Source organism: Canis lupus, chromosome 3 (genome assembly GCF_003254725.2).
Source record: "Canis lupus dingo isolate Sandy chromosome 3, ASM325472v2, whole genome shotgun sequence".
NCBI classification, from domain to species: domain Eukaryota; kingdom Metazoa; phylum Chordata; class Mammalia; order Carnivora; family Canidae; genus Canis; species Canis lupus.
This window is the reverse complement of record NC_064245.1, coordinates 82,152,691-82,224,779: the sequence shown is the minus strand read 5'-3', so window position 1 is coordinate 82,224,779 and position 72,089 is coordinate 82,152,691. Positions and strand designations below refer to the sequence as shown.

At 34.9% G+C, this 72,089-nt stretch overlaps 1 long non-coding RNA gene across 1 annotated transcript; it reads right to left on the bottom strand.

Moving 5' to 3' along the window:
* Nucleotides 1-47,733: 47,733 nt before the first annotated feature.
* LOC112653067 (uncharacterized) lies at nucleotides 47,734-63,380 on the bottom strand. Its single transcript, XR_003131907.3, has 3 exons — nucleotides 63,160-63,380; nucleotides 59,668-59,811; nucleotides 47,734-47,899 (listed from the first exon to the last, which is right to left on the bottom strand). It is a non-coding gene; the product is annotated as an uncharacterized LOC112653067 (long non-coding RNA).
* Between the last annotated feature and the right edge of the window lie 8,709 nt (nucleotides 63,381-72,089).

Here is a 72,089-nt window from a genome sequence, read left to right as displayed (position 1 = left end):
GTGAAGTTATCACTGATAGGAGAGACACAGGTGTCAGGTGATAAAGGTAATTTAATTCAATTGCTGCCTCCTCAATTTGAAAACTGCACATCAGTGTGCTGTTGTTTTGCAGCACGGTTGCGATGGGTGTGCATTACAGTAATACTGAGCATCTAAATCATTTTTAAAGCTGCTTACACTAAGAATAGTTTTATGGTTTTTTAATCTCACATTGTATTAATGATAATTGTTTCACTTACATATTCAGTAAAAGATATTATTCATCTACCGTGTGCCAGGCACTCTTATAGACCTTGAGAAAGTAGAGATGTAAAGACAAAGAGGTCTTTGCAATGGTGGAGTTTCTACTTTACATAAGAACATGCCACTTTCTAATATCACGATTATTCTCACTGGTGCTTATTTAACTATTTTATCAAGCTCTGTGTCAAGCACTATACTATCTGGATGCAAGACAATGTTTAAAGGAACATAACTTATGGAAAAGTATAAAAATGCAAATAAATAGACATTTGGAGGTTAAAACACTGTTTACTTTAATAATTCAATATGCAATTATTGAGTAATAATGTGTGCTATTACTCTGTTAGGTTTTTGGAATGTGGTACAAAACAAGACAGAGATGTCTTCTATTCCAGGGAGATAGGTTATAGATCTATAGCACACGATGGGAGTAAAAACGAGTTTCTATGGGAACTCAAAGGAGTATTCTTTAGGAGTCAATGAAGTCTTCTTGTTAGAAATGATTTTATAGCTAAGAGCTAAAAATAAGAGAAGTCTGTCAAGCAAAAAGAAAAATAGAACACATTTAGCATGTGCAAGGTGGTAATTTAGCACAGGCAAAGGCTTGCAGTCAAGAAGGAGTAGGTTACCTTCATGAAGCCTGCTGAGAATCATTTGTTGTAGCTGGGTTAGATTTCAAGAGGCAGCATGGTCTGGTACAATATAGCCTGAAAAATAAGCAGAGGCTTCGAACTTTGGAGAGATCTTTGTCAGCCATATAGTTACTTGAATCTCACACTGAAGACAGTAGAAGCATGAAGACTACTAATCAAACCATGATAAATAGAATAGTGGTATTTCTTTGGATGATTGTCAACTCATACTAGGTTTTTTCCTTGAGAATCACCAAATATATTGAGTTGAGTTTTCACCAGCCACTTATAGGCTCCATTATCCTGTGCTTTGGGCCATAGCTGATGTATGCAGATTTAGACACCTGATTCCAATGAAGCTTTTTGAATCTAACATTGAAATAACACGCACAAACTGGTGCGTCGTCATCAGAGCTAAGTCTTGTTACCAGTATCACAAGAGATACAAGTTCCATAATTTCCTGCTTTTGAGATTTGCTGGAGTAATACTGATTGATTTCCTTCCCCTAATGTCAGTTTATCTCTTTAAATGTTTGTGCATTCCCCTGTCGAAGAAGCCAGTTAGCATAGTCTCCATAGTTAGCAACTAATCTTAACTACTAGGCATGATGAAATGTTCCCTCTCTCAAGAATTCTTCCCCGACTTCCCAAGTTTGATTTATATTATTCCTTCTTTGTGGTCACATTGAACCCTTGTTTCTCCTTATCATAACTTTGATCAAATACTCATGTAATTATTTTTTAAATATATTTATTTATTTACTTGAGAGAGTTCGAGAGAGCAGAAAGGAGTGAGGAGAAGGAGAGAGAGACTTTCTCCTGAGCATTTGATAACACGTCCCTGAGATCATGACCTGAACTGAAATCAAGATTTGGATGCTTAATCAACTGAGCCACTAGGTGCCTCTGTCATATAATTATTTTTAATTTAACTTTCTTATGATTGTTAACATCCTTGTGTCCAGGTACTGTTTCTTGTGTATCTCTATATTTCTAGAACTTAGTAAAGAATCCGGCCCATACTAGAAGCTCATTAAGTGTTTAGCAAAAGATTGGATGAATAAAAATGATTATTTGAAAAGGAAGATTCAGTCAACAAGCAACATAGCTCCTGTCTGCAACAATTTATAAATCCTTATTCTAAGGACCATATTCTTGGGTCAGGAGAGAAACTGAACACTTTGTTGTGACATATAAGCCCATGCTTTTACAACAAGATAAGAAGAAATGTAGTAATGAAAATTAATTTAAGATATACAAATGGCTGACAAGTAAGCTAAAACTTGCTTTCTGCCCATGGAACCTCAGATCATGCACTTATCAAACCCCATGTTACAATCAGGCTTGTCGGCAATTAAGTTTAAATTACAAGCAATTTAAGTTTCATTATTTCTGAACTTTTAACGGTTTATATATTTTATTCTCAATTAATCAAATGGGAACCTGACTTCTGTATCTTTCTGATTAACTTGGTTAGTATGAACTCGTCTCTAGGACATGGTTCATTATGTGCTGTTAGATATAGGAAGGAAAAAAATGAGATCGAAGAACTGAAAATCATACCTTGGAGAACACCTAAGTCACTAAGGTTCCCACCCCCAGGCAGAAGTCTTGTCAAACTGTTCCTAATTATAACCTTTTCACGTTGTTGTATGGAATATATTCCTTCAAGATGAATCACACCTGAAACATTAAAGGTTCAAGATGTGCAATCCAGGGTAGTGGTGGAAATGGAGTTCACACGGGATCTTGCCATTGGAGCCCAAGCTGTGAATTAGTAAAGCACATTCTAAATCAGTTGACCAATGAGTGAGACCTGAAGGATCCCAGACCAATCATTTTGAAAGACTTCATCTTTGTGTTACTATTTCTGGTGACATTTCGTCTTTAGTGGCCAGTAGAAAGTTCAAGAAGAAGCTGTTTTCACTATTTTTTTTTTTTTTAATTATCAAGAGGGGTAGAACATATTCATCCAATTACCACTTCTCTTTGCCACCTGAGCACAGTCAGCAGTCAGCATAAGAAAGTGATAATGGAAAGATAATGTCTAACCAGGCCATACCACCTTTCAACAGAACAAGACATAATATAAAATTCATGTGTTCTCTGACCTTGACTTTCATTCTCCTGTTTTACTTGGCTGAGGATTTAGCAGATACTGATAGCAGCCACAGCACAAGAGAAAGTAGTAACAAATACAGTGATATCATTGAAAAAGTCCTTATGTTGGACTGTGAATTTTGGTTCTAATACTCTGCTAGTTACTCTCTTTCTCAGTGATTGTAAACAATGAGCACCTCATTCTGACAGTCAAATGAGTTCACTGTATTTCATACTCAATATGATTTTTTTAATAAAATAATTTTTTATTGGTGTTCAATTTACCAACATACAGAATAACACCCAGTGCTCATCCTGTCAAGTGTCCCCCTCAGTGCCCATCACCTACTCACCACCCCCCACCGCCCTCCTCCCCTTCCACCACCCCTAGTTCGTTTTCCAGACTTAGGAGTCTTTACGTTATGTCTCCCTTTCTGACATTTCCCACACATTTCTTCTCCCTTCCCTTATATTCCCTTTCACTATTATTTATATTCCCCAAATGAATGAGAACATACACTGTTTGTCCTTCTCCGATTGACTTACTTCACTCAGCATAATACCCTCCAGTTCCATCCATGTTGAAGCAAATGGTGGGTATTTGTCGTTTCTAAAGGCTGAGTAATATTCCATTGTATACATAAACCACATCTTCTTTATCCATTCATCTTTTGATGGACCCCGAGGCTCCTTCCACAGTTTGGCTATCGTGGCCATTGCTGCTAGAAACATCGTGTGCAGGTGTCCCGGCGTTTCATTGCATCTGTATCTTTGGGGTAAATCCCCAACAGTGCAATTGCTGGGTCATAGGGCAGGTCTATTTTTAACTCTTTGAGGAACCTCCACACAGTTTTCCAGAGTGGCTGCACCAGTTCACATTCCCACCAACAGTGTAAGAGGGTTCCCTTTTCTCCGCATCCTCTCCAACATTTGTGGTTTCCTGCCTTGTTAATGTTCCCCATTCTCACTGGTGTGAGGTGGTATCTCATTGTGGTTTGGATTTGTATTTCTCTGATGGCAAGTGATGCAGACATTTTCTCATGTGCATGTTGGCCATGTCTATGTCTTCCTCTGTGAGATTTCTCTTCATGTCTTTTGCCCATTTCATGATTGGATTGTTTGTTTCTTTGGTGTTGAGTTTAAGAAGTTCTTTATAGATCTTGGAAACTAGCCCTTTATCTGATACGTCATTTGCAAATATCTTCTCCCATTCTGTAGGTTGTCTTTTAGTTTTGATTTGAAGAAAAGGAGTGATTTGAAACTTTTACCAAAGCAAAAGTAGATTTCAATTTACTGTTAGAATTCTAGGCAATAATGGAAATCAATATAAAGAAAGTTAATGGGTCATTCTTAACAGCCACTGCACTGGAGTACGTACCATATGTACATCATGGAATAGAATCCTGATGATAGTGCTACAAAGTGGGTGTCATTAGCTCCATTTTATAGATGTAAAAATGGAGGTCTAGGAAGTTTCATTTATTTGCTTAAGGTAACCCAGCGACCATGTTAAGGAGTCAGGGTCGGAAGACTGATATGGCTGCCTACGCACTGTATCACAATTCCAATTTCAGCTTCTGAAAACACAAAAGAGAAAAGACTGAGAAACAGAGAGGTTTATTTCAAAGACATCTCATGTGCAAAAAAGCTGTACTAGGATGATTACTTATGCTAAGGATTCTTGTAAGGTATTAGGCAGTGAAGTGTTCTTTAACCAAGTAAACTTAAGAAGTCAAAGAAAGAAATACATTAGTTGCTATAAGACTTCTTGTAGCCTTTCATAGAAATTACACATTTGTGAGACTGTATGGAGGATGCAACATTTTTCAATATACTTAAGTATAAAATATTTTTTGAGAAGCATCTATGGGATTAGGTCTCTGTGGAATACACATTATAGGATACAGGAAGTGGGAAAGACATAAAAAATTCTTTGGTATTTTTACTGAATTAGGTAAGTCACATTCATTTCAGAAATCAAGAAAAAATATAGTCCTAGGGATTGGTTCTGAGGGCAATTAGAGATTAAAATAAATATTGAATAATCTGTATTATTATCAGACCTCTTCTGAATTTACTTCTTTTTCTAAATGCTGAAGTAGAAAGAGGCACGAGTCAGATCCTGTCTTTAGGGACATCAAAATCTACCTTAATGCTTTACATTTGAAAGAGTCATGGCATAACAGCAGTACCCAAGAAGCTCTTCCTAGTTCTACATTCTTTTATGGAGAAAGTGCCAAATTCTTTATGTACATGAACTCATTTCATTCTATAGTAATTCCATGAGGTAGGTACTCACATTGTTTCTTTTTCACAGATAAGGAAACTGAGTAAAAATAAGATTAATTTGTCCAACATTCTACAACTCTAATGTGCTGACTCTAGAATTCAAACTCTGATCTAAAACTTTGGATAAGTGGAAGACTGCAAACTCTTATTGGCATGGGAATTACTAATAGTAGGTGAAACATGAGGATAATTGGTTACAATTGAAATATTCTGACAGCTTATATATATATATATATATAATGTTGATCGCCCAAGGAGATTTTAATATTGATGATTCATAGACAGCAGGTTGAGAAATATATACTTGTCTGTACTGTAGCCCATAATTAAAAATCATAGTTTAATTCTGTAACCTATAAACTTCTATAGCTTTTCATAAGTAGCTACTTAAACCTTACTGTAAGAAATACTTAAGTAGTGCTCTGTTCAAATATGGCATTGCTTATACTTTCTGGTTTGCTAGTGAATGTTAACTCTTTCCCTGGATGTAGGTAGTCTCGCTAAGCTTTGTCACATCTATTGAAAATTATAGACTAAAAAACAGAATATGAATGGAAACACAAAAATCTATCATTTCAAATGAAATTTCTCAAAAATGAGGGATGCCTGGGTGGCTCAGCAGTGGAGCATCTCCCTTAGGCTCAGGGCTTGATCCCGGGATGGCATCCCACATGGGGCTCCCTGCAGGGAGCCTGCTTCTCCCTCTCCCTATGTCTCTGCCCCTCTCTCTGTGTGTCTCTCATGAATAGATAAATAAATCTTAAAAAAAAGAAAGAAAATTCTCAAAAATGAAATTCTATTACTTTCTCAGTAGAGACAATTGAAATACATATAACTGACCTACCTGCATAGTATTTGCAAAGACAAAGATGAGAAAATATATTCAAAAAACCCTTTAGCTATCTCAGTATTAATTAATGGCAAGGATCTCTTCAGTGTCCTTTCATGTAGTTAATTATCAGTAAAAGGCCCTGAAAAACCCAACTTAAGTTACGAAAAAATAAACACTAACAAGCAGCATGACCTTGAGCAAGTCACTCACCCTCTGGGCTTCCCTTTTCTAATCATTCAAATAAAAAGCTAATAATTGTAAAATGATCTCGGACCAAGCATTTACTATGAACACAGTTCTGTGTTAAATACTTTACTTATATATGATCTAATATTTATTCCTCATTACCACATCAAGTGGCGCAGTTATTTTCTTCATTTTATAGTAAATATAACTGACATAGAAGGATAAATGGTTTGGTGAAGCGACTTGGACAATAAATGGCTAAACTGGGTTTTAAACTCTGGCATTTCAGCTTCAATACCTGTTTTCTGGAAACTATGTTGCAGGATTTACTTACAGAAACTAATATCCCCTTCACTGAAAGAATCAAATTCTTTGATTTTAAAGTTGTTAAAATAAAATAGTACCTTAATGCTGTAGAAGAGTTCACATAACTAACTTCTGATCATTGACTCATATACTTGTAGGACATTTTAGATTTGAAAAAATCTGGCTCCGGATTGCATGGGAACCAAGAAGAAATTTTGCTTTGTATTTCATACATTCTGACAATTATAATTCATGGCAATAATAATGGGAATAATGATATTCTTCAGCTCGACTTGTTAACTACCTATTTCCTGCCTGTAACCTCACCAAGGAGAAATATAGAAAATCTTCAAGAAAGGCTTTGTTGTTATAATATTAGACTTTTAAAATTTCTCTTTGACCTCTTTGAATCAGGTTTCTTATCTGGGAATCTGACCAAAACTGTTCATATCAGTAGTTTTGATCTGCACTAAATATAGGGAAAGAACCAAATTTTCAAGTTCATTATTTTAGCTCTTTTAAGTTGTTTCTGATATCAAGGCAGAAGGGATTATATTCTCAGGGATAGAACACCGTCCATGACATGCTCGTGTAAATTCTTGGAGATGTTCAGTGTCCTGAGCCCTCCATATTCATTCTCAACTCATTATTGAATTATTGAACTTAAGGAACTTTAGGATTCAAGGTCCAATATTCTTATTTTATAAATAGCAGCATTAGGAAAGAAGAAAGGAATTTGGGAGGGAAAGAACGAAAAAGGAAAAAAGAAGAAAGATGGTTCAAAGTAATAAAACAATAAATTGACATAATTATTTGCCATGTTATGTATATTACACTTGTCATATATGCTGTCATGGTTGATGAGTTCACGATTAATGCTCAATAACTCAGATAAAAAAGTAAGATTTCAAATACAATAAGGAAGTTGTCTGGGCACTGAGGAGGGCACTGGATGGGATGAGCACTGGGTGTTATACTATATGTTGGCAAATTGAACTTCAGTTAATATATATATATATATATATATATATATATAACAATAAGGAAGTTGTCATAAGCATGTTTCATGGGACAGTATTAGACTGAAGTCTAATAGGGTTTTATATCATGTTGCTCTTCATGATGTTCAACAATGTTAGTCTTCTTCAAGGTCACAAATTCATGAAAGATCCAAAATTTGAGTTAGTTTTTCTGTTTTCTACCCTAATGCCCTTTCTATTATGCCTTACCGTCTCTTTCCTATGACATGTATACCTATGATGCACTGTATGGCACAGAGATGGGCATGATCTTAAAGTCTTTGTATTATATGTCAATCAAGACAAGAACATTATGGGAGGGGAGTTTCTTTGAAGCCACACCCATTCCAAATTTAGGGAAAGATAAATTCAGACATGTGCAGTTGTCAGTTAGATAGACCTCACCAGACTGAATAATGTGACTGTGATTGTGAAAATTAGTATATTCAGATGTATGTTAGGGTTAAAAAGTGGTTCAATTTATTTTAGTTCAAAGGATTCATACTATGAACTTTCATTATTTAAAGTCAACTGCTTTAAAAAAGCAACGATGCTCACAACAACCTTGTGAATTAGATTATTACAATCCTTAGGGAAAAGGGAATATGAAGCACTGAAATTTAGAAAGACTTCTTGGTAGACTTAATAAATGAATGACAGACTTTGGCTTGAAGCCAAACACTCTTAGTAGTATATTTACTATACATAGCAAACCTGAACTAATTGACATTAGTAGAACCTTCCACCCTCGAGGAGAAAATTCATTTCAGGTGCACTTGAATCCTTCATCAAAATAGATCACATTTGATTTCAGAGAACTGAAGCTTGACCTTAAATCTCACTAACTACTTTTTTCTATTAATATTTAACTATTAATAACCATCTTTATGTAAATGATAACTATTTATATTTCAGTATAGGTGCTTGCTCACACATTAGGCAGTTTTGTTTTTAGATTAAATATATCACATCAGTAAATTCAGGCATCACTGCGTTTGAAATTCAGTGCTGTCAGCTGATGATACTGAAAACATATCACCTAACAGTGTGACTGTATAATGCTCCACAAATGAGAATATTATTAAAAATAATGATTTCATAAAAAGAACAGTAGGTAATTAAAAAAACAGTTTCAAGTCTCAGAAATAGCAGGATTTTTCTAGACTTCAGTTTCCTTGAATTGTTTTGTTTTTCTTTTTTCAATAGAATCAACCTGTTTGCAGTACTGATAAAATTAAAAATTGCATAGTGTCGTGGCATAAGAGGTAATTCAATACTTTTGATGGAAATTGTATGCATTTGGTGGACTATAAATGGACGATGTAGCAGTATTTTCTATGAATGAGAGTGCCATTTGTGCAATATTTAAGTAGGAGTTTGAATTGAATTCAATAGAACTGACATAACCACTAACTGGGTGAACTTTGGTAATCTGTTTAACCTCTCTGAGCTTAAATTCCATCATCTCTGAACAGAAATAGTAATATATAACTAATTCTGTAGGTTAAATGCAATATAAGGTTTTTAAGTTCTCAGCTTAGTGATTTTACAAAAGTACCAGAAAAAAATATCTAAAGAAATCGGTTTACCAACTTCTGGAAGTCTATCCTTTAATTTAAATTTCAAGAAAACATTTATCAAGCAACTACATGACAAAAGTGATTTTTTAAAAAAAGTAAATATAAAGATTTAAAATATATGAGGAAAATCCACAAGCAGCCTCCAGAAATCAATATTTTGGTGGCTGATAGAACACGTATTGAAGAGTCTAACATCCCGCTTTCTCCCTTGATTCCATAGTTGTCTTCTTTTGTTGTTCTGTAGCTGGTTATTCAGTGTAGGTAGTCAATATTGAGTACATGCTAATGTACGGAGTATGCTTTAATTACAGGCAAAGGCAGCTATAGACAACACCATTGCACACACTTGGTTTGCTTACTATGATTGCGTCCCATAATTAATGTCCTCTTTCTTTTGGTACCTTCCAAATTCAGGGAGAACGAGAGGCCTATTTGGCTTATATAGCCTGTTATAACTCACTAGGTAAAAATGCTGACATATAACCATGTGGAAAACCTCCCCTATCACCCACTCCTCAGCCTGGTGAAATAGTGTTATCTTTCAAATCAGAGTCTCTCCAGAACTCTAGCCCCAGAGAATTTGTTTGTTTCCCCTGGGACTCCCAATGTATGTGATGTATAATTTGATTACTGCATTTATCCTATTCATTTTATTTACCTAGTACAAAAAACAAAACAAAACATTGTCTTGGGCTGAGTTCTCCAGCAGTAGATTACAAAATTGGTATTAATTTGAATTGATTATTAAGAAATGTTACCCTGAGAAAAAGTGAAGGGAATAAGGAAAGCAAAAACAGGAGGAAGATAAACTAGGATGTGATTTCAGGTAAAGTTCCAAGGATTATAACTTAAAGTATTTGTTCAGTAGGAAATAATAGTCTGGTGAAATAGGTGGGGCTCCATGCTTGCCTGAAGCATCCAAAGATAATCTGCTCCATTCCAGCTTCACCCCCAGTTGTAAACTTCTCATCCAGACCTGAGGAAAAGAGATTGTGGTAATTGCAAACTCATTTCAGTTCTGAGTCCCACAATTATTCCAAACAGATACACTGTATCCACATTTTAAAAATTCATAACAATTTTAATTGATGTTTTTAGATATGGTGGTAAGATGGCCATCTCTTTCTCCCATAAAACAGTCAAATGCAAATCCTATAAATAAGAAAATGCAGCATCAGATATGAAGAATACCCTGATGGGGCTCTACACTACACCAGCCACAAGTGAACAAAAGATCAGTAAATAGAAGATAGTTCAATACAAATCATCCAAATTGTTACTTAAGGAAGGGAAACAAGTAAAACAAATAAAAAGCAAACAAACAAAAATAATCTAAGACTTTGGGACAACATTAAAGATTGTAACATATGTGCAATTCAAGTCTCTGAAGGAGAGAACAAGAGAAAGAATGATTTTATGAGACAGTAGGTGAGCATTTTCCGAAAACTAATGAAGTACTACAAACCGCAGATCCAAAAATCTCAAAAGTATAAAAAAAAACAACAACACATGAGCTAAAAAACAGAGAGTGATGTTTTCAAATACTTAAGAAACAAACAAAAAAAGAAATAACCTTTCCATCCAGAATTCTAAATACGGTGAAAACACCTTTCAAAAATAAAAGAAAGTAATTACTTTTTTGAAAAAAACTAAAGCTGAGGTAGATTATTGAAGGCATAGTGGCCAAAACTAACAAAAACAAAACACAAACTGAAGGAACATTCTTGAGTCTACTGGATTTGAATTTACATTAACAAAACAAAACAAAACAAAAGATAAAGAACACCAAATCTGTAAAATCAAGGTAAATATAAAATATTTTTCCTATCTCATAGCTTATCGCTGCTATTATTTTTCATTTTTCCCTTTTCAGTAAACTTATCATTTACTTCATTTACTTTCAAATTTAGTATGGATATTCAAGTTAAAAGGCACTTCTTCAGAACTTTGACTGTTTTCATCCACATCTAAACCAAATAAAATTAAGTGAGGAAACAGAAAATTTACCTGTTACACACTTAAGAAAAACTTAAGATATAGTAGAACAAAACAAAGATATAATCTAAGAATTAAGAAAATCCTGAGGTTCAAAGAGTAGAACTAAAGAAAGTAAACCCTATACTTGTAGATATTTGCTTCAGTTAACAAAAGTCAGTATATATTAGTTTATTTAATAAAGAGTATAATCAAATACCTAGCCATTTGAAAAACAAAAAAAGAATGATGTGGTGTACAAGGAAGATATTATCTATATCTAAAGCAAACTAAAATGGAATACAATCTAATACTTTAGAGTTAAGAAATGATTGTACATACTATCAGTCTGACAATGTAAAAGAAATAAAAAGAATGATAAGATATAAGGAATGAGCAACAGGAAGGGGTGGAAAAAATGAAAGAACACTACTTTTTTCTTTATATCATTTGGAGTTAGAATGCATTGCCTAAAGTCGAAGTATCAATTAAAAAAAAGTAGGAAAATAACAAATAACAGAAACAAAAATAGAATGCATATTAAAGTTTTGGTATACATGCAGTAGAGGTCGAAAGAGAGAGAAAAATACTGGAAAACACAGAGGGTAAAAGGTACTAAACGAATGTACCTAATTCTAGTGTATAGATTTCACATAAATTCTGATTTAAGTACCCAAACTGTTCAAAATATGATAACCTGTAAAATAAGTAAACTCATGTTATATTTAATGATATTAATGGATTTCAATTTTTAATTTGATAATGATGTTGTGATCATGTCTAAAACAATTCCTATCTTTTACATTTCTACGCTGAAATATTTAGAGACAATAATATATCTGTACTTCAGTATAATCAGAGGTGGATAAGAATTGGTTGAGGGTATGCATGAAACAAAATTGGATATTAGCTGATAATTGTTGAATCTAAGATACAGAGGTGTAACACTATTCTTTTAACTCTTATATATTTGAGATTTTCTATAATAAACATCAAAGGCATTAGAAAACAGAGAAAGGGAAAACCAGGTAAGTAGAATAAATGCTTCATTTTTCATGGTAGATACCGATTAATGTCCATAAATCATTTTTATATATATATAATATTATATATATGTAATGTATATATATATCATTTATATATATGATATATATATGAAAAAGTTACTATAACAACCTGAAGAATGAAAAATAAATGATTATATAAGAGATAGTAAAGAGAGAACTGTATTACATTATATGCTTCTCTGTTTTACTTGGATTCCACTCCCATTTGTATGTATTACAATTTAACTTAAATATTTGAGTAACTTTTTAAGACAAAACAGGTGTTAAGCTTGTAAGCAGGCTCCATTTTGAAAATGTAACAACAGAATGCCCTTTCTCCTATTTATTTTTTGAGATAAGTATCCAGTTTAAAAACAAAGCATTGACAATTTAAGTTACTCTGCATCTCCACATCTCCCAACACTTTGAGATTCTGTTAACACTTCCCCTGGGAAGAACATGCTTTGTCAACATCCACTTTTGAAAATCATGAAAGCAAACCATAAAGTAGCTCCATAGAGCCATTTCCAAAATGACACCAGGACCTCTGAAAACTTCAGAAGAATATGGAGGAGTAAGGACTTTGGGGAGAAGTGGTAAGAGACTTTATTAAATTGTAAATAGTTTGGATATGCCCATGTGGCATATGGTCAAAGAAATCTATGACCAAAAAAAAAAAAAAAAAAAAAAAGGAAATAGAAAAAAAATCCCCATTACACTTGGCACTTGGTAACAAAAACTTTAAAATACTGTGTCTTCAGTATTAAATTACCATCACTATAATCACTGATTTAAAAAAAAATCTTGAAAAAGTAAAATAAGAAATAACAAAAATAAATCTTAAGATGTTTGTAGTATCTCAGGACTCGTGGGTGGCTCAGGGGTTGAGCATCTGCCTTCAGGACATGGTTCTGGAGTCCGGAGATCAAATCCCACATTGGGCTCCCTGCATGGAGCCTGCTTCTCCCTCTGCCTATGTCTCTGCCTCTCTCTCTGAGTCTCTCATAAATAAACAAATAAAATCTTAAAAAAAAAAAGATATTTGTAGTATATCTTTTTTATCTCATCAGGAATGCTTTTTTAAATTTTAAATATAAAATCATTTTTATCTGATTTATATTATCAGTATTGTACTCCAGGTAGCCAGGGCATATCAACCACACAATTGACATAAACTTGTTGCATTATTACTCTGAATAGAATCATTTATGGAAAAAAAATACAGTCAAGAAAAAGCCCTTCCCAACTAAAACTTAACTGAATGTAACATGTGGAAGGATGGAACAAACTGGGAAGGACCACCTTGGCAGGTAGAGATTCTATTTTTCAGTGGATGATTACATTATATCAGCGCAAACAAATATTGTTTGTGATTAATGCAAAATCTACCCGTTGCTGCCGCGACTGCATCTCTCCTAGAAAAGCAGAACCTACTAAGAGTTTAGCTAAACTCTGCTTTGATTGACATTAACAATGTCCTCCAGAAAGTAAATCTACTAGATAATTCCAGTTCCTCCTATTATATCTAGGAGAATTGATCACTCTTTTTGCAGACACATCCTCTTATCATAGAACATTCCTCTAACCTTACCCTGTAACATTCTCCTAGAGTTTCTCAACTCTCACTAGCTACTCCTGCAGACAGTCCACTCCTGATGTGAAATTTTTAATGGACAACTTAATCATGATGTTACCCTTAAGAAAGCTCATGGGATGGGGGGCATGCTTGGGTGGCTCAGTCAGTTATGCATCTGACTCTTGGTTTTGGCTCAGGTCATGATTTCAGGATCGTGAGATTGAGCTCCACCCTGGGTGTGGAGCCTGCTTAAGATTCTCTCTCTACCTCTGTCCCCCTCCACCCCACCTCCCAGCCTCCCTGCTCACACGCTGGTGTGCTCTCTCTCTAAAAAAAAAAAAAAGAGGCTCACCAATTTCCATGACTTTAACCAACACCTACCTACCAACAACTCCAAAATACACATGTTAAGCTTAGACATCTCATTTGAGTGCCAGACATATATTTACAAAAGCTTGCTTGACAAATCTACTTTTGAATATTTCGTTAAGTATCTCAAACTTTGCATAGTCAAAATAGAAGGCATGATTTTCCCCTAAATATAGTTCTTGCTCAGGATTTTCATCTTAGGAAATGGCATTACCATTCAAATAATTACGGAAAACAAAACCCAGGGTATCCCCTCCTCTCCACCTCCATTATGAGGTTTTCCTAATAAAAAACATTTTCACCAATTAATTGATTCCCAATTTCCCTCTTGTCCAGAAGAAATCTATTTTTTTCCCACATAACGGCCTATATCCTATTTTTAAAATGCAAGTCAGAGCATATAACTTCCTTGCTGTTTTTCGGTTGTTTTCTGCAGTATGTGGAATAAAATTCCAAATCCGTGTTATAGCATAAGAAGTCTTGCTGATCTATCTCCAGCTTGTCTTCTAATCTTATGGAACTCCACATTTTTCTCACCAAATTGCAATCAGTACATTTTACCAGTTATAAGTGACGAGTAGGTTGGGGGTGGTGGTGGTTAGGGTACTCATTTTCTATTCTCAGGACCTTGATTTTTCTTTCTATTTCTCTGGCATGAATGGCTCTACATTGCTCATGAAGTGAACATTCAGTATTATGGAGACCTTTCCTGACCACTCTGTCTAAAGTAGACTTACCCATATTTATCCTTTCATGTCAACGTTTTACATGGTTGATGTTCATTTTTATATATATCATGCTTGCCCTTTCTAGAAAGTAAACTTCCTGACCCACTTGACTTTGTTCTCTATCTTTACTGAGAATATCTACCATACTGCTTGGTACACAGTAGGCACTCAAGGAAAAGTCTGTGGAATAAACAAATGAATGAATATCCAAGTTACTGCTTGTTGGGAAGGCTATGTTTCCTCCTGAAAGAGAGCAAAAGAGCAAGTACAAATGACTTCATAAGGTTCTGGCCATTCATGAACTTCCTAGAAAAGCATGATATAGTTTGTGTTAAAAAAAAAAAAAAAAAACCTGAATAAAATGTTTTGTTGATATCAGTTAATAGGAAAAATGACAAATAACTTGTTTTCACTGGCTTCTTTATAATGGAATTTTCACACATGGGTGGTTATTCTTGAAAGAAAAAGAGAAAAAGGGAGAAACAAAAGAAAATAGTAGGGATCTGAGGTACTGAGAAACTATCGCTGTGCTTATGAAGGTTGTTGAATTAATCTATTCAGTTACATATTCATTTTCTAATTAACTGATATGAACAGTTCAAGCACTGCCTAGTAGTTTATTGCTGCAGGTCAAAATGTCTCAGTGGATACGCAATTCTAAAAATGGCTCTGCAATTATAGTAGTTTTATTTATCCACAGGCACTTAAAAGCATCAAGAAGCTTCTAATTGCTAACAGGGAAAGACCTCGCTTCTCTCTGCCTGTCCTCCTCCCTGACCTATATGCAGAACAGATATTGTCATTTCCAACAAGAAGAATGAGGCCGACCACAAATAATAAGTGACAAAAGTAATTAATTTGTACATGTGAGAACCTATCAATCCATTGTAGCCGAGTTCTCTAAGGAAGATTTTTCACACAATTGCACATCTTCCAGTCAGGTCCCTTGATAATTGGTAAATGTGAAATGCAGTGCCCGTACTTTAGAGAATGTGGTTCCCTATCACATAGGGCCTGTGATGTCCTAAAATTAGAATAACTGGTATAGGCAACGGTGACCCGACAGACAGCAAGTCTCGCTTCCAGACAATTACCGTTAAAGACATAACCTATTTAAACAAAGTAACAGGGGATCGCATATAACAGAAGGAAATAAGGGCATGGATTAGGGTAGCATTTTAAAACTCTATTGCAAATAGGTAATTAGCAGATAAAAATAGAAAATAAGCTTGCTCCAACTGTCTCCATTGAAGAGGGAAGGTTATTATTGGAACCCACATGGATTCAATATTTGGCTATGGAAAGCCAGGTAAGGAACATGGACATTGTGGAGTTCAGGTGAGAATATCAGGAAGAAAAAAAAAAAATTACTCATTTGTTTTTTTGAACCCTATACAAAGTGCCATGGATACAAATTTTATTAGGTAGCCCAGTTCTGTATGACAAAGTCATTTCATGTCTTAATGGATGACTTAGAGTAAAAAGATTGTGAAAATATGATTAAAGCAAGTCCCCTTGTTAGACATTTTTGTGAAAAATATTTCTTATTTTTCTATGTGTTCTTTAAAGCGATAGTACCTGAGTTGTGATGATAGAGATACAAAGAAACTTGTCTTACATTGATTAATGCGCAGTTTTGCAATTAGCAGCATTTTTTTTTGTTAAAACCTTTCATTTTCTTTTAAGTATCTTGATATGAAACACTGTACCAAAACTACAAAACAACTGTTTTTTTTTTTTTTTTTTTTTTACAAAACAACTCTGTTCACTTATATAACATCAGGAGCAAAACACACACCTTAGCATATGGTAATTTTTTTAATCTTTTTTTAAAACTTTTTTGGTTATGTTTTAGGAACTCTGTTAGGAACTCCTTAATTCTTATGGGAACATACACATGTTCATAAATTAATTTTAATTTTCTGCTAAATATGTAATATATACAAATAATATTGCCATCATATGTGTTCAACTTAAAAGTCTAAAATGAATAACTTTATTCTCCTCCAGAACATTTGCAATGACGTAAGCATGGTTTATGCCATTCAGTTCCTTCCCTCTTCTTTTCAAGTCTTGTTTAGATTTTGTTGTCTTATTTTAACCCCTGTGTGGGTTTCTCATGTCATCCAAAAGCAGCCTTTCAAATTCGGACCCCTTCTACCTAGGAAGGTACTCTTATTTAGAAATTGGGTCTTTGCTGATGAAATTAGGTTACAATGAGGTCATACTGAAGTAGGAATGGGACCTACATCCGCAATGAGTGGTATTTTTATAAGAAAAGATGTGATCCACAGACACACAGAGAGAGTGCCATGCAATCATGACGCAGAGATTAGATGATGTGTCTACCAGCCAAGGAATACCAAGGATTGCCGGCGGTTTATAAGAAGCTAAGGGGAAAGCATGGAAAAGATATTCCTCTGAGCCCTCAGAAAAAGCATGCCCCTGCTGACAACTTGATTTGAAACTGCCAACCTCCAGAAGTGTGAAAGAATAAACTCGTTATTTAAATCCACCCAGTTTGTGGGACTTTGTTATGCAAGCCCAAGGAAACTAATATACTACTCAAATGTGGTAACATTATTGTTATTCAGGAAGTATTTCTTTACCTATGCTCATACAGTTACCACTATACCTGGATCATGATCTTCTCTTTCGTGTCAAACAATTTTCTATCAGGGATTCTTACCCTCCATGTATAGTATAGTCTAGAAAATATTTCTAAGGAGGGCTTGGGGGCAATAAAAAAAATAGCAACCAAACCCAACTAAACCAAAACTACAACAACAACAACAACAGAACCCTCGGTTTGTATCCATCCAAGCATGTCTTTATTTTGCCTTCACTCTTGGAAGATGGTCACTGGGTGTGCACCGTTAGGCTGGCTCACAGTTGTGTCTCTCAGCACTGTGCAGGAAATTATGTTCCCTCTGACTCTCATTTTAGCTTTTGGGAAGTCAGTTCTCAGTCTTGTCATGGTTCCTGCATAGGCAATTTGTCTATCTCACTGTGTAATTTTAAGATATTTTCTTGGCTGTTTGTTTTGTGCAGATTCAGTAGGACATGTCCAAATTCGGATTTCTTTTAGACTGTTAAGAATTGATTAGATTTCCTGAATCTGAGGCTTACTCTAAGTTTGGGAACATGCTCAGTCATTGTCTCTGAAGATTGTCAATTCTCTCTCTCTTTTTTGGGAAACCAACTTAGATGCATATTGTATCTTTTCAATCATTCACATTGCTTGTTTTCTCTTTAATATATCAAATCTCTTTTTGCTCCCTTCTGTGACTTTATATGTAAAATGTAAATACATATACTTTTTTTTGTATAATCCACTTCACATTCTAATTGGGCTTTTTTCATGTATCCTTAGATATTTGCATTGACTCGTATTAAATACATTTTAAATTATTTCATTTATCTAAGACTACTTAAAATTTTATCTTGTCTCATAACCCCGATTCTGTATGTCTTGGGAATTGAACTTTTCTGTCTTGGATCTGTAACTTCCTGCTCTTGGTGATTCTTTTATTGTTGTTCGTGTGATATTTTTTTTTATATGTGATTTTATTTCTCCTGAAAAATTATCTATGGGATGTTTGTAAGGTCTGGCTGAAAGCCAGCATTCCCCTAGGGAGTACTTGCATTTGCTTCGGCTTGTGCCTGAAGGTACTTACATGGGATCACTTAAAAATAAATTTTCCACTTGAAAGTTTTAGCTCACTAGCTGCAAATTCAGATGAGAGCCAGTTTGTGAGTATGAATCCTCAGGAGAGATTTCTTTTTCTTTCCATCCAATGCCAAGATCCCAACAGACATGTTTCTTTCTTATTTTTTTTCCTATAGTGGATTTATTTCTGTTTTACTTTGTACCACTGGTACATGTGCACCTGAGCATAACAGGCTTTGGAAACTGTTTTATTATCATCACTAGATTTGAATATACTTATGCCCTTTGGTCTGGCAATTTCTCTCCTCTGTATATATTCAATGGAAATGTGTGCACAGGTGCAACAACAACAACAAAAAACTACAAAAATGATGGATGCATTAGCTTTACAGCAAAACCCAAATGCAACCTAAATGCCCATCAATAATAGAATAAATGAATAAATTGAAGTATAGCCAGAATATAGACTATTATACAGAAAATGAATGGAATAACTCACTGCTGCTGCAGGCAGAAACATAACACAGAACAAAATAAGCCAGACACAAGAATATTTGCTCTGTGATTCTATTCATATAAAGTTTAGAGAGACAAAACTCATCTAAAGTGCTGAATGTCTAGAGAGCGAGCCCCTCTAGAAGAAAGACAGAGAGTGTGTATGAGGGTGGTCTCTGGAAATAGGTGCAGTTACAGAGTGTGTTCATCAGTTATTATTCTTTGAATACTACCCCCAGATGTTAGTTCTTGGAATTTCTTAGCCTCCATAATCATGTGAGCCAAATACCTTAACTATCTATCTATCTATCTATCTATCTATCTATCTATCTATCTATCTAATCTCCTACTAGTTTTCCTTCTCTGGAGAATCCAGACAGATACAAAATACACAGTAACATTTCTGCACTTTCTACCTGTAAAATGCTTAACTAAAACCACAAACCAAAAACAAAACAAAATAAAAAAAGAAGATTGCATTGAATCATATCACCAACTTTCTTAAACCTCCTCACTGATTCATTGTGCATTTATTTTATTTTTTTAAAAGATCTTATTTATTTATTTGAGAGGGAGAGAGAGAGAGTTTGAGGGAGCAAGAGCAGGGGGAGGGAGAAGAAGACTCCCCACTGACCAGGGAGCCCAACCTGGGGCTTGATCCCGGGAGGCTGGGGTCATGATCTGAGCCGAAGGCAGACTCTTAACTGACTGAACCACCCAGGAGCCCCTCATTGTGTGTTTAGGACACAATGTACAATCCTTGTCAAGGTGTATTTGGCCACACAAAGTCTGTTGCCCACCTTCCTCTCCAACCCAGTTTAGAATCATCATCTCTCACTTGAATTCAACCACACAGATAGATCTGTTTTCTCCAAATACAAAAGTGTTTCTCAACTCATGGCATTTGTGTGTGCTATTCCCCTCTTTCCGACAGACTTACAATATATTTGCTTTCTACTCAACTTTAACTCTCTGAAAAATATCACTACAGCATATTTTAATGGACCTCCAATCTAATTATTACCCCCAATTTTCTTTTATAGATTCTAGCGTTTATCCTTATAGCTTTTATTATACTGTTTAGTTTGTATAGTAACTTGAAAGTTGTTTGTCTTCTGCTTTACTATAAGCTTCATTAATGGCAGAGACACTTTTATTTTATCCCTCATTTTACACCCTGTTATGATTCTAGCCCACCCTTGGTTCAGAGTGGATACAAGGTTTGTTGGATAAATGAAGGCTTTGGTCCATCTTTACCGACAACAGAAATTAAAGAAGGAATAGGAAACAGCAATTAATCTTCTACCACTCATCACTTTATTACTATTGTTTTAAGGAACTATGAGGGTCATTGCCAGTGCTCGTTATTTCTTATCCATTATCTGTATGCAATATTCCACAAGGACAGAACTGTAGTAATCCTGTACAATGTCGTATCAGTTATCTATTGCTAAGTAGCCAGCCATTCCAAAATTTAGTCTGTTAAATAATAACCATTTATTTTGTTCGTGAGATTGGTGATCAATAATTTAGTCTGAGCTCACTTAGACGGTTCTTCTGCTTTCAGTGAATTCTGTGACGTATTTGTAGAAAACTGTGGGTTTGCAGGCGGCTTCTAGGAGTAAGCTGCGTGTGAGCTGGGACATTCTTACACATTTTCTCTCATACTCCAGCAGGCCAGTCTAGACTTTTACTCATGATGAAGATACAGAGGAGAGGGAGAGAGAGAGAGAGAGAGAGAGAGAGAGAGATTGGAGAAAAGAGGAAGAAAAAGGAAAAGTTGTTTCTAAGACTTCTAAGGATAAGGCTCAGGACCACACACAATTCATTGCATTCCATTGCCAACAAAACAAAACAAAACAAAAAAACAAACAAACAAAAAAACACAAGTCTTGCACAGATTTAAGAAGTGGAAAAATAAATTTCACCTGTTGAAGGAAGAAGCTACAAAATTATGTGGTATAGATATAGGAGACCTTCAATTGGGGTTGTCACTGAAACCAATATGCCACATAATCAACCAACAAGTATTTACTTCATAGATAGATAGATAGATAGATAGATAGATAGATAGATAGATATAGATAGATATAGATATAGATATATAATAAGCTTTGTGTACTGTTGAGAAAGAAAAATGTTCTCCTACTCTTCAAGGTTCTAACAGCTGATCTAAGAGTTAAATTGGCATGAGACAGATTAATAGGAAAAAGAAATACAAAGTTTAATTACAGGCCTATGGAGGCTTAATAATGAAATTGAGGCTTAAAGCAATGAACAAAGCAGGTGGTTTTATATTTTTTTAGAACTTTTAGAAAGACTAAATCTATGAGAAGTTGACAGGACAAAGAAAACTTATATTTGGGACTTTCGATTGGTAAGAAATTCTGCACAGATTTTGAGCTGGGCTAGTAAATTAAAAAAAGTGACAAGCTTTGTTTATATAGCCTTCTCAGCTCCAACTTCCCTCTCTCTGGTGTTAAGAATGTTCTTTAGATCCTGGCACAGGGATGGTACCTTTCACATGGGAGTTTTATTTCCCACTTTCTGGAGAGAAAAGGAGTGTCAGAATGGCTGCTACTTAAGTGACTTTTAATTCAAAATAATCAGGATGCCAAAGGGCACATTTGGGGCATCCTGTGCTTTGTCCCTATAGTACCATATGCTATAAAGTATATAAGTATGAAATGTCACTTCCTATATATTATCTCTATTTAACCAATATGGTTAATAATGATATGCTTTAATGATTTTTGATCTCTTTTTGCCCAATCTAATTTGAGGAGGAATATGACACCATTTCATTTGTATAAATAAATAAATAAATAAATAAACATAGTTTTCCAAAGATTCTCCATGACAAGTGCAAGATAGGAAAGTAAGGACATGTCTTACTGAATAATGCAGACATTTTATATAAGATAGTATGTTACACTATCATATATATTACATTGCAATGTATATTTAATGCCATATACAATATAGATTTAATAGGTTATGCAGATACTTAAAAATAGAGCTGTTACTATGTATTGTAACATTACTTACCAGCCCCATATTAATTATTAAATTGGTGTGATTAAAGCAATAGTGACATAGTTTAAAATATGTATATACATATATTAAAGTCCTTCTAAGAGTTCATACTTTTCACTGAAATTTTTAAAAAGCTTATTTTCAAACTGACAATGAGATGATACATAGCACGAGAAATTGTTTTACAAATTCACTAGGGTAAATAATAGAAAGGCTTAACATTGAATGATTTGCAAACTCCAAAACTCCATAATTTTTATTACCCTAGGTACATTTTATAGCAACATAGATCTAACTCTCTAAATGTGAAATATACTGAAGACAGCAAAATGCTTTTTTGTTAAATTTAGATCAGCAATATTGACACCTTTAAAGTCGTAGAATATCTAGATTACTTCACCAACGTCTCTTGGGGATGTCAGGACAATAAATTAGTATATTTGCAAAGCACTTGTAAATGAACAGTTTGTAACTGAGTGCTATGCATTTGCTGGGTATAATATAATATTTAAGACTCTGCTGGAAAACATTCTCCTATTTGCCAGTTTCACTTTATGTGCAAAACTTTTTTCCCTTTTGGGAAATAATATATAATTTTACATGCAAGCAAAATCCATTTTTCGTGGTAATCTATGAGCCACAGTGGAGGTGATACTAAAAGTAAAAGTTGAAATATGTCTTGCAGTGCAATGTGAAGGGGACGCACACATTATTTGAGCTAATTGTCACAACTGGGAATTAAGCTGAGATGGAGATTATTTAGTCAATGAGAGGAAACTAAAGTGATCCTGCGCAATTTGCTAACTTAGGACAATCATACAGCATCTCTGAGTGTTAAACATTTTAATTGACATTTTATCTTCCCAAACTGTGCTTTAACTCCACAGGCAACTTTCTGTTTTGGGAAAAATATCAAATGGTAGACACACACACACACACATACAAAAGGAAAAATAAAAAGATTATGTAAAACGAAAATAGGAAGAAAGCATTTTAACCAGGAATAAATACAGATAGATAAGATAGATGATAGATAGATGATAGATAGGCAGATATAGATAGATACAGAAAACAGCATGGTGTTAGGAAAGAAAAATTACTGGTCTGGGGCTCAAGAGGTCTAATTATGACAGAACTTCTGCTACTAACTCTGTGACCTTTGTCAACATGGCTACCAGTTGTGTAAACGTGTAAGTTTTACACATGAAATCATTAATAGTAATAATAATAATAATAATAATATCAAGAACCACCACCACAATAACACTAATAAATGGATCTCTCTTTCCAATGGAATTCGTAAATAAGCAAATGATTGGAGAAAGAGCAAATAATAAAAAATAAAAACTGAACCTAATTCCGAAAAAAATCATGTAACTGAACTAGTGATTATCAAATACTTAAAATGTTGTTTGACAAATACAAGAAAGGATAGATTAAAATAACAGGGTTTGGACTGCTGGAAGGGTTGAGATATTAAAGAGGGTGGTCAAAATATTTCCATGAATAATAATGCATTCTCCCATGGTAAATCTTGAGAATGACAGTAATATTTAGATCTTAAATTTTGATGAGCTTTATAGAAAGGAAAAAAAAAATCCAAAAAAAAAATTCGCTATCTTAAGCAACAGCTAATAAATCTAATTCCTCTGACAAATGTCAGCCCATCCAAAAAATTAAACAGAGTATAATATCTCTCAAGCCTTCTCTTCTCAGTTTTAAGCAGCCTGCAATTTGAAAAGACTGCACTTTACTCTCAGTGCTCAAAGTACTTTACATGTATAAGAGAATAATTACAGAGATCCTCCATTGATCTAGGTGTTAAGTATTATTATTCCTATTTTATGGAAATGGAATTAGAGTTGACAAGGCTCAGGGGGTCAATCCAACTGGGAAAATAAAAACTATTAATTTAAATCAATAGCATAATGCTGGCTGGCCTAGCGCCCTTGAATAAGTCATTTAGCTTCTATCTCCTCGTCTGAAGACAATGATGGAAGGGAGGGAAAAAATTATCAAAGAGTTTAAGTCAAAAAGAGAATGGATATGAGCTTTTATGATAATATAATATTCTGACCCCAGTGTCATATGGCAAAGGAGGTTACACTGATTGGGAAATGGGATGCTAAGTGTTTAAATGACTTTACTCATAGCACGAAGCAAGCAAGTGATAAGAGTTTTATAAAGCACTTTACACTCTGACTTCCAATCAGGTATTTTAACCCGAACCTGCGAGCAGTATTCACACATGTATCCTTAATATATATTTCTGTTTTAAATTCCAGGGTATCTTTAGCACTTTTTTCTTTTACTTAACAAAAATGTATTTATTTGACTTCATATCAGGAAATTTAAGTATATTTAAAAAGGCATTGATTGCATATTAAGTGTGCAAGCTATAATTTTCCTGAATCTGGAATTTCAGATTTGAAATATGAAAATTTCAGAGTTATATTCTGCTTATGCTCAACCTGGTCCTTTCTTTAAACAAACAAACAAAAAAATTATCTGTAAAGCCAATGAATTATTCTGTCATCTGAAAACATCTCACTGGGATCTCATTCTAAAATGTGAGTACAAGACAATGGGGTCTTTTTATCGTCTTCATTTTTATAGTATTTTTAAACCTCCTTCATTTTTCTTTCAAACTACTGTGCCAAATTTTCAGGCTTATTTCCAAGAAGAAAGAAAGAAAGAAAGAAAGAAGAAAGAAAGAAAGAAAGAAAGAAAGAAAGAAAGAAAGAAAGAAAGAAAGAAAGAAAGAAAGGAAAGAAAGAGAAAAGAAGAGCAAGAGGAAGAAGCAGCAGCAGAAGTACCTATATATGTATGCATTTTTAAGTTTTATTGTTTTCAAAATGTGAGATAAGGCATTACATAAATGTATTACTATATATGTCTGATGCCCAGCTGGAGGCTGAAGTGTGAGCTAGGAGTAATTCAATTTTTTCATCTTTCAATGTTTGATTTATTTACCGGAAATACCTTACTAGAGTCACCAATAAATATTATTTTAAACAAAATGGCTATATCATTTAAAGTTATTTCTTCCAGGAGTTCACTAAATCTGACCACTTGTGTGATTTTTTTTTTTAATATTTTATTTATGTATATCAGAGAAGAGAAAGAGAAGCAGAGACACAGGCAGAGGGAGAAGCAAGCTCCATGCTGGGAGCCTGATGTGGGACTTGATCCCGGGACTCCAGGATCATGCCCTGGGCCAAAGGCAGGTGCCAAACCGCTGAGCCACCCAAGGATCCCCGAAATTTTTGACTATACTTTATATAGAATTTTGACTATACATTATTTAGAAATCTTGACATTTACTAAATACTTTGTCATATATTTATTATTTTAAAGTAGAACCATTTGCTTACAAAAGCTTATTTTAGACGACCATAAAAGTTCTATATTACTCATTTTTCCTTGTTTGGTTTTACGCACAGACATGGGTTGTAATCCTCTCTCTCTCTCTCTCTCTCTCTATCTATCTCTATCTATCTCTATCTCTATCTATCTCTATCTCTATCTCTATCTCTATCTCTATCTCTATCTCTAATCTATCTCTATCATCTCTCTCTCTCATATTCGTGTTCTGACCTAGGGAAGTTTTGTTCATTTGACTAGGCTTGCTCTTTTGTAGGTGGGAAAGTCCCTTCTCTGAGAATACAGACCATGGATGTTGTGTTAGTTTGCTGGGGTTACCATAACTAAGCACCATACTGCATTTGTTTGCTAGAGTTTGCTAGAGCTGGATAAAACAGTATCCATAGACTGACTAGGTTAAATTTGTTTTCACGGCCAGGCTGGAAGTCCAAGGTAGGTATGGACAGAGTTGATTTCCTCTGAAGCCTCTATTGGTTTGTAGATGGCTGTCTCCTCCCTGTGTCTTCACATGTTCTTCCTTCTAGAAGTCTGTGTCTTCATCTCTATCTCTCTCTCTTTTTTAAAAGATTTTATTTATATATTCATGAGAGACACAGAGAGAGGCAGAGACAGAGGAGAGGAAGAAGCAGGCTCCTTGCGGGGAGCCCGATGCGGGACTCCATCCCAGGACCCAGGATCACGACCTGAGCCAAAGGCAGACACTCAACCACTGAGGCACCCAGGAGTCCCCTCCATGTCTTTTTATAAGGATACAAGTGGTATTGGACTAGGGCCCACCCTAATGGCCTCATTATAATTTAACTATCTTTAAAAGCCCTACCGGCCATTACAATGATATTCCAAAGTTCTAGATGTTAAGATTTCAACATATGAATTTTGGGGAACACAATTCAGTCCATAACAGTTGTATTATATGATCTTTAAGTTATTTATCTTTCTCATATTTGCTTTACTTCATACATGGTTGTGTCACTATATCTCCAATCCCTGTTTGTTGACTTACTAAAAAAAAATAAAATAAACTGTATGTTATAATTTGTCTCCATAGTACTTTATTACCTAAAGACCAAGACATGCTTTTTCTGTTGTCCAAGCAAGCATTATTGACTTTTCACTCATAAATCATTAGTAGTAAAATGAAAAGTTTGAGAACCAGGTTTTTCTTTTAAAGGCAATTCATCACACACAAATATTGTGATTTTCATGAAGATCTGTTTATTTATGCTATATTTCCTTCAAATTTGATATTCTGCTTTTCTAACTCATGTAGATTATTTTTTCCACTTCCGTAGATCCAGTGGTATTTATTCTTCCAGCTTTTTCTAACCAATATTAAAAGTACAATAATTCTTTTTAAAAGTTTAGAACCTAACCTATTTTATGGAAAAATGCAGTTCTTGCACTTTTATTCTGTTCTTTGGGGCATTACTTCCAGATGCATTTATTCTACTCCTTTGATATTGACTCCGGGTAACTTTGTATTTGAAATTCCTGAATCTTATTTCAGATTGATCATTTCTATGTAGGTTTAGTATGATGGTTGCTTTATACTCCTTAATGAATGTATACGGAGTGAGTAGTGGAATATATTAGTTTTATGTAATTTTAGAAGAATGTTTTCTTAGATAAGTTTAATCAATTCTAATGCAATTACAGATGCTGACAATATGTAGATTCTTGAAACGTGTATTGATTGAATAAAAATTTCTCCTTTTCAGTAACTGTTGAGAAAATTAGATTTGATAATCTTCATACTTATTTTCTCTGTTACTATAAGAAATAGACATTTGTTAACCATCACGTGTAAAATGCAGCTCTTTCTGCCTTGAGACACATGGAATTATCTTTAAAATCATTCTTTACATTTTGCTATTTGAAGTGCTTTTTCTGACTTCTCATCCTTTTCCTGTGGTCATAATGCAGATGTGTAGTTTTTTTAGCAGATACTGTCATTTGATGCAATATCCATTTCAATCTGATTAATGAGTTTGGCTGTACTCCACAGGATAACGTCTTACATCTCTTGGCTCAACATTTTTACTACAAAGACCATGAAAACGAATTTCAACTCAATCTTTTTGTCCTATATGAAAGAGCTAATTGGAATATGTAATTTACCCAGTAGGTTAAACCAGATTGTCTTTTACAAATAGTTATAGTATTCTTAAATCTTTTATGTACACACACCATTGGAAGAGGTCATTGAGAGGACATGACTGCTGGTTGACCCTCAGTCTAGACTGGGACAATCAGGGGCTCCTCACCCAGTCCTTGGAATGTATGGTCCTCCCACCATTCAGGTGGATCCATTTTCAAGGATCAGGTAGGATCCATTTTCAGACAGCAATGTGTTACCAAAACTATCTGGATGATATACATGAGGCAACCCAGGTAAGGCTTCTATAGAAACTTAAGATTCTGACTGGCAGGTATAGAGAGCTATTTGCCTATGCCTGCCCAGGACAAGCCTCATATGTAAGTTCCTTCTGTGTACGGAGTCAGTCTGTGAACCAACAATTGACAAGCAATACAGGATATCAGAGATGGGTCTTGGGAAAGAGGCATTCAGGAGGAAAATTCCAAGTAGGCCATCCACCTCTGTAGGAAAGGATGACTTGTATATCAAGTGCTTGTGGAGTGTGGCATGAGTACAGACCTGCCCCCAAATGCACCTGGTTCCATGCACTTGCTGAAGAACTGTGCAGAGTGCACTGTGGTAGAAAAAGAAAGCGATCAGCTATGGGATGGGTTGGTCCCCACCGTGGGCAGGCTGGCCTCCATTGAGAGCAGTTCTAGAGAACACAGATGCTCAGCCAGAGGCTGAAGTGTGGGCTAGAAAGTTGGAAGAAGAGCTGGGATCAAAGAGAGACATGCATGTGTGCACCAATCTGCCGGCTTCAGGGCTGGCAAACAAGGAAGGAGAGCATGATAATCAGTTGGAATCTTAGTGTGCCATTGCATAAAGCTGGGGGTGAGGGAGGTAATGCAAGCTGCCAAGGATTAAGTTTTGAGCACTTGTGACACAGCCTGATCCAAACACTAAGAGATGGATTCACCAGATTGGCACAATGGTAGGGGTGGAGGGGGAGTGAGGAGAGCAAAGGGAAAGATGTTGGGTGGATTGACAAGGAAATGGACTGTGGTCTCCCTACAGTCAGACCCCTGACACAAAGGGAAATTTTACATAGTAGTTACCTGAAAAACTCCTTGGAGAAAACTTGCATTGTTTCCTGAAGGTGTAAATTTTATTGTGTTTTTGAAATGTCGTCACTCCTGCAGATAATCAAAACCTTCCTCATACTTGCCTGAGACTGAAGGAAAACAACAACATCAGGAGAAAGAGTCTTTTTATTTCAGATTGTATTTATTTATTTGGCGAGAGAGAAAGGGAGGGTGCTAGCAGAGCATAGAGGGAGAAGCAGACACCCCAGTGAGCAGGGAGTCCCAGGGGCGCTCCCAGGACACTGGGATCCTGACCTGAGCCCAAGGCAGACCCTAACCCATTGAGCCATCGAGTTGCTCTGGGAAGAAAAGGGTTTTAAAAAATATAGACTGCTGTAGAGGCTCCTTCACTCAAAATCTAGTTCACAGCCACTATGAGATTATTCACCAAGGACAAATACAAATCTTAAAAGTTTACCTCCAAGGTTGAGCAGGCTGCAGGCTGAGCTTCATGAGTATATAGGCTGAGAAGTGCTTCCCTGTGGGGTGAGATTGCTAGCTGGGCTTTCTGGCTGGGAGGGGCCTCCAGCTGCATCTCACAGTTGGGCTCAGTGATGAGGCAGGGTCAAGGTCACTTATCAGGTGGTCTCCCTTATCAGGTGGGGCTGTGGGCTGTGCTGTCTGATGGGACTGCATCACTGGGCCAGGCTCCCTGCTTGAGCCAGGCTGCAAGCAGGCTGTGTTCACCATTTATCAAGGCCAGGCTGAGGCTGACCTCTACATCTGGATAGTCCTGTGGTCTGGATTGAAAGGCTCTCTAGGGGACACATGGGTGGCTCAGTGGTTGAACGTTTGCCTTCAGCTCAGGGAGTGATCCTGCGATTCTGAGATCGAGTCCCACATCAGGCTCCTTGCATGGAGCCCGCTTCTCCCTCTGCCTATATCTCTGCCTCTCTCTCTGTGTCTCTCATGAATAAATAAATCAAAATCTAAAAAAAAAAAAAAAAAAAAAAGAAGAAGAAGAAGAAGAAGAAGAAGAAGAAGAAGAAGAAGAAGAAGAAGAAGGCTCTCTAGAGTCCCCGTTAACTCTCTTTTTGTTCTGTAGGGCTCACAGGTTGTGATCATAGTTGGGTAGGATTGCTGGTTTGGTTTCCTGCTTCAGGACAGGCTCCATAGCTACAGAAGGCTCTGATGGATCTTCCTGGTTGGCCAGGACTGGAGGCTATATTGCCCTAAGGGAGGACTTCAGATTTACTTCTCTCTTGGCATAGTCTCAGCTCACTGGCTGGTGACCCAAACCAGGCGATATTGACCACTAGGCTGCCTCGACAGATGAGGTACAGGCTTCCCTCTGCACCTGCACCGAGGTGCTGTCTGTAGATCTCTGCTTTGGGAGCAGCTTCCAAGACAAGTGCAGTTGGCCAAGATCTGAGCGCCGGGTGCTGTAATCTCTGCCCCCTTTTCTGTTTATGCCTCATCCTCAGTGGTCAAGACTGTCAGATTTCCCCAGTGGCCCATGTGAGGGGACACTCAGGGGGGCAGGCCATCTGAGAGCTGCCCTGCAACACATGGGTTGCCTGGAGGTCCACCTTGGGCTCATTTCCCCTACAGGATAAACCATAGGCCCAGGGTGCCTCTCTGCAGTGCTGTGTCCTCCAGGAAGGCAGATGCGGTCAGTGTAGCTGCTGCTCTTACCTCTCTGATGTGGTCCTTCTCGGTCTCTGTGGCCCAGGGACACACTCCCAGGTTTCAGCTCCATCCCATTTATGGGAGTTTTCACAACAGTCTCTTGTTTATGGAGAGTTAATAGCTGGTCTTCTTGTGACATAGACTGAGGTTGGAGACACTCTATGTGGCTCTCTTGATGATGTTGCTCCTTTTTTGGTGGTGGTGGTTTTGCTTTTATTTTCCACACAGCATTCTCATTCTCTACTGGTAGAAATCATTTTAAGTCTTCAATATCCATCTCACATCCTCCCTTTGTTAGTCTTCTCTATCTACTCTATTCACATTGCACTCTTAGTTGCACATAGTCCAGGAATGTATCTGGTTTTGTGGGGTATTATAGTCTCCACGCCAAATACAACAGATAGTACATATCAGAAGTTCAATAAATACTACTGAATTGATGCTTTCAATAGATTAACAGTGAAGTATTCTCTAAAGATAGTCTTATTTAAAACTCATCAAGAAATAAAGTCTTCTGCTTTACAATATATTAAAGTAAAACACAAAAAGGAATAAGTTAGCAAATAGATTTTTCATTTGAATGAAATACATTTAGTCAGTTAAAAGTGATCATTAGATCTGAGGAATAACTGATAAGCAAACTCATAGCAGAAGCAAAGTTAACTCTGAAATACCTTATCACCAAAAAACCAGATAGGTAGATATCATTACGAATAATATTTTCACTTATTACATTTTCAAATTCCTTTTGAACAGATATTATTGCTATAAAGGAAATATACAACCAAGTATCTTTTTTAAAGATTTTATTTATTTATTCATTAGAGATGCAGAGAGAGGGGCAGAGACTTAGGCAGAGGGGGAAGCAGGATCCTGATGTGGGGCTTGATCCCAGAACCCTGGAATCACACCCTGACCCGAGGGCAGATACTCAACCACTGAGCCACTCAGGTGCCCCAAGTATTTTTTTTTCTTGTGCATTAACAGCCTTCTATTATACATTTATTCCCTAGAGACACATCCCCAGTAGTTAATTCAGGTAATAACAATGCTTTGGAAAGGAATAATGAAAGAGAAAAAAATGAACAAAAGAGAACAAAATAAAAGAAAAAAATAAATAAGGAGGAAAAAGGAAGAGAAAGAGCCCAAATGCTATTTATTTTTTTCAACAGTTTATCTTTTTTTTTTTTTTTTACTTTTATTTTTAAATAATCTCTACACCCAACATGTGGCTTGAATTTACAATCCAAACTCGAGTCACATTCTCTATTGACTGAGCCAGCCAGGTACCCAATTTTATTAGCAGTTACATGTCAAGTCATTTTCTTTACCGATTTGAAACATTCCTTTTATGACTATCTTTCCAGAGAACAGATGTAATGTAATGTAAAATGAACAATAACCTACGTGTGACATTTTGTGTGACCTTTTGATATCATTATGAATCTATTAATGATAAGGGACATTTAGTTCATAAATTTTTTAAAAAATTAAATTTCTACCAGACATAACAAAACACATCAACATGGAAGCCTATGGAATAATTGATACAAAGTTTATGTTACAAAAGGATCCCAAAATGATTAATACATAAGCATCTAGGCAGATTCTCAAATGCTCTTTTTCCAGAGATTTTCACATACAACTACATAATCAATACTCAAATTATTTTCTCAAGGAAAGTGAAATATGAAGGCCTATTTTTTCACTTACAGTTCTTAAAACTCTGTACCTCATATCTGACCTTTAATGCAATAGTTAAACATAGCCAAAAGAATTATCTTTATTGGAGCCAAAAAATTGTTGTATTCATTTATTTTATAATCTTACTTAACAACTACATTTTAAAAAGTCATTTATTCAAATTTTCTATTAAATGAGTGTATGTGAAATTTTTATAATAAAAAAGATAGAAAAATACCTGTATTTGTAGTAATAATGTTCAAATAACCATTAAATAACCATTGCTCTATGAACTAAATCAGAAGTTTTAAGTAGTACACAATATATTTATAATATTTATAATATCTTGACCAAGATTACTTTAATCATTGCCTGCTTGTTGAATGAACAAAAACCTGGATCATTTCATCTGTTTACCTGTTATGAAGCTTCAATAAATGGAACTTCAAGAGTCTAATGATAGAAATAAAAGTGTACAATAAGCTCAAGCCAAAGGATTAACTGGAGATCCCTAGAAGTGGGTATTGTCTCATCTTCCTGCAGCAATGGGATGTTTATATTTTAGTTTCCTTTTTAGCCAATATTGCCTTCATGTCATCCATTCTGGAGAAAATGATCAATCTTGCTAGAGCAAAAATAAGCAGCACCTCTAAGATCTCTGAATCTTTATTTTACTGTCATGTTAGCCTCTGAAGATGTCCTTCACAATCTAAAATATTATTGCTTTTTTCATAACAAAAATCAACCATATCATAGGAAACAGTAAGAAAAATTACTTAATTAGCTACTAATTCAATGGTGATAAAATTCGTGGTATACACTTTGGGTAGAAATTTATTTTCCTCCCAATGTTCTACTCTTATTTTATCAATACTTGCATAATGTTCTATTAATGACCGATAGTAGGTAACTTCAGGCACACCTAAACCTTAATATCATAGACGTTGTCTTTTTACCTTTTTTCCAAGAACATCTTTCTTAGTATCTTGCACACAATACAATATGTTAATATATAACATAAAAATACTGTAACTTAAAATAGCAGGAGGCGTAGCACTTCTCTTTCTTAGGACCTACACACTTTGTTGACAGTTGAATACTTAGGCTGTCAATTAATTCACACATGATCTGTAAATTAACAAGCATTTAATTATCTGTGCATCAGATGTCACAGGTTGTATTTTTTAAAGTTGATTCATTAGTTTTTATGAACAATTTTACTTTATGACACACTGTCATGTTAACAGATGGCAAATGTAGTTGGCAAGTATGTCTTCTTGATTCCACTCATCTCTTCCTCTTCTGACTACCTCTTTGCTATATCTTGTATCATTAGTGATGAAATCTGGTATTCCCTCTTTGCCAAGTACTCATTCAAGTTCATATATTCCCTGTCCTAGTACCATTGCTTCATTGCCCTGGCCTTCTGTTTCAGAATTTCCTTCCACCTGCTTTATTGTGAATGTTCCGCTAAATCCATTTTTCTGTGAGTACACAACTTTCTCTTTATTCCTTCCCCCTCTTCCTTTTTCAAATATAAAACTTTCCTGATCCAAAGATCCTACCACCATATAATTCCCGTTAGCTTTGTTCCTAGGTTTTTCATACGTCCCAATCTTAATATCCAAGTAAGGTTGTTTAATACATATCTTCATCCCTGCCAATTTTAAATGACATTTTACCCTTTTCCGTAGTATATTTTTTATCATTCTTATTTTGTTATATACTGCTCTTTCAATAATTCATTTGTTTTTAACTCGGATTGCTATTTTTTAATTGGTTAAGATAACTATCTCTTTCCAATAAGATCTTTCTTCTACCTTACTTTCCCTCATGATGAGTCACTTTGGCCATGAGCATTTTTAAAATCTGCTAAGAGGATTCTGCTCAGAAGCAATACCTTATATTTAGGTTTAGACTGATATATACATAGGGTTGCAATCACTTTCAAGACTAGTATTTCTAACAATACCCCTGTAAAAAGGTTTCAGGAGTTTTTAGTATGGACTTGCAAAACTAGACATCATATGAGAATGTTCTAACAGAATTATGTGAGTAGTGGAATGGGGGTAAGAATTAAAATTATTTGGAACAGAAGCTAACCTGTGGGACAGTCCTATAATCATCAAATGTGTACATGTTAAGAGCAGGATTTCTATTCAACACGTCAAAACAGAGTTATTTTCTGTCAGCAATATATTGAATTATTTAACTTTTTTCTTAAGGATCCCGCTTGAACATTGTATCAGACTCAAGCCCTAAAACAGGTGAGTTCGGTCCTTCCTACACTGATTTTTTTTTTTTTGAAGAAATGAAGAGTCAATATTTAAAAATAAGGCATGTTTTTTATATACATAGCTTATTTGAACCATTTTAAGCAGATGGCCTACTGACATGAAGTATTTGCAAAACTTAAAAACTGAAACTTTATACGCATTAAATAACTTCACTTTCTCCTCTTTCTCCAGCCTCTGGTAAACACAATTCTGTTTATTACTTCAAAGAATTGGACTGCCTGAATTACCTCCTGTAATTGAAATCATACAGTATTTATCCTTTTATGACATTTAGCATAATGTTGTAGCAGTGTGTTAGAACTTCCTTCCTTTTAAAGGGTGAACGATATTCCATTCACATCACATTTGTTGTATGTGCACACCACATTTGGTTTTTCCATTCATCTGTCAATGGACACTTGAATTGCTTGCACCTTTTTGGCTATTGTGAATACTGCTGCTATAAACATTGATGTATAACTGAGTCCCTGTTCTTAATTTTTTAGTATATACCCAGAACTGGAATTGCTGAATCAGATAGTAATTTTGTTTTTAATTGCTTAAGGAACTACCATACAAAAGTAATTTTTATAAGGGAAAATGTTATACTTCATGGGGAAAAGATCTGAAATTTAGGAGGATTGAGGTCTCTTTCTGACATGCCAGAGATTCTCCTGAGTCAAGAACATGCTCAGTGTACCATGAGGAGTATAACTCTCTCAGTTACCACATGCCCCTTTCCTATAGCACTCCATTGTATTTCTTGCTTGCCCCTTTGAGGTACATATTTTTGGCATCCCAGCCTAGAGCTTAGGAGGATCTATATAAAAAGAATGATGAGAGAGAGAGAGTAGGAAGGAGGAAAACAGCAAATACAAATGTGTTAAAGATGTATGAGACCCTGCCTCAGTCCTTCGGTTGATATCAAGAAGAGAAGGAGGCTGAAAGAACAGCTAAAAATTTTAAATAAATTATATATAAGGAAAAGAAAGAATGCCCATAAAAATAGGAGTTGACTATTTGAGAATCATTGGTGGATATGTATGAATTTGACTTGCCATGCTTTAGTTAATTAAAAATTTCAGGTTAGTTAAATTTCAGTTGCCTTATTAACTGTAAACAAATTGCATAAAGTACCAGCTTTACTACTTTTACTACTGGGTCTTGAGTTTACAAACTGCTACATGATTAACAGATGTGTAGCAAGATCAGTGACCAGTTATGCTATTTCTTCCAAACTCTGCCGGTAGTTGGTCACTGCACATTTGTTAGTCAATCATGCACAGACAGTGAAGGATGTAGTGTTGTCTGTATTGCCTTGCTAGTAGTAAACCCATAAGGCAATTTCAAAACCGAAAAGCTGGGAAAAGGAATTGGACAATAAAGATAAAAATGCAACAGGTGAACAAAAAAAATGATGATATAGGATGTAAACTTTGAATCGAACCTAAGTGGAATTATAGAAGGATTACTCCTAAGGATTGACATTGCTACCATTCTAGAAACTTTTATTTTTTTTAATTTTTTTTAATTTATTTATGATAGTCACAGAGAGAGAGAGAGAGAGAGAGGCAGAGACACAGGCAGAGGGAGAAGCAGGCTCCATGCACCAGGAGCCCGACATGGGATTCTATCTCTGGTCTCCAGGATCGCGCCCTGGGCCAAAGGCAGGCGCCAAACCGCTGCGCCACCCAGGGATCCCCATTCTGGAAACTTTAGAGAAGAAACTTAATTAAAGGGAAGCTTTATTTACATAAGTGAGGAAACTTGTTGTGAAGAATCAAAATGTGTCTAAGGAGGTAACGCTGACAAAAGATAAAGCAAAACAAAGCACATTTCACATTTAAGAAATTCTTGGAATTTTATATGATATTGAAAGTATAACAGGTAACATGTTGGAGCCTTGTCCATGATTAGAAAGGGTTATGCCCTAAATAAAATATTTTTAAAAAGAAAGGGTTACACCAATTTGCTAAGGCTAGAAAAGGCGTTCACTTCATATAAGTTGTGAAGAAGTTACTTTAAATAAGTTTTATGTAAAAGAAGGCAAGCAAGCGCTATTTAAACTACACTTGGTGACTTTTTACAAAGAAAGAAAACATTAATTCTCAGTGTTTCTAATATTTAAATTGTGTACTAAATAAATATTAGCTTTTTTTTGCTTTTCTTTTTAATTTTACTATATGTTCCTATCAGTACGAAAACTTTTAATATTTGAGAAAAAATTTTACAATTTGTGAAATAATCACAATTTTTATATTGATTATTAAGATAGCTTTGAATAGTTTCAGTTCTCATGGTTGTTTACATGTCTTTGCTTACCCTTGTTTTTGAGATAAATAAGCACAATGCAAGGCAAAATTACTAGCAGAATGCAGACAAATACAAATGGTCTGAGTTGTAAACTTCAACACTGGCACTTTCTACTGATGAAATTTGGGGCAGAAGATTCAATCCTTGTAAAGCTAATTATCTTCCCTGTTGAAGTGCAAAGTGCAAGCTACTTGTTAGGGAGATTACTGAACAGTGACTAACATGAGGTTTAATCTAGTGGGTGTTCAATTAGTAAGTATTAGACTTGGTCATTTGGGCTTTTTAGGCAGTTTGGAGAAGATAACAAAAGTTTAAGTGAGAAGCCAAAAGGTTTGGATTTTGTGCTGTGGCAAAAAGGAAGGCTTTGGGGGATGTGCACAGAGGGAGCTGATTAATTAGTGTCTTATGAAGATTAACCGGGAAACACTGGGCAAAATAGATTAGAGAATGGAGGGTCTAGTGACAAGGTGGTAAATTGGGAGTGCAGAACAGTTGAACAGGTGTATGATGATAAGACTTAAATTAGTAAGACCTTGATAAACATTGTTCAATGAATAAAATCTAAAGAAATATTGTAATTAATGTATACTTTTAATGCAGTTCATCATGATTTAAACTATCAGTAAAAGTATACTTGGAAAAAGTCTTGAAAGTCCTTTTATGCTCTGATAGTTTGTAATTATTTTACTAGTGCATTCCATGACTTTTAGACAGGACTTTTTTTTTTTTTTTTTTGTGGGGGTTTTATGTGTTTGTTTGGAATGGCGCTCATATTAAGCAGGGAAAATTAATTGTTATGGCAAATTGAATCGCTGTGGCTTACAATAATGTAAGCTTATTTTTCAGACCAGAGAGAGTCTGTATGATTGGGCCAACATGTATCGAATCAAATCCTTCTGCTTCTTTCTATGGCCCCAGAATCCTTTACTTTAGTTTCTGATTTGGCCTGGAGAAGGTGGAAAAAAGAGAAACTCCTGGGAGATTTCAGAGGCTAGACCTGCAAGTGGTATATTCCACTAGCCAGAATTCAGTCAATGCCCCCACTTAATTATAATATGAGCAGATGGAATGATCTCTACCAAAGGAACTATGTCAGGGGTGACTTGGACTATGTGTGTTGAGACTGTCCCAAAATTTGTCTTCCTAAAAGAAATTTCCAGATGGAACTGAGAGAATGTGACATCATAACAAGACATGCATGCAATCAAAACAACTATTATTTTACATCAGAGTTCTAATATCTTCAGTTCTAATATCAATATTTTGAAACCAGAAAGATGTGGAAAAAAGAGAAAGGAATGACTAACAGAGTGTAATGAGTCTAAAGAAACCATATAGACAGGAGAACAGCAGTCCTTATTGAAGAGGTCAAGGATGACAAAAATGCAATCCCAGAACTTTGAGGTAAAAAGAGAAAACAACAAAATTCCCCAGATGACATTCGTGATCTGAAAAAAAAAAAAAAAAAGTAGATTACCTACAAGTAAGGTAACGTTAGTACACCATTTGCTTGGCAAAATCCAGTTACAGCAAAATAAGTATCAAAAATGCTCCAGTTTGGACAGTAAAATTCATGATCATCTTGCTCAGAAAAGTGTAGCTATGAGAATTTAATCAAGTAAAGATGAACTAATATTTAAGAGTATCGCCTAGTTAATTCAACTTTGAAGTCAAAATGATTTATTAAGATCAACCAAATTAATTGAATAGGACTCTGTTCTCAGAGAAACTTTTGGCAAAAGAGGAAGAATTCTCACATTATCTTAGAAATAAGGGTTCGATACAGCAACAGTATGTCAATGTACCTACAACAATGTCTAGGGAAATATTTCATAATAAATTGAAACAGTAATGCAGTCTGCTGAGTAAAACTATTCCTATAGAAAAGACAGATGAATTACAAATGACTTGATAACACTGGTCATTAATATTTTCAAGGAATTCTCCTTGCTATGATTGTGTGCTTAATACATAATACACTGATTAGGATTTTCTTTCCAATAGAGTTTTTTTCATTGGAAGAACTTACACTAATCTCTCCAATGTGCACATTTTGCTAAGTTTTCCAGTTGCATTGTTTTAATGATAAAATAAATTGAAATTCTGGACTTTACATCAGACATTTCTGTCTGGTTAATGTGAGTCAGATCCCCTTAAAAACAGTTGTATCGGGATCCCTGGGTGGTGCAGCGGTTTGGCGCCTGCCTTTGGCCCAGGGCGCGATCCTGGAGACCCGGGATCGAATCCCATGTCGGGCTCCTGGTGCATGGAGCCTGCTTCTCCCTCTGCCTGTGTCTCTGCCTCTCTCTCTCTCTCTGTGTGACTATCATAAATAAATAAAAATTAAAAAAAAAAAACGGTTGTATCTATGAATACTGGAAAATCTTTTTGATGCCTGAAAAGTTGATACTAGTTGATACCAAAATACTAGTCCTATTCCACCCAAGAAATTGTCCTCTTGATGTCCTTATTAAACAGCGAATTGGTCTCTCTGGATGAAAAAATATATATTTTAGTTTTTTAATTTAGTTTCATTTGGTCAATGGCAATATTCAAAGGAATGAAAGGAAGATATGAAGTTTATTTATTAAAAAATATTCTCATGAAACATTTGTGGATTTAAGGATTTTCTGGTTGACTCTGGGGTCAGATTTCTAAATCTAAGTGGAAATAGCAAGATGATTGAACCTACAGAAATTAAGGTTAGATCTGACCTATAGTCTAATCACAGGGAAAGCAAACATCCTAGTCAGAAATTTGAAAGTTCCTGGGAACTCTGCAGTGAGGATTTTCAGTGGAATGGAAATGGCTTTACTGACAGTCAGAGTGAGATTTCAAAATCCATAGTTAGTTTGAAGGCAAAAACATTAGTGCTTATATGACAAAGCTGATAAAGTCATCACAGCCCTGTAATGTTAGAGAAAATTTAATGATTCCCAATCATTTCCTTCCGATTGGATTACTCTGTAGACTTCAGAGCATATTCAAAAACAGCTTTCTTCCTGATGAAGACTTTATGTGTTATAAGGCAAGACAACAGATATTTCAGTGACAAAGGAGACAGCAACCAGAGGTGGCAATGCCCAGCCAAGCAGACACAAAACATAAACGTGTCCAGTTTTCATAACAAATTTATTTCTTTACTGGCATCCCCAACATTGGAAATATGACAAGAACTGACACAAACAAGAGTAGTGAATCAGAATTGATGTTTGTCAAATAAGAACAGAAAAGAGATACACTTGATAGGCTTTTGGCATTTGCACTTAGAATTTGATGAGGAAGCATCATGCTGGGAGGTGGAGTAAAAGGAATGAATATACTGAGTGAGGAAGAAAGTGAATATGAATGGTTGTGCCATATGTGCAGTAATGTAATTGCTAGTTTGGAGATAAATAACTTCTCCGTATATATTAGGAATGGTTTGATTGATAGTGAGTGCATAAAAGAAGGCATTAAATATTGAACCCATATACAGGTCATTTCACTTTCTCTCTCTTACACACACACACCTCACACACACACACACACACCACATACACATACTTAAATACATATGCAAAATATGCATGTGGAAACCTGCATAAAACTATAGTTCAATGAAGACCAAAAAACTCTATCCATAATATTTGCATTTATGCATCATTTATGTATCCTTTATACTATATCAACTGTGGATAGCATTATTTGAAAGGATCACACATACTTCATATTAGCAAGAGATGAATTTTTCATTATCCAAGCCTAAAAATGAACGTAAGCAATTTAAAAAAGTGCTGGCAGGATTGGTGAAATATTGTATGGGATAAATGAGATATTATTAATGCTGTATCATTAGTTTTACTTCTCAAATATTAATCTTGAAATCAAGAAAATAAAGAATGCTTTTCTAAATCCAATTGATCTTGTTGGCCTAACACTTCACTATGTAAATTAACTTTGCCTAGGGCAAATTAAAATGTGATATTAACATTAAGGTATTACAGTAGCCCCTTTTTCCACAGTTTCACTTTTCATGATTTGAATTACCTGACATCATCTGGGACCCAGGAGCAGATAATCTTCCTTCTAACAAATTATCAGAAGGGCAATGAATAGTAGCCTAATGGTAGGTCATCATGCCTACATCATTGACCTCATTTCATGTCATCACATAGGCATTTTGTCATGTCACATCATCACAAAAAAGGACAGTACAATAAGATATTTTGAGAGAGAACTGCATTCACATAACTTATTACAGTGTATTATTATAATTGCTCTATTTTATTATTAGTCATTGTCGTTAACCTCTTTCTGTGCCTAATTTATAAATTAAACTTTTCTATAGGTGTGTATGCATAGGAAAGACATGGTTTATATAGATTTTGCTTCTACTGACTGAGGTTATGGTTAGGCATCCCCTGGGAGTCTTGGAACATATTCCCTATGGATAAGAGGGAACTAGTGTATTTCGTAGTTCTATGTCATATTCAGATTGCTTTTAAATGTATTGACATATTTGAGAAACAGCTAATTCAAGGAAGTAGGAGAATGCATGATCTGTTTTTTTTTTTTTTTTTTTTTAAGGAGTATAACTATAGGGCAGCCCCGGTGGCACAGCGGTTTAGCGCCGCCTGCAGCCCGGGGTGTGATCCTAGAGACCCCGGGGTCAAGTCCCACGTCGGGCTTCCTGCATGGAGCCTGCTTCTCCCTCTGCCTGTGTCTCTGCCTCTCTCTTGCTCTCTCTGAATAAATAAATAAATTTTAAAAAAGAGTGTAACTATAAACAAAAAGATAAATTGGTATTACAGAAGGATAAAAGCCTGAGGAAAGGAATTTTTTTTTTTGGGGGGGGGAGAAATATTAAATTAGTACTAAATACTAAATAGGTCAAATATTTAACATCATTTAAAATAAACAAACAAACAAACAAAAAGCAAAATCCCAGTCTGGTTGAATAGGAGCTATATTGGAGCTAGTTATTTATTTTCAGTTTTATAATTGAGATTGGTTTTGGACCACTGAAGTTCACAAAACTGCCATAGTTTTATTGTTTGTATCACAATGACGTGGATTTAGGATTGATTTAGATGAAATTTGAGATAATTATTGTGACTGTGTAGAAATTGTCTGGCACCATAACTTATGTCTCATCTGCTTCACCAATATTTTTCTTTTTTAATACCTGCTTAAATTATCCTAAAGGCTTTAGGATCTTATTTCACTCAGAGCTTTCCTCTCAAAATGACAATCTTTATTACTGAAGGCCATATTTCCAGGGTTTTGTGGAATCTCTGAATTAAAACCATCACATATACCCTGGGATCAGAACATTTCCAGGCTAAAAGGATACTGACTAACCATTTAAAGTAGAGTTGATCCTTGAACTGCAAAGTTCCACTCATATGAATTCTTTTCAATAAATACATGTACACTATTGTAAATGTATTTTATTTTTTATGACTTTCTTAAAAACATTTTTTCTAGCATGCTGTATTGTAAGACTATAGTATAGAATATATACAAAACAGGTGTTAATTTATGTTTAAGCTATTAGTGATTAAGTTTGGGAGAGTTAAAAGTTGGGCATTGGTGTTTCAACTCCCATGTTGCTCAAAGGTCAACTGTGATTTTGAAAGTTCTTTTCTTGAATTCCTTAAAACCTATGACAATTCTATACAAAAATGTTTTTTTTTTTTTTTTAAATTTCCAGGGTCTATCCAACGCACTTTCTTTGAAGGCCAGAGCAGCCTATATTCTCAACTATCCCAGTCCAAACTATGCCAGAGCAGTACTAATAGATTTTTTTATGTCACGACCATCTTATATCGTGTCCACTGTTTTCATGAAAGGGTCAAATATAATCCCAGTTCCTCTAGTGCCTAGTCTAGGATTCTCTTTATTCCACCACAATCCATGTCTTATTTCCATATGACCTTCCTCTTTATTTTAAAGTGTCAAGTAGCTCCAATGAAATTGATTCAAGAATGAATATTGATTGAATGCCAAGTGAAACATTGCCCGGGTTAGATGATACCTTATTCAACAAAAATGAGTCCTAGGTGAAATTTTTGTAGCATATGCTTTCCAGCTATTTTGTGACAAGTTCTATGACAGAGGCAAACATATATTTCATCTAGTTTCTTGGAATAGTTTACAAATACATATATGTTACAGTTATAATAATATAATTATATATAATATAAAAGCATATAATTATTTTAGTTATTTTAACTATTTATTTAAAAATAGAATGCGTAATTATTATATTAATAATGTAAGAATACCTTTCTCTTAGAATAATATAATACAGTATAACATGTAAAACAGCACTAGAGTCCCAGGAGACATTTTCTTAGAAGCAGAATGTTCTGAGCTGCATAAGTAAATCAGGCTAGAGGGAAGAAGACTTACTACTTGCAGTAAGTACTGCAATTGGACCCAGTTAGACAAAGGATGAGAGAGGAAAGGTGATGGGAGCAAGCAAGCAAGAGAGAAAAGAAGCGAGTCAAGGCATAGTGATGATTGTGTTCAGTGTGCTATTTCATGATTATTCAGTTGAAATCATCATCTCCACTTTATGAGGAGATGGAATTCAGGACATTTAAGAGACGGAACCAAAAATAAAAAATTAGTGAGCGAGACCATATTCATAGAGGTTGCTATCCCTTTTATATAACTATAATAGTAAATCCTTAATGCTTTATGTAATTATCTTTGCGGTTTAATCTAAAGACTTTCTGACTATGGGGAAGCTTCCTTCTTCCCAGGTTTTTCCCTTTACCACTTAAAAACCCTGAATATAATGCAGTAAACCATTATTGGAAGTCTCTGAAAATTTTGAAGAAGAAAGCAGACTGCCTAAGGAGAAAGTGAGGAGATGAAATGATGATGCGTCCAAGACTTTGTCTCATGTTTTCTTTCTGGAAAGGGAGTTCTAGAAGCTTCCAACTTGGAACTGGTGGTAGGCACAGACAAAAATAGATTCAGGAAAACCTTCTTCTCCTTAGCCAAAGAACTGATGGTAAGGGACGCCTAACAATAGAGTTTTGGCAATGATCATTTGATTCTGGCCAAACATCAATAGAAAAATTTCACCTATACCCAGGGCTCAGCAGGGAGATGGAGCTTCAGCCCAATTTCCCAGTTTGTAGAAGCAGATGATGATGTAGTTCTTTACCTGGTGGTGTCAGCCACTAAACGGAAAACTAATCTCCATCCCTCACTTAGCGGAAGCAGGCAGGATCTGATTCTGCTGCCAAGGTATATCAGCAAGGTTTATTGACGGAATAAAGCTGTGTATGTTGGGCTTGTCAGCCCTCCAAATTCCCCTGGCCCCTGGTTTCAACTGGACTTAAGCGGGAAACTAAACCTCCACACACACTCATCAGCATTAAGTTGAATGAGGAAGTGTGGAGAAGGGCTAGTCATCATCTGATTCCCACTCTGCCTCATGTCAGTGGTGCCAAGCTGGTTGCTGCCTGAATCCCCACCTGACCCTAACAAGATAGTGTGAGTTAGATGGTGTCAACAGTACCCAACATAGAAATGAACATCTACCTTCCCTCATATCTGTGCACTACAACTAAACAGAATGGCTGCCTGCTAAAAAATAAATAAATAAATAAGCCCAGAATCTTACAACATGATACCCAAAGCATCCAATATAATCATAAATGACTCATCATGACAAGCACCAGTTCAATCACAACCTGAATGAGAAAGGAAATTCAGAAGTAACACTGAAATAATTCAAATGTTGGAATTATTTAACAAAGATTTTTAAAAAATGCTTCCATGGCAATTACAGATAGTCTTGAAAAAAAAAAAAGATATGAAAGTCTTAGCAAAGAATTAAAAAATTTAAAAAGGAGCCAGATGGAAATAATAGAAATGAAAAAAAAAAAGATAATGACCAAAAAAAATTTACTAGATGGGCTCCATAGCAGAGGGAGTTGACAAAGAATAGTAGCAGAGAATTTGAAGTTGGATCAGAATACTCCATCTGAAAAACAAAAATAACTTACAAAAATAAGAATAGTGCTTCAGGTACCTATAGGACAATAATAAAAATGGTAAATTTCATATTATTAGAGTCCCAGAAGTAAAGAAGGGAGAGGGAGCTAAAATATATTCAAAGAAATAACAGCTGAACACTTTCTGAATTTGGTAAAATACATAAATCTACAGATCCAAGAAGTTAAGTGAATACCAAATAGGATAAAATGAGCAACATCCATGCCAAAGTATATCAAAATTCAACTGGAGACAAATATTTTTTAAGGTTTTTGTTTTTATTTATTTGACAGAGAGAGCCAGAGAAAGAGCATAAGCAGGGGAGCAACAGAAGGAGAGGGAGAAGCAGATTATCTGCTCAGCAGGGATCCCAACATGGGATCCTGACCAGAGCAGAAAGCAGATGCTTAATTGACTGAGCCACCCAGGCATCCTGACAAAAACAAATTTTGGAAGTGGCCACAATGAAAGGGCCACTATACTATAGAGGAACACCAATTTAAATAACAGTGAATGTCTCCTATGAAACCACAGAGGACAGAAGGAAGTAGCATATATTTTTCAAGTACTAAGAGAAAAGAGGTGTCAAATCCATATTACTGTATCCAGTAAAAATATCCTTCAGTAATACAATAAAAATATTTTCACATAAAGGAAGACTTTTTAAAAGTATTTCTAGGAAAGCCACCTTTCAACAATGAGGAAAATAATTTTTCAAAACAAAGCAAATGATAAAAGGCTTGAATCTTCAGGGGGAAGAAAAAGATTAAAATGGTAAAAATAGGAGCAATTTAATAGATTACAGTTTTGGTGGGTTTTTAAAAACAGTTTTTGATGGTTGAAACAAGAATTATACTACTATATGATGTATTCAGTGCTTATAGCAACAACATTAAAGAGAATCATACTTAAAAAATGAGGACACCTCATTGGAAGTACATTTTCTGTATTTTCTTTGAAATGGTAAATTGTCAATGCCACTAGGACTGTGATAAGTTAGCACTAAATTTTTTTAATAATAAACAATATACTCAAATACATTTTAAATAAACAAAGGTAGAATCCTAAAAAAAAGTTTGAGAAAATAAGAAGGTAAGAAATGATTAGGAAAGCAACTAGAATTAGAAGAAGCAAACAAAAGAAAAAACATGAAATATCACACTTAAGTGGTATAAATAATTATCTGAAATCTTTATCAATAATTATCTAGCATAACAATAATGATCAAAGATATAAATGGTCTAAATACACCAACTAAAAGACAATTAGTTGGCAGTGGACCTGGTGTATAGGCTAAACAACATGTTCTGAAACTCACTTAAAATACAATGAAATAGGTTGAAAATAAAAAGAAAGAGAAAGAAAGAAGAAAGAAAGAAAGAAGAAAGAAAGAAAGAAAGAAAGAAGAAGAAAGAGAAAGAAAGAAAGAAAGAAAGAAAGAAAGAAAGAAAGAAAGAAAGAAAAAGAAATGTCATGAAAACATTACTTTTAAAAAAGCAAAACTGACTATCTAGATAAAATAGGCCTCAGAGTAAAAAAAATTTCTAGAAATAAAAAAAATTAGTAATGACTAAAGGATCAGTCTACTAAGAAAACATAATAATTTTAAATGTTCACACATGAAACAACAAAACCACCGATATAAAGCAAAATATGATAAACATGGAAGGAGAAATGGACAAATCCCACAATTATTGTTTGGTATTTCAACATGCCACTTTCAGTAATTTATAGAACTAATAGATAGAACATTAGTGAGGATATAGAACTGAGTGACATACCATCCAAAAAGATCTAATTGACACATACATAACTCTCCATTCCATAATAGTAATACACATTTCCAAAGATAGATCATACCCTGGACATAAAATATTTTTTCCAAAGATAGATCATACCCTTGACATAAAACAAAACTGAATACATTTAAAATAATTGAAATTGGAGATCCCTGGGTGGCTCAGTTGTTGACCACCTGCCTTCAGCCCAGAGCATGATCCTGGAGTCTTGGGATCAAGTCCAACGTTGGGCTCCCTGCATGGAGCCTGCTTCTCCCTCTACCTGTGTCTCTGCCTCTCTCTCTCTCTCTGTGTCTCTCATGAATAAATAAATAAATAAATAAATAAATAATAAATAATAAATTATATAAAAAATAATAGAAATTATACATGTTTATTCATGATCATAAAATAAGTAAACTAGAAATCGGTAATGTAAACACAACAGGAAATTCTACAAACACTTGAAATTTAAGCAACACAGTTCTACTAAATCCATAGATCAGAATGAGAGAACCAAAGTAAATAAAAAACACAGAGAACTGAATAAAAATATAAATAAATTAACTTATGTAGGATGACGTTAAAGCAGTGCCAAGAGGGGTATTTATTTATAGCACTAAAGACTTGTATTATAAAAGAGAAAGGTCTTAATATAAGTTTCTGTCTCAAGAAACTAGAGAAAAAAAGAGCAAAATAAATGCAAAGCAAACAAAGGAAAGAAAATAATAAAGATAATAGAAATCAATAAGAGTGAAATATAAAAGAGAATATCAATGAAACCAAAAACTGGTTCTTTGAAAAAATCAATTAAAAAAAAAAAAAACACAAACAAAAGCATAACTGACAAGGATAAAAAGAGAATAAAAGGAGAGAAGACACAAGTCACCAACATGGGGCATGAACAGGGTTATCACTCAGATCTACCATTCATGAAAGAATAGCAAGAGAACATTACAGATCATTTTACAATCATAATTGATAAATTAGACAAAACAGATCAATTATTATAATCTGAGGGCTCCATCCCACAGTGCCTCACATTAAATTGAGTTTAGCATTCAGTACATATCAACCTTGATTTTTTTTCTCAGCGATAATAGTTCTATCTCCTATGATATGCTGTGATTATAACATGAAAATATACATGTAGAGCACAGGACAGAGCATGAGATGGTGAAGGCTCAAGAATGGTTAGCTTTTGTTATGGTATCAATCCCACAAATACTTCTTGAGTGCTCACTGTCAGTCACTAGTCTAGGTGCTGGGAAAACTCAAGTGGATTTATTAGTCAGAATGCAATCAGGAGACAAAAATCACACCAGTTATTTGAACAGAGAGAATTTAATAGAAAGAATCATTACCTAGGGGGACCTGGGTGGCCCAGTTGGTGAAACATCTACCCTCCGCTCAGGTCAAGATCTGGGGGTCCTGGGATCAAACCCCACGACTGGTTCCCTGTTCCGTGGGGAGCCTGCTTCTCCCTCTCCCTCTGCTGCTCCGTCTGCTTGTGTTCTCTCTCCAATAAATAAAACCTAAAAAAAAAAAAAATCATTACTTATACAGAAGGTTATTAGCAGAAAAGGAAAGAAGAGAACATGGAAAGATCTTAGAGATAACTGCAGGATGGAGCTACCACTCATAGGGCTGAGAAAACCAAGGATGGAGATTGAAGTAATTAAAACAAGGAAGCTTTAGACCTCTGCAGGGGTGAAACTCCAATAAGTAGGGTGTAAGGGTTGTTGGCATTTTCTACACAATAAGGTTCTATAAGTTTCGGAAAAATGGTAAACCAGATTCAGCTACAACTGTGAGGAGAAACCGCTGTTATAAGGGTGAAGTAATTTTTATGGGGTGATACAAATTCAGGAATCCTACAAGAAGAAATAATCCCCTTTTCCCTCCTCTGGTCTTGCAGTCACTCTGTTAAAATATCTATTGTTAAGAGCTTAACAAAGAAGCTGCTTTTGGCAAAGCAGAAAGGTGTTTTGCAGAGTTCCTGCCCTAGCATTAAAATTTAGATTATAGTTTGGAGTTAGGAGACAAGATTATAATAACGAGCATAATCCGTTGTCGACTCAGTGTCCATACACACCCTCTTCACATAGTGGGCATACCGTAACCTCTACAATAACCATAAGTGTAACCATATCATAACCCAATGAAAATAATTCTTTATTTTTAAAGAAAAATAAAAGAGGAAAAACTACTAGAATTTGAAATCACAGCCCATCTCAAAGCACTCAAATTTCCTCTGTATTTTTATAAAACCTTGCATATACCCACTCCATAGCACCTCTTATGCTAATTAAAACTTATCAGTTTATTGTCTATCACTTTGATCAGATGGAGTGCTGTTTCGGAATGGACAGAGCAATCCATTGTGTTTCTCCAGAAATCGGAATGCTTTTTCATTGAAAGGACACAGTAAATGTTTGTGGTAAGAGTATAGGAATCCCACAGCCTGAGTAAGGCGTTATTTTGACAACTAAAAATCATGGCATGGTTACTTTTAGATAATTTTCAAAGAGCCATCTGTGTATTGATTTGTTTAATCATGAACATAACTTTAGAGTCTTAAGCACAGGGAATTGTGTCATGCTAAGCTTGGACGATGGTATCAAACCTCAACCATAAACCAAGCCTGACCAAGTCACTTCAGGAAGGCAGGTGACAGTCTTTTCATGGTAGGAAGGAGAGGGGGAAGACATTGGTACAGGAAGATACCACAGGCAGGGATATGGTCATCAAATCAGTAAACATACCTAGAATATGGTCAGGTCACTTGATTTGATGGAATTTAGAGACAAGCAATGCCACTGCTGAAAATCATTCTTTATTTTATTTATTTATTTTTTTTTTGAAAATCATTCTTTAATCAGGTATTGCACAGTATCTCTAGGCCTACTTCCTTTCAATTATAAAGACTGAAAAGTGAGTAGTTATGTTTTATGCAGAGGGCGCGCGCGCGTGTGTGTGTGTGTGTGTGTGTGTGGTGTGGTGTTTATTGATTCAGTTTCTCTTGGCTTCTCTCAGTAGGTGACCTACCGTCTTCAGATGGAACTGAGGCTCTTTGAGAACCTAGATAGAAGGAAAATAGTTGAGTCTTTGGAGCAATAACTTGGAAGTTTCACAAAATAACACAGACAGGTTCCGAGTACAGAGGGTAGTGTTAAACCCTGGTAGCTGATACCTAGAGAAAGAAAGAAGTATTTTCTCTCAGAGGTTTATACATGAAACACTGAAGAGCTCTAAGGGTATGAGACAGAACACATTAAAAGGCAGTTCCATGAAGATGTCTTTGCAATTGTTCGACTTCATTTCCCACAGTCTAGACAGTGATTTTGTTCTTGGAGATGGAGGAGTGTCTGTGAGAAAATTGGACGTTGATATGAGCCACAATGCTAGGTTGTGTTTTGGGCTCTCAGCTTTCAGAAAGAGACACATTATTTTCACTCATTCTTCCTTCAGTATTTATTGGTTACTGTTAAATCATCTCTTCTTTGCACTCAAGAGGCACCAGTGATTATTCAGGCTGCCCGAGGTATTTGGAGTTTTCAGTGAGGATACACTGAGGAAGGAAGCCCTATTATCTTATTTATCACTCCGGATAAGATATAATTGCTTCCTTCCATTGCTCTTGTGCTTTGCAGTTATTGTTATTTTATAATATATTTGTTCCGTTTTGTGTGTGTGTGCCTTCGCTGCTACTAATTCACTTTTTTATCTTTATTGTTCTTTTTCTGTTCATAGTTTCTATAATTCTATAGCTGGAAAAGCCTCAGCTGCATTTTGTAATATGCTTTCATTGCCTGGGTTTGGTTATGTAGGACCCTAGACTCAGGACTTATCACAAGTCCCGATGATCATTTTGTTTTTTGCAATTGTCTGTGCTATGATCCATCCATGAATCCTGTCAAGAATCTTGAATATCATTCCACAGTCATTGACACATTGGGTAACTCAAAAAGTCAACCTGCAACAGAAAGATCAAAGGAGACCAAACTGTGTCTAAATACACATTACATTTCCTGGACACCTTCCTAAGCGGTGTTGGCAATTACATGATCTAGATATCATGAATTAATGCCCTGAAACTTAACTTCCTCTTCTGTCTCTCTCTCTGTCTCTCTGTCTCTGTCTCTCTCCACCCCTCCCTCCACCCACACACTCAAACATACAGAAGCCACTGACATCTGTCCATTCTGGCATTAAAATCTAGGCCATGGCTTTCACCTATTAAACATAATTTCACTACCAAGCTCAGATGGGGTCACTGTGTGACACTGTGATGAGATGAGATGAAAGAAAAGCAGATCATTTCATGCTCATGTTTGATCATAGACAAAACCAGTAACTCACTATACACCACAAATATAACCAAGCATCCTCTTTCTAGACTCACAGAAGTGCTTGCTAATCCTTTACCAACAGAGCTTTAACTTACTGCATTTTTTCTGCCAACTGGATATAAATGACTAAGAAAACAAATGATAAAATTGTTCCATGTTTGTCAGTTGTCAGTCCAAAACAAAGCCATACTTCCTCGGATCTTCCCTAAAATCCCAGCCGAGATCTTATAACCAGTCCCTTCCAATATCTCCTTAAGCAGATGCCCAATACTCCTCCCACAGTGTTTAATCTCTCTTGCTGTAAGTACCAATCTGCTCAACTTTGTTTGACTGAGGACTAATGGGAAATTCTATCAGTCATTTTATTTTATTTTTATTTTTTTTTAAGATTTAATTTATTTATTCATGAGAGACACACAGAGAGAGGCAGAGACACAGGCATAGGGAGAAGCAGGCTCCATGCAGGAAGCCCGATGTGTGACTGGATCCCAGGACTCTGGGATCCCGCCCTGGGCCAAAGGCAGATGCTCAACCTCTGAGCCACCCAGGCATCCCCTATCAGTCATTTTAAACGATGGAGAGAGGGACCTGACATGATTTAAGTTTCCAAAAGCTCTCTTTGCCTGCTGGGTGAAGAAAGAACAACAGGGGTGAAAGAATGGAAGCATGACACAGGTTTTCAAGATGTGAGGGAGGCTTGGAATATGGTAATAGCGATAATGGAAAGAAATGGATGAATTTAGGCTGTATTTTAGAATAACTATTTTGGATAGAAGAGGGTTTTTTTTCTTTTTTCTTTTGTTAGATCTCAGATTTGGAGTATTGAAATAATCATATGTGTTCAGAGCATGAAATAGTATCCTTTATTCACTCAAGGTTTGTTTCTGGTTTCCTTAATCCTTATCCCCCACCCTCCCCAATCCACTCTCCACTGCCCCCAGTTCTAATTCATTGAGCAACACCTTTATTTGTTAGTTGGTGTTCTTGGAAAAGTATATTACTCTTTTCTTTGTGTATTCTTCTTTATTATGGTACTTATATACTTATTCTCCACTTAGTTTTTCCCTTACCAGTATATATTTACTCTTGTCATAGATTGTTTGGTTTAGTTAAATGCTTAACTGTTGTAAAGACCTTCAAGGTTTTTATCTACCACAATTGGCTTACTCACTGCCTCAAAGATGGAGAAACCAATAGTTTCCGCTGACCTACTATCACAAATAACATTGGGATTAGTAACCTTGTATGTGATTCTTTATTTTAATTTAATTTTCCTTTCTTTGACACAAGAATTACTAAGATGTACTTAAGCATACTTAATTTTACTATTAAGCATATAATTTGATGGAGTATTGTAAAACAACAGAAAAGAAAAAAAAAAACTATTGCTATGTTCAGAAGCATAAACAGAGCTCATGAAAATAATTTGGGCAGAAGAAGTTAGGCACTAAAGAATGTATCCTGTGTGAATCCATTTATATGAAGTACATGAATAGGCAATACTAGTTGACAGAGCTATAAATCAGGATGAATCAAGGTAGGTGTGAGGAAGAGAGAATATAATTCTTATGTCCATCAGGAACAGTACATGCAAATGAAACAGCAAAGGAATATTGCAGGAAATTGCCAAGCAGACAAAATAGATGGTGGTCTAATGGGAGAATAATGATGGAACTCAAGGGCACAAGCCAGCCACATAACAACCCAGAGTGGGGAGGTCAAGTTCTATTGCAATCAGGAAGCTTCTTATATGAATGCCACCAGGGAAAAAAAAAAAAAAAAAAAAAAAAAAAAAAAAAGATTTTTGTTGTGTGACCATTACAGAGAGCATAATAAGTAAGGAAGAGAGCCTGAGTAAATCTGGTGGGAATTATAAATGTCTACGGTTGATAAGAAGAGATGATCCCACATATATACCTGCTTATAAGGAAAAACCAGTGTCATTCATCATGTAGAAAAGATACTCAATAGGTAAAAGTTTTAATGAACTTCCTAAGGTTTACTTATAGTTTCCATTGAGTTGTATGACTTGAAAATCTGTTTAAAAAATCTGTTCAAATGGTCTAGGAAGTTCTACTAATATAGACCTATTAATACAAAATAATATTAATATCCTAGTTAAAAAGGAAAAAATACTCTAGAATTTTTTTTTTTTTTACTATCATGTTATCTGCTAGCAGGAGCCATCCTATATGAAATGGAAGTGACTAATCAGAAAATATCTTTTTTTTAATTATGTAAATTATAGAGAAGTAGAATTAAATGAGATCTCTAATTGTTAAAATAGAGTTTTCATATTTGGAAGGAAACTAGTAAATATTTATATCCACATTGAATATAATTTTGAAAACTCCTCATGTGATCTTAATCTCTGTTTTAAAAGCAATAATTATTTTTATTTAGACTTAAAGTGTTGTTTCATTTGATTTGATTTTGTTTTTACTCAAAGGAGTCATACAGATTTGCTGTTTTTATGTGCAAACCCCTTGACTCTTTAATTAGAATTTATTTTGCATTGGAGAGATTCCCTTTTTTCCCTGAATGAAGGGAAATAAGAACATTAAGACAATGAAGATACCTCACAGGGGAAAGACAAAATTTACCTATGGCTTTATTTATTAATCTGGTCTTTAAAGCAGTTATTTTGGGGAATCCCTGGGTGGCTCAGCGGTTTAGCACCTGCCTTCAACCCAGGACGTGATCCTGGGGTCCTGGGATCGAGTCCCACGTTGGGCTCCCTGCATGGAGCCTGCTTCTCCCTCTGCCTGTGTCTCTGCCTCTCTCTGTGTCTCTCATGAATAAATAAAATCTTAAAAAAAAATAAAGCAGTTATTTTATATTGATCTGCCACTGAATGCTGCCACTTGCATTTCCCCAAATAGAATATGCCATATAAAACCTACACACTGCTCACTGCCCTGCCCCACCAACCCCTCCAAGACCTCACTTATCTTTCAAACTTAAGGTTATGAATCACTTTTATGTAAAGCCTTCCTCATGATTACAGTTTTATAATTCCCTTTGACCCCACACTCCCCCCACCAAGCAGAATTGGCTGTTTCCTCTGCTTCAGTACTTTTGCTATATCACTTACTACTTTGAATTTGACTTCTCTTCCTTACTAGCCTAAGGGCTTCTTGTTTTTTTTTTTTTTTTTTTATTGAACAATGGGTGGGATATAATGTTATATTAGGTTCAGGTTTACAGCATACTACTTCAACAACAGACTAGAAGCTTTTTGAGGGTCAGGTGTTCTGAATCTGTGGTGCTTAGTTTTCTGGTTGGCATAAAAAAGCGTTATGTATATTTGTAAATCATGCATGATGGACTAGTCCTGGGCTATGTGCATATAAATTCTTTTCACTGAATGAACTGGCTAATTAGGATGTACAGAGTTAGCAACCTTATCATGAATGAGATATACCAGTCATTAAGATAATCAAAATATCTATCTCAGTACATTATAGCCTCCAGACAAAAACAAGGAATTGTAAATGGTGGATGTGATTGCACGCTTGAAAAAGACGAGTGTCTAGAACACACTTTATTAATTTTTTATAGCACACTTTAATTTGACAGAGGACTATCTGAAGTACATACAAACCAAAGAAAACTGTAAATGTTGGAGTATTATGCTGCTGGATTGAATCAAGCTTCTTACTTTTCCCCAAACAACATGAAAGTATTATTTTAATTTCCTAGATAACTACTTAAGAGTTTGGAGTATTAAAAAAAAAAATAAAGAAAAAAGAAACAAAAAAGAACTCAGGCTATTAAAATGAAGATTAAATGTTCAAACAAATATACATAAAATGTTTATTTTTAAGGTCTTGGCTGTTAAGTAGTGACTTTTTAAACATAAAAATTCATAGTAGGTATTTGGGAAAAAAATTCAGAATATATGGTCTAATTACTTGCTGGTATGTAGTGGTAGCATATGTGTGTCCATATAATCACCTATCGTTTCAACATTTAGGATATTTATATAAAGTATTTGTGCTTAGACACGTAAAATTTTGTTTACTACCTAACTGGTAAGTGGATTTATAAATATCTTTGCAGAGTTCAATGTGTTGAAATTACTAATCTTCATACTAGACATTTCAAAATTTGCATGTATAATTGCACATTCCTTCACGCAAATAAAAACTTAGTTTTTGCCCTCCTGGAAAAGGTATTTATGTATTTATCTATGCACACTTAACGTGTATGCAAACATTTGGATTTACATATATACATATTTATTGTGTTTATGCAACATTGGTTTATATAGTGCACTCTACACATTTTGCTTTTATTATGATAAATATTGTTATGCTTGATCTTTACCAATCTAAAGAAAAGTGTGTTTGTCATTTGTCCATGGTATTGGAACTTTTGAATATTCTGTTTCTTAAGATCATGGGAAGTGTTACTTAAGTGGATTTCAAAATATCATAACTTTGTTTTGGGAAGGCATTCAAATATCAAATATGTATTTTGCACATATATAACTTTTATAAAAAGGAACCTATTTTGGTTAGGATAAGTTAGGGGATTTTTAGGCCTGGACACCATTCATTCTCAGCTGTGTAAACAATATGAAGGGATGATACCAAAAAAATAAAATAAATAAATAAATAAAAGAAAGAAAGCCCTGTATATATTATGTATGACTGTGCATCCACACAGAATTTCCCACACACATATGCTGCCTGGGACATGGTATATGTCACAGCCATTTTATACGTGATTCTTCTTTCTAACTATAAAGGTTTGGTGTTGTCATAGTACATATTTAGCTTCTGAGATTGATGGATTGTTTCAGTGAACAAGATTATATAGCATTTTTTTTCTTATCTGAGTCAATGTTTTCCTCAATACCATGAAGTAAATTAAAATAAAGTGTTTAAATCTACTGCTTATGATAAAGAAGACCAAATCTCATTCTAATAAATATGAAATACAGCTTGTCATGTTCCTTTCACTCTGTAGAAATGCTACCACAAGGCTTTGCCAGTTAAGTCTAATATGTTGACATTTATTTTTGCTGCAATAAATGTTAGGATTATATTTTTGCATTAAATTCTGGCATTTTTAAAGATCACGATGACAAGTAATTTATTCCTCAAATCACTCTGGTTTGTTTTTACTTTTTGAATATGGATTTGGCCATGTGTCTCCAAGGCACAGTACAAAGCATATTTCATATGTTTTGCAACCTATTAGTTTGATTTAAATCCACTTTTTCCATCTGGATTTACGCAAGCCTTCCTTGATGTTATTTGCTCTGAATTATTGCCCAGAAATAATCACACTGAATCCAATTTTACACTGGCTGTGTGGCCTACCAAGTCTGTCACTGTAAAGCTTTAAGGCTTTTATAGTTTGTTTCAGTGAAGGCAATTCCTCAAATTTTCTGTATATGAATATATAATATGCTGTTTTGACATACATTTAAAATTTTTTCTCTACCTTTTTTTAAATATGGAATGAATATGATGACATATTTAAGAAACTACAATGGTTACAGAATCAGTGGAAAAAAAGCAATGTGTGAAACAATGTTTTTGCATATTCAAGATAAAATTCACATACAGTAGATTGGGTCAATCTTTATATGATTCGAATCAAAACCTTGAAGATAATAATTTAGTTCTGAAAGCACTGATGCAGTTCTTTTGCACCTTGAAGATTTATTTCTTTTAGTAATACAAGAGCTAAAGGAGAATGTAAATTTGAAATTCATCTTTTTTTAAAAACCATATTTTTAAAGGACTATCTTTCTCTAAGTTGAGTGAAGAGTGAAATAGAACATTTTTCAAAGTAGGTAATAAATCTAGATTATGCAGACATAAACCCTTGTCCTTTGTTTTTTCTGTCTCCCTGGTAGATAGTTTTGGTCTATATCCATCAGAGAAAAAGAAAGAAATGTCAATTGTCTACCTATATTTAGTCATTAACTTTCAATAACCTTATGAGAAAACCTGAAATTTTGAGTATGTAACAAATTATAGTAGAAAGCTAAATTCTTTTCAGCCTCATACAAAAGTCCAGAGAATTCTTATTGGTTAGTTTACATAAATAAATGTGTGGGTGGTTGCTCACACTTACACATCTGTAATTTGCATTCTCACCACTTATAAGAAAGTTCAGACTATTTAATATTTGCTAACTAGAACTACACAGTTGATAATCTTTCCTCTTTTGAATATAGGTACGTGATTTTTTTTTTCTATGATAAGCTTAGTTTCAGTCTCTTTTGCTGAATTAGAATCCAAATCTACACTGAAGAATTTTTTGAGGATTAATTTAAGTATTCTTTTTAAAATATCTATCAAGGAAGAGAAATATGAGGTTTAAAATGTTCTATTTTACAAATCCAAATTCTTTCTCTCTCATAAAATGGTTTGGTAAGGCAAAATACACAGCGATCCTCTGGATGCTTTAGAGAGGGATAAAACTTCATGCTATTGAGTTCAAATATATAAAGGCAAAGTGAAAGAGAAATGAGGTAATCATCCATTGGATTCTAGACTTAAAAGGACAGCTTTCAGCCAAACTATCTGGAAAATTAGAAAAATTTCCCTTTACCTTATTTAAACAATTAACTTAATCTTCTTCTTCATTTTTTTACTATAGATAAAAGTGCCTTTTTCTTTTAGATAATTATAGTTACATTGTTAGAAAACACCAGATAAATAGCTATTCTATTTATCACATACCATCTTTGAGATTATTATTTAAATCACTTTGCCTAAAAATACCCTTCTGTACGATGGAGAAAAATTGCTATATTCTTCACCTGAACTATTAAAGGAGTAACAAGGAATCGTAAATGAACCAGACATCATGGGAAACATTATATGAACTATAAATAATGTGTTATGCTTTACTTTGAAATGCAGACTTTTATGCAAATCCAAATTGTTATAATTATATAAAAATTGATACACAAATCTAACATTTAATGTTATAGTCAATGCTGATGAAATGACTAAGTCATTTTCATACTAAATATTTAAAACCTTAGACCATTTTTATGACATATACATGACTCATATATGTGAGTTGTTTTCAATTTTGGCCATTATGAATAATGCTGCTATGAACACAAGCATACAAGTTTTGTGTGGACTGTTTTCATTTATCTTGGATATGTATTAAAGAGTGAAATTGCTGGGTTATATAGCTACTCTATCTTTAACATTTGGAGGAACTGTCAAACTATTTCCCAATACAGCTGCACCATTTAACGTTCTTACCAACAGTGTATGAGGATCCTAATTTCTCCATATCTTTCACTCCACTTATTATCTAGTCTTTTTGATTATACACCTTCTAGTGTATGTGAAGTGGTGTTTTTGGTTTATATTTTGTAGCCCTGATAGATAAGACTGTTGAACACTTTTTCACATGCTTATTGGACATTTATACACCTACTTTGGAGAAATTTATAACCAAATGCTTTATCTATTTTTAAGATTACTTATCTTTTTATTATTGAGTTGTGTTTTTTATATGTTTTGAATCTAATCTGTTATCAGATATATGACTTAAAAATGTTCTGTCATTAGGTGTATGTGTTTATGTTTGCAATGATATTGTTTATATTACTGGTTTTTTAAATGGATTTAAATTTTTCCTTTTTTGTCTTGTACAATTGGTGTCATATCTAGGTAAGTTCTGGTAAACCTAGGTCAAGATTTACACTTGATCTTAGCCAAAAGCCCAAGAAGCTATTAGGTCAAGATTTATGCCTTTGTTTTCATCTAAGAAATTTATAGTTTTTATTTTAAAATTTATTTCTGTTGTCCATTTTGGTTTATTTTTAATGTTATGTATAAGAAAAACATGCAACTTTATTCTTTTGCATGTGAATAGCTAATACCACTATTTCCCTCCCTCCCATTTTTTCCCCATTGAGTTGTCTTGGCAGCCTATCCTTGTTGAAATCAATTGACCATAAATGTAAAAGTTTATTTCTGAATTATCAATTCTGTCCATTTGTTCATGACCATCCTCCTGCAGCACCACACTTTTTTGATTACTGTAGCTTTGTAGCAAATTTTGAAACTAAGAAATATTAGTTATTAAGCTTAGTTCTTTTGTAATATTTCTTGGTTATTCTTGGTTCCTCACATTTCTGTATGAATTTTAGCATGACTTGTTAATTTCTGAAAAACAACAAGAATAACAAAACTTCCAGTTGGATTGTGATAGGCATTGAGTTTAAAATGTGAATTAATTTGAGGAGATTTGTCATTTTTGCCAATATTAAGACATTCAGGGCAGAGAGGAATGAGATAATTAAAAATGGAAGCTTGCCCTAGCCAGGGAGAATCTGAAATTTGTAGAGAGAGAGCCCTGATTTGTTGGCTAACATTTCCCGGAGTACAGTTTCTATATCATTGACCTGAGGGAATGGGAGGGAGTGGGTTATGGTCAAATGCCATAGACTTTTGCTGTTTCTGAAATTTAGTAGGTTTTCTTGAATAATTATTTCTCCATTTGCTGTATGATCTTAGGAAAATTACATATATGTTAAATGGTTGTTTTTATTTGTTTTGCTTGGAGATATTGCTTGTGTGTATTAAAGAGTATATTTCATCAGTTTTGGTTGTTTTGCTGGGAAGATGGTCTACAATGACATCAAGCCACCATTCCAAAGTAAAATAACCGTATTAATTGCATAGGCATCAGAGTTGAAGCCAGTAGTTTAAAGAGTAAATGAAAATTTAAAAAGTAGATATATCTAATATAGACACGTTTAGCAGTTTGACTATGAAAGAAAGGAGAACAAGGAAATGCCACTTTTAGGAGCAGGGGAAATACAATATGGTTTCTGTTTAATTTTTTAATATAATAGTAACATAAGTATGTTTAAATGAGAAGAAAGAAAAAAAAATAAAAAAATTTAAAAAAATGATTAGAAAGATCCAGATACAAAACAAATTTAAGTAAATTCTTACATTTTTGGCCAAGTGATGAAGATGTGGGAAGCCAATGACTTCAGTTTTCTATGTGAATTGAGAGCTGGTGATAAGAAAGAAGTCTGAGTCTGCAGGTGGAATGTGGAGAAGGTCTGATTATCCACGTGGTCAGTGGGTTGGAACCTATCGGTAAAATGTAGTCAAACTGTTATGTATCTTTTATGTGCAGCTGACATTGATAGACATGGTTTCAGAGTAGCACCGATTTAAATATTTTATTTGCAAGCCCCAAACTCATTTGTTCTGTATTTTTTTGGAAACAGGATCTTCCCTCAGTTAGTAAAATGAAAGGAATTGTTTCTCCTATAACATTGAAGAAAAAACTTTGCATCAGAATTTATTTCCCCTAGATGCACAATTATATTAGATTGTTTTGGTGTAAGTTTTCACATAGACGTCTAAAATGCAGATTTAGTGTGGGTGATCATACATAGGTCACACTTAGTTAGGCATCTTTTCTACCATGGCAAACTCTCATTGCTGTAACACCTCTGGCAACACTATTCAAGGTCACAAACAAACTCTTTTCAACACTGACCTAGATATGAATTTTCAGTGTTTCACCATGTGGGTGAATTCATGACAATTGTTCCTGATAGCTGTAGAATTATAACAGCCACTAGAGAAAATATTTGTACTTCTTACCCCTCTCCTATTGTATTAAAGAATCAAATTAGTAACCACAGCTATCTTTGTTGCAATGACTGACAAGTAAAGGATTCAGTCTGGCAGTTGACAATTAATAAATTACATTTCTTCTTCTTCCTGAAGGCTTTAGGGACATGATATTTTCCTACTTTTTTACTAATTAAGAATGGGTAAATCTCTTAAGGCTTTGTGATTGGATTTGGTTTGGATAACGTTTGTTTGTCAAATTGATACATGGTATGACATGAATCAGAGCCGTCTAAATCTTTACACCTAACTGAATTAGCGCTTCTCTTATATCTAATGATCCCAGCCTGTCTTCCTCATTCTGTCACAAATTGAGTCATTATAACCCACTTTGGATTGTTCTATTCTAATCTCTGACCTTTTTTCTTTCAAATCTCACTTTAAGCTTAAATATTATTTCACTATTTTATAACTTGAAAATGAGATCACCCTAAGAAAGAAACTAACAACTTAATAATATAGAAGATCAATGACACGGAAATTCTTGATATGACTCAATAGCTGCTGGGAGGCAGTAAGTTTGGCATATTACCACATCTAAATAAAAGTACCATAATTAAGAGAAATTTGATGGGGAGGAAGGGGATTATGTAAATAACTTGGTCAATTGTAGAGGTATAAACCACTGAAATTGGAGGATATATGTTGGAAGTTTTGCTAATATCAATAATGTCTACTAGCATTTAAGTATCATTTACTTTGATCCAGGACCCTTTGGAAGATCTTTATAAGAATGACTTTGCACATGATACTCACAAAAGCCCCTAGGTAAATGTTTTCCCTTTAATCATACTTGACAGGCAAGAAATCACCACCTTGGGGATTTTAAGCATGGGCTCAATATTCAGAATGAGCAGATGGTGGAAAGTTCGATGAGATTGAATTCCAGAGCCTATCCCTAATCATATCCTGCTCTTGGTAAGGTGAATGATGGGGAGTAGAGACTCTGTTTCGTTATTCTAATCTGTGAAGATAGTATGGAGATATTTGTATTCCCAACTGCCTTGGATCAAATGAGAAATTGTACAAGAAAACATTTTACTGAAAGATATTGTAGCTTTGAATTTCTGTGGAGCAATTGAAACCATAAACTAAGCAAGTGTTACTTGTTAATACAGTAGACATGGCGCTGGTAGATCAAATGCTCTGAAGACAATAGGGAAATATCAGATAGTATAATGGCAAGAGTGTGAGAAATATGACCATGGTGATGAGTATGGAGTGTGAAGCAGTGGCCAAAATTCAAAGCCCAGGAGTGTGTTCATGAAGCCCGATAAATAATGAAGCCTGGAACTACCATGATTATTGCTATCTGTAGTTTCTTCTGAGGACACTGTCTCTTTTCAATTCTGCATATACTTAATTTATAAATGATGCAACTATCTGATGAGCGTACTGATACTTCCCTCTAAGGCTGTCAAATACCCACACAATTAGCTATGAATGAATTAGTAATGTTTCCAGTCAATGTTCTTTGCATGTTTGGGAGTTAAGGTCATTGCATTTTTCTTTATAATTATTCAGCCTTTATGCGTTAAGCTTCATATAGGCTTCATTAATATTTAAATTTTTGTCTGTATTACTATATTTTATTTCATTCCATTCCCCTGCTAGCTGTCAAATTATTTGAGGGTGCTATGAATTGAAATTATTTACTGGTATAAATCGAAAGAAAATACCTAGACCAATGCTTTTTAACCTTTTTTTACTCATGGCACACATGACAGATCTTTACATGATACCTGGAAAAAGTTGTTCCAGATTTTACAGCCTGGGATTGAAATAGTATCTGGGTAGATCACTACATTCTGGCCAGTGGGAACAGTGGCAGTATTCATTAGACAGAAGATTTAGTGAGTTGGAATGAACTAGAAATATACAGAGCCACTAACATGAAGGGGCCAAAATATAATGTTTTTATTTCTATAAAACTGAACATAACTTTGCATTGAGTGCCCTTTCCTGCTGATTAAAAAAAATCTTTTTTTTCACATTAAATTGTTCACTTCTGACTTAAAAGATAATTTATTTTGATTGATTTCAGCATGCCTAAGGAATTAACTTTTGTCTTAATTTTAGTGGAAAGTCTACTCAGGGGAAAAAATAAAACACCAAAAAACCAAAACCAAACAAACAAACAAACAAAAAACAAACAATTCTTATGTACCAAGGAAGTTGGCTTAACTCTGATATTAAACAAGGATACTACAAAAGAAAATTCATATGCCAACCAGTTTCATATAGTTATAAACAAAATCTAAATACACTGTGATTTATAGAAAGTGAGTAAGATCCATTGTATGAGGATTTGGGTTAAGTTCTTAAAGGAGTTTAATTAGCTTTAGGCAATCATTTGCACTTAGACATTTTTTTCATTAAAACAAAATCATTTTCGTGATGGTTATACCCCAAGTGCCTACCCTGAAACCATGAGACATTAGAATAGTCACATAAAAGAAAGAGTCATTTATTTCTTCATTTATTCAATAAATATTTTTTGTATATCTATTAGGTATAAGGCTTTGTTATTAAGTACTATATTATTCTAGACTTTGAGAACATTCTCAGTGAAAAAAACAGAAAATGACCCTATCTATATGGAACTGCATTATACTGATGTAAAATAAAAAGGAAAAATTAGAAATAAGAAATTACGTAGTGGATTAGAGAGTGTTGACTCCTAAGTAGAACATATAGAATAATCATGAAAAAAGTAAAGTTTGCTAGGCAGAAGGGGAGTGGAATTTTGGAGGATTGACAAAAATGTCTTACTGAAGATCAATATTGAAAACAGACCTGAGGAGTGCCTGGGTAGCTCAGTCAGTTAAATGTCCCAACTCTTGGTTTCAGCTCAGATCAGGATCTCATAGGTCATAGATCTGAGCCCCATGTCAGGCTCTGTGCTCAGTGGGGAGTCTACTTGAAGATTCTCTCCCTCTGTACCTTCCCCCACCTTGCTTTCTCCCTCTCAAATAAGCAAATTGATCAAAATAAATAAAGAAAAAAAAAGAAAAAAAGAAAAGAAGAAGAAAGAAAGAAAGAAAGAAAGAAGAAGAAAGAAAGAAAGAAAGAAAGAAAGAAAGAGAAGAAGGAAGGAAGGAAGGAAGGAGGAAGGAAGGAAGGAAGGAGGAAGGAAGGAGAGGAAGGAAGGAAGGAAGGAAGGAAGGAAGGAAGGAAGGAAGAAAGAACAGAAAGAAGAAAGAAAGAAAGAAAGAAAGAAAGAAAGACAGAAAGAAGATGAAAGAAAGAAAGATGAAACCATCTGAGATGAAGCTATGGTGCTGTCGCAGATAAGATCTTTTCATAAATAGGGAAGAGCAGAGACAAAAGACCTGTGACAAAGCAGAACTAGACATGTTTCAGGAACCTTAAGGAGGCCCATGCAGTTGGACAGATGAAACTGGGAGGAGAATGAAAGAATTAGAGTTTCTAGAATCCAGATTTTGTCAGGCCTTGTAGGTCATAGTAAGATGTTTATTATGGCCTGATGTTTGTATCCCCTCCAAATCTATATGTTGAAATCCTAATATCCAATGTGATGGTACTTTGAAGTGGGGCCTTTAGAAGGTGATTAGGTCATAAGGGTGGAACTCTCATGAGTGGGATTAGTGCTCTTATAAGAGTCCCCAGAGAGATCCTTTGCCCCTTCCACAGTCTGAGGACACAGCAGGAAGATGACTCTGAGAAAGTGGCTTTCATTAAGCTCCAAATCTGCAAGTGCATTGATCTCGGACTTCCCAGCTTCCAGGATTGTGAAAAATAAATTTATTTTGTTTATAAGCTACCCAGTTTGTGATATATTTGTTACAACAGCCTGAGTGGACTGAAACAATATTGGCTTTTAATCTGACTGGGAAGAAAAGCCATTGGAGGGATTTGAGCATAAAAGTGACTTGATTTGACTCAGGTACTAATCTAATAACTCTGGGTGCTATGGTAAGAACATGGGCAAAGGTACAGATTGGGAGAATAGTTAGAAATATATGGAAGTAATCCAACTGAGATTTGATAGAGAATTGGACCTGGTGGTAGAGTAGGGCTGGTACCCTTTTACTACCCCACACCTACCACCTCTGGCAACTACTAATTTGTTTTTTGTATCTATAAGCTTGCTTGCTTGTTTGTTTTCTTTTCTTTTTTCTTTTATTGACATATTAAAGATAAGAGAGATCATAAAATATTTGTCTTTCCCTGTCTGAGATTTCACTTAGCATAATGCCATCAAGTCCATCCAATGTGGTTGCAAATGGTAAGATTTCTTTCATTTTCATGGCGGAATAATATTCCTGTGTGTGTGTGTACTACAATTTCTGTATTCACCCATCCATTAATGGTCATTTAGATCATTGCCATCCATTGACTATTTAAATAATGCTGCAATAAGCACTGGAATGCACATGTCTTTTCAAGTTAGTGTTTTTGTTTTATTGGATAAATACTCAGAGTGGAATTGCTGGATCATATTGTAGTTCCATTTTTAATTTTTTGAGGAAAATCCATGCTGTTCTCTATAGTGGCTGACCAATTTATGTTCCCATCAACAGTGCACAAGGGTTCCCATTTTACTATATCCTAGCCAACTCTCATTATTTTCTTGTCTTTTTAGATCAACCATTCTAACAGATGCCGGGTGATATCTCACGTAGATTTGATTTTAATTTCCCCAGTGATTAATAATGTTGAACATCATTTCATATTGTTGGCCATGTCCTCATCTTCTATTCAAATATACTATCCATTTTCTTTTTCTTTTTTAAAATTTTTTTTCCATTTTCTTTTTTTAAAAAGATTATTTATATATTTACTCATGAGAGACACACACAGAGAGAGAGAGGCAGAAACACAGGCAGAGGGAGAAGCAGGCTTCATGCAGAGAGCCCAATGTGGGACTTGATCCCAGGACCTTGGGATCACAACCTGAGCCAAAGGCAGATGCTCAACCACTGAGCCACGGAGGTGCCCCTCAACTAGTCATTTTCTGTTCAATTTTTTTTTTTTGCTATGGAGTTATCTGAGTTCTTTATATATTTTGAATATTAGTTCTCAGATTTGTAAATGTTTTCTATTTAGTGGGTCACCTTTTCATTTTGTTGATTTTTTTTTTACCATATAAGCTTTTTTACTTTGATGTAGTTCCACTTGTTTATTTTTGTTTCTTTGCTTCTATTTTTGGTATTAGATTCAAAAAATCATTACCAAGACTTATGTCAAGGAGAATTACCACTTATGTTTTCTTATAGGGGTTTTATAGTTTCGAGTATTATGTTGAAGTCTTTAATTCTTTTTGAGTTAACTTTTGGCTTTGGTGTGAAATGGTCAAATTTTATTATTTTGCAAGGAGCTGTCCAGGTTTTCCAACAGTATTTGTTGAAGATCTTGCTCTTTACCCATTGTATACTCTCAACACCTTTATCATAAATTAATTGGCCATATATGTATGGGTTCATTTCTGGGCTCTATTCTGTTCCATTGATCATGTGTCTGTTTCTATGCCAATATCATACTGTTTTTTTTTTTTTTTACTTTGTTTAAGGTTTTATTTATTTATTCATGAAAGACAAAGAGAGAGGCAGAGACATAGGCAGACAGAGAAGCAGGGTCTATGCAGGAAGCCTGATGGGGGACTTGCCAGGGAATTGAGCCAAAGACAGATGTTCAACTGCTAAGCCACCCAGCCATCCCATTGTTTTAATTACTATAGGTTTGTAATATAGTTCAAAATCAGACAGTGTGATGCCTCTAGCTTTGTTCTTCTTTCTCAAGATTGTTTTGACTATTTGGGTTCTTTTCTGATTCCATACAAATTTTTGGATTATTTGTTTTATTTCTGTGGAAAATTCCACTGGAATTTTTATAAGAATTGCATTGAATCTGTAGATTGCTTTGAGTAAGTATGGCCATTATAATAATATTAATTTTTCTAATCTGTGAACATGAAATACATTTCCAATTTTGGAGTCTTCTTCAATTTCTTTTATTACTGTCTTATAGTTTTCAATACACAAACCTTTTACTTCCGTGGTTAAATCTATTCCTAGATATTTTATTCTTTCTGATACAAGCACAAATGGAATTATTTAATTAATTCCCCTTTCTGGTATGTCACTCTTAGTTCTAAAAACTCAACAGATTTTTTTTTGTATTGATTTTATTCTAGGCCATTTTACTAAATTTGTTTATTAGTTCTAGTTTTTGATGGAGTTCTTAGGGTTTGTCATCTGCAAATAATGACAGTTTTGATTCTCCGTTCTAATCTGGATGCAATCAATCTATCTACCTATCTGTCATCTATCATCTATCTATCTGATTGATGTGACTAGGACTTTCATTACTATTTAAATAAAAGTGACAAGAGTGTGCATCCTTGTGTTTTTGATCATGTCTTATACTCTGATATCAAAACTAGGCAAGGATACCACAAGACAAAGAAATTACAAGCCAATATCACTGATGAATGTAGATGGAAAAATTCTCAACAAACTGTTTTCAAACCAAATTCAACAGTACATTAAAAGAATCATACACCATGATCAAATGGAACATATTCCAGAAATGCAAGAATGGTTCAACATCCACAAGTCAGTTAATGTGATACACCACATTAACAAAATGAAGAACAAAAATCATTATCATCTCAGTAGATGCAGAGAAAGCATTTGACAAACTTCAACAACCATTTAGGATAAAAATGGGTATGGGGAAATGGACCTTAACATAATAAAGGCCATAAATGAGAATTCCACAGCTTATATCATACTCTATGGTGAGAACTATAGTAAATTGCTTGATTGGCAGAGAAAAGCTAGGTTCTAATGAGCAAGTTTCAGGGTTATCCTTAGCTAGGACCATATACTACTTTCAAAAGAACAGAATATATGTATATTGGAGTTTTGTCTTTAGCATAATACGGACATCTGTCTTAACAACTCTCTAAGGTGTTCTAGAATTCAAACTTATAGTTCCTATTTTTTTAAGTCATTTACATTCATTAATTCCCATTTAAACTATGGCTATGTATTTTGTAGGATGATGGCCACAGATTTAATTTTTCTCAGAAACATGTAACATTACTTTTTTTTATGTCTTAGTAAGATAATGAGTTTTTTTTCATCAGGCAAGGAAGGAATATATTTGAAAAATCATAATCACAAATCCTGAAGGAATGTGAAATACCTTAGGAGTTTTTAAGTGGAAAATATTCTTAAAATTCTGTTTGGAAAGATATTTATGTCAAATTTTTACACCAGCATGAAATATTTATACATCTATACACATGAAGTGTGTACATAGTGTATTTATAAAATACATAAACAATGTGTCCTGTAACATGAGTGGTCTTCTGTTTTTCATGGTATCCTGGAGGCAAACTTTAAAGGTGTACCACCCAACCACCAGAGGGACTACGGAACTCACGAAAAGTCAATTGGGTTATGAAACACTCTTTATTCTCAAGGAGACTAAAAACATGAGGAATTTTATTATCGACTATAACCATGACAGTGCTTATATTTTTATTTTTCAGTTTTGAAGTACTAGAGATGTCTGAAGTTTAACTACTATACCTCTTCCCATGGAGAAGTAGCCAAAATTATGCTAGTCAGTTTCTTGGAAAAGAAGGGTACGTCTTAAAGAGCCAGCAAAAGATCTATATGGTGTAAACAGAGGTTTGCAGCAAGGATTAGATTGAGCAAATTCCAGGTTGTACACAGTGTAGAGAAATACTCATTGAACTGAAAAACTTCATTCCTTGAGTATGACATCTTTGAGATAAAAAATTCACAATTGCATTCCAGGTGCTACAGTGACAAATGGAGCAGTCAGGGAGGCTCACCATAGCCTCTGACCAAATAACAAAGCACCAAACTCATTTCACAGATGTTGAAATTATAGAAACAAAGCATTTTTTGTATTCTTTTCACCAAAATTTGTGACAACAAATCAAGTTGCAAAGACATCCTGTATTTCCCCTTTGTTTCTTAATGTGTCATGTGTTCAGTGGACTTATCACTAGAGGAAGTAGAACAAATACACACGGTTCATATCATCTCATAAAAGGGTATTCTTTGAATTTTCAGGAAAAAATCAAAGTGACAGATTTTTTACAATATGTACTAAACCTGGTAGCTGTAATTTCTACTCTAGCTCAGAAAGAGCTGGTGGTGCACCTGCCTGGTCCAAGATATAAAATTAATATCTATAGGCACATCAGCTAATTTTTATAATCAAATACTGTGGTGCTTAATGATTTCTCATCTTCTCAGTCTTATGGAGGGAAGTTCACTTCTCTATAATTTCCCTCAATTCAATCAGTCCTTTTATATTATATTATATTATACTATATTATATTATACTATATTATATATTATATTACATTATATTATATTGTATTATATATTATATTATATATTATAATATATTTAATATCTGCCCCTGGTAACACTCCATTCCAGGTAGTTTCTGTATTGAAATGTTTCCATTTAGCTGTGTTTAATCAAAACTAACTCTGATGGCCACAGAACAATAGCAGCAGTAGAAATAAGACAGTAGGGATCCCTGGGTGGCGCAGCGGTTTGGCGCCTGCCTTTGGCCCAGGGCGCGATCCCGGAGACCCGGGATCGAATCCCACATCGGGTTCCCGGTGCATGGAGCCTGCTTCTCCCTCTGCCTGTGTCTCTGCCTCTCTCTCTGTCTCTCTGTGACTATCATAAATAAATAAATAAATAAATAAATAAATAAATAAAAAAGAAATAAGACAGTAACAGAGAGTGTGATATTAGGAAGATACTGTGGTGCCTCTGGGAAGCTGAGGACAGAAATGCTTATCAGGAATAGACTCTAAAGAAGATCTGGAGACCTATTAGACACCCTGGGGTAGATATTTTGGCTTTCAATTATTTCAACTTTTCTTTTGCCACTTGTATCAACTGCCTGTTTTTTTTTTTTTTTTCCTTTTCCTTACTTGGCACTCTACAAGGTCATCATCTACAATCATTTACATGTTCAGCTAAAGGTGCCAAGAAGAAAACCATCATCTGTTTCTCACTAATGTTTCCTAACTTTCCAGGAAAGGTCACTAATTTGCTCCTCTTGGGCAAGATTGTCCCACAATGGCCACATCGTCCTAACTTGGTGATCTCTATGACAACTATGTAAGGAGAAACAGTTGAAGTACCTAGAACACTAGTGGTTTTTGGGAGATATGACAATGAACATCTAGAACAACTGGAATGTCACTTAGAATTCAATATATTTGCAACAACTGAGAAATATTTTGAGTCCTTTACCCTGTAATAAGAACATCTTTATCCACTGTATCATTTGACTGCATATGATGAAATGTCCCTAAGCCTAAAGGCTTACAGATTTCTGAGTTTACCCCTACCTGTGAAATTTGAGAGACAAAGAGTGTCAAAAGTTGAACTGTGTCTCCTCCAAAATTCATACATTGAAGTTCTAAAGCCCAGTACCTCAGAATGTTACTGTATTTGGAAATCCACCGTTGAAGATGCAATCAAATGAGATGAGGCTATGATAGTTTTATGTGTCAACTTGCCTGGATTAAGCAATCTCCAGATATCAGGTTAAACATTATTTATGGGGGTGTCTATGAGGGTGTTTCTGGAAGAGAGTAACATTTGAATCAACAGACTAAATAAAGGGCATTGCCATCCCTCATGTGATTGGACATAATCTCATCCACTGAGGGCCTGAATGGGTCAAAAAAGTGAAGGAAAGGAGGATCTTAGTATTCTTCATTCTCAGAGCTTCTGATTTGGACCGGAATTTACATCATTGGCTCTTTGGCTCTCAGACCTTTGATCTACACCATCAGCTTTCCTGTCTACGACTTGCAAACAGCAGATAATCATCTTCCATAATTGCATGATCCAATACCTTAAAATAGCTCTGTCTCTCTCTTTCACTGTACACACACACACACACACACACACACACACATATCCAAATATGGATATATTTGTCTCCTATTGATACTGTCTCTTGGAATAATCCTGACCAATTCACAGGGCATACTTGAATATGGCCAGCCCCTAACCCAATGTGATTGGTGTTGTTAAAAAAAGAGGTAATCTGGAGACAGACATGCTTTTAGAGCAGATGATGGGAGAAACATAGAGAGAAGACAGCCACCTACAAGTCAAGGAGTAGAGCCTTCCTTCACAAATCTCAGAAGGAATTGGTATTTCCAATATCTTGACCTTGGACTTCTAGCCTCCAGAACTCTGAGACAGTACACTTCTGCGGTCTAAGCACCTACTTTTGTTGTACTTTGTTACAGCAGCCATCCTAAACTAAAACAAACGGTTCTTTTAAATTTCACATCATTGCCATTTCTTTCAGTACAGGTTGGTCATAGTCTTACAAAAATATATTTGGCTTATTATCAACTTTCTCCTAATCAGTTTCATGAACTAATTATGATACACAAAGTTCTTTCTATTTTGTTGTCTTTCATCCATGCCAGTTTCTATGGAATTGGTTACAAGGTGTTGTGAGTCTGTCTTACATAAAAAGTCATATATTCGGTGTCTTCCTCTGAACTATTTTTTCCATTTGAAAGTATTTACTATGCATCATCTGAATCCATTTATTGCCAGGAGGTTTAATTTTAATCAATCCTTATGACTTGAAGTATTTCTCAAGTTTTTCTTTTATGGCTTCTAGTGGGAAAACTGGCTTCTTCCTGTTCAGTAAGAACCAAGTTTCTAGACTCCTTTTATTCTCCTTTAATCATATTCGTGAGTTTGGCTTCCTTTTTTTCACCGAGACCACCTCTTTCATGGGCTATCTTGCAAAAAGCAAATAATAGTAAACAGCACATGCTATCACTTTTTATTTTTCTAAATTCTTCTGGTAAAATAGTAAGCCCATTAGATGCTCTATCTCTCTGTCTCTCTTTCTCTCTATGCGTCAAGTTACTGTGACTTAATGTTTTACCAAATGTTTGCACTGATGCCAATAATTATCCTTTCAGCCTTCAATAGCAAGGTTGATTCATCTGCCACCTGATTCTCAAGACAATACTACATGTTTTAGGTAGAGTGTAAATTTAATGCCCCATTTCCCATTCTAATTTGTATATAAGACAGGGTAAGCTACTGAGAAGTAAATGAATTATAATCAGAAAAAAGGTTTTTTTTTGTTTGTTTTTTGGTGGGTTTTTTTTGTTTTGTTTTTGTTTTTGTTTTTGTTTTATTTTCCTATTGTTCAACTTGGAAAGTGAGTGAGCTGGGTTACTCATACTAGCTGTCCTTGACTGAGACTCAGAATCATGGAACAGGAACAGATGGAATGATTCCATTACAGCTTGCAGAGGAGAGAGAGAATACTGGTTGGTCTTTCATAATAATTACGATTGGCTTGAAAGTACGACATCATTTGCCTTTAAAATTCTTTGACCAGAAGAGGTCACATGGCCCCAGTCAACTAGAAAAGTCCCAATATATGTACTCCTACTATCAGTGTTAATGGAAGGATGAATCGGAATATTTGACAAATAAGAACAGTGTGGGGAATGATGATATTAGCCCTACTTCTTAAAGCAAGTGGGACTTATTGGACCAAGAAACTTCACAAATAAATAGAATCCCATTGTAATCATTGTCTTCTATTTCCAAATTCTTTGTTTTTTATTCTCATCACTTAAAAAAAAATCTTAGATTACATCATCCTGAGGTATTCTTGGGGATGAAACAAAGAAATAGAGA